Below are 60948 nucleotides of genomic sequence, written 5' to 3' on the forward strand. Positions count from 1 at the left end.
CCGCGGGTGTCTCGGCCAGGCCGAGACACCTACGGGTGTCTTGGTTTGGCTTGGGGCTTAGTTTGTTGCAGACCCCCGCGGGTGTCTCGGCCAGGCCGAGACACCTACGGGTGTCTTGGTTTGGCTTGGGGCTTAGTTTCGTGTATTCTGTCTGTTTTCGCTGTATTTTCATCATCCAAACTCGGAATTACACGATTCAATATGCGTTGGAAAGCCGATGAGGAGATCTACGAGCTTCCATTATTTAATCACATGTGAAGTAAATGGGACACGAGGGGTGTTTCGTGTTTCGTAAGTGATGTGAAGCTCCCGATCAGTTCATGTTTCCGTTATTCCGAAGTTTCATTGTTTCGCGTGGTCTGTCGGCTCACTTCATGCATTTGTCATCATTAAATGAGTTTCTGTGACTCGAATATCGACGTTCATCATCTTCTCTCTGTCTCGAGCCGCGTGTGGGGACCTATAGGTAATTTTTGATGCCTACAAGGCTAAATATAAAAAACCTTATGATTACTAGATAACCTCCCATAACTTTTAGAATATCATAAAACATGTTGGCGCCTGTAAGTAAATCTGGAATAAAATAGTTATAAATCAGATAACTGAAAGAAGAAATGCAATCTTTTAAAACTTTTTCAAGTTAGTTGTTGTGCATTTGTGAAATAATGTGCTTAAAACAATATTTGGCTCACTTCGATGCAAGGATCTTAAGGCCAAACTGCTTCCAGTAATAGCAGTACAGTACAAAAGTGTGCACCAACTAAGTACTATCAAGATCTTCTCAATCTATAAGACCTTTCGGTCAAGGCAACGATCTTCTCGATCTGTTAAAACCTTTCAGTTCAGACAAAGATCTTTTAATCTGTAATAACCTTTCGGTTCAGGTCTATGTTCATTCGGGTACAGACTAAAGTTTGCATGATTTTAAACTCTACAACAGCAGCACAATAGCTTAACAGATTCAATCTGTTCAAGTTTTACAATACTTCAGTGTGTTTTTCTTTTCTTCCAAGAGCTACCCCAAAGGGCACAATTTACAGACCTCTAATGCCAGCGCAAGGGTCACCTACAATCAATTTGACTGTTACAAATTATAATAACAATTATGATTGTAACAGCAAATGACTTAATTACTGTAACTAATGTATGCAGTAACGCCTGAATGCGAGGGTCGCGATTCTATGCAACGCAAGGGTCGCATCGCGCCTCGCAAACATGAGGCTTGCACCCTCGCGCAAACATGAGGGTTGCATCGCGCCTTGCAAGGGTCGCACCCTCACGTGAACACGAGGGTCGCACCCTCGCACGAACGCGAGGCTCGTGTTCCCTCTAGTGAACGTGAGGGTCGCACCCTTGCACGAACGTGAGGGTCACCTGCGAACACGAAGCTCGCTCGCATGCTGCGAAACAGCCTACGAGGCAGCCTACGTCGATGCATCTGTACGAAGTACAAAGTGCACCTTACAAAGCGCCACTTAACACCTCAGCCCGATTAGCCCCGATCCCCGGCCCATTGGCCCATGGCGCACGAGCGCACGAGCCCACGACCCATGACCCACTAGTACTTATGAGGGATTAATTGATTTATTTAAGATAAAACAATTCTCAGCTTGCCTACGGCAAGCCCACGACCCACTAGTACTTTTACTTTCGACTACGCTACTAAGAATTTATGAAAAATACCAGTAGTAAGTAAATATATAATTTGAAAACTTATTTTTGGAAAGCAATTTTGACCAAAAAATCAAACAATCACCCACAAGTTTTTAAACTAGTATCATGTAAGGGTGTCGTTGTTTCAATCGTTGTGCATAAAGTAGATGTCACTAGGACTTGAATCCCCTTAGACCAACTGAATAAAAGATAGATGCATTGTGTCGTAAAGACTTGAACCAGCACATGTCTAAAAATCCAGCGATCACACAAGATAAAACTCATTTGTGATAGTTTTCACTTTTAACCGCACTTGCCTTTGCCTTTGCCTTTGCCTTGCACATTTATAGCCCTGTGCATATCCTGGTTTCTGCTAGAGCTCTAGGCATCTTTCCACAAGACACCATAGGAGACGACCAAATCTCCACCCAGGCATAAGTAAATTCTTTAGGCATGTTTCCTATCAATCATTCCGCATCCGAGATGCTTTGAACTCATTAAGGCTTAAAAGTCATTCTCTCTCATGATAGGATTTTAGGTGAGTCCTTTAGACGTATTTCCAATCTAACACCCTGCATCCGAAATGTTTTGGACTCATTAAGGCTTAACAGTCATCCCCTTTACATGATAGGATCATCGGCGAGTCCTTTAGGCATGTTACCTATCCAACAGCCCGCATCCGAAATACTTTGGACTCATTAAGGCTTAACAGTCATCCTCTTTATCATGATAAGATTTTACTTACAAATCTTACTTGACTTTTGAACCAATCATCTTATCATTAGTAGTGTAAGCTTTAAACTAACAATTTAATGTAAATGGTAAGTATTTTGTAAGACTTACCAAACTTTGAGACCCATGGATTTCACTTACAAATCTTACTTGACTTTTGAACCAATCATCTTATCATTAGCAGTGTAAGCTTTAAGCTAATAACTTGATTTAAATAGTAAGTATTTGTAAGACTCACCAAACTTTGAGACTCATTCCAACATACGTCCTTTCGACTATATCCTTTTTTAGACATTTAGTCAAAGGATTAGCTACATTCTCTGAAGACCGGACGTCAATCACAAAGATGACTCCTTGAAAAACGAGTTCTCTCAAATATCCATGCTTCAGATGAATAGTTCGCTTCTTTCCATTGAACATTGAGTTTGCTGTCACAGCACTCTGCCGCCTGATTATTACAATAGATAGTAATTACACCTTGCAATTCTGCCAATGGAAGGTCTCAGAGAAAACAACTGAGCTACTCAGCTTCATCTCCTGTAGCACAGAGTGTGAAGAACTTAGATTTCATCGATGATTGTGTAATCATAGTCTGCTTCTTAGACTTCCACAAGACGACAGCTCCACCCATGGTGAAGATAAAACCTTCAGTAGATCTACACTCATCTAGTTTTGAGCACCAGCTTGTATTTGAATAGCCTTCGATTACAGCCGACTATCCAGTGTAGAATAGGCCCAGACTGTAGTTCCTTTCAAGTATCTCATCAATCTATGGACAACATCCTAATGAAGCTTTCCAGGATTAATTACTTATAAAACTACTAAGCATTCCTACAACGAATGTTATGTCTGGCCTTGTGCAGCTCATCACGTACATAAGACTCCCAATGATCTTTGAGTACCTTAGCTGCTCTACTGGTCTTACAGTGTTCGGTTGAAACTTCTTATTGTAATTATACGGCACTGACAGTTCTGACATATCATTGTAGCCATAGTTTCTTAGCATGCTCTCGATATAACAAGATTGGGACAATCCAATACCCTCTTCAGAGTATATGATTTTAATTCCAAGAATCACTTTCGAAGTTCCAAGGTCTTTCATGCTGAACTGTGCTGAGAGAAATTTCTTGGTAGATATTACTATCTCCAAATCACTCCTGATGATGAGCATATAATCCACATAGAGGCAGATAACCACCACCTTTTCTTCAGCGACCTTGATGTATAGGCACTTGTCAGATTTACTGACTTGATACCCATTGTTGCGAATAACCCATCAAATTTCTCATGCCAGAGTTTTAGTGCCTGCTTAAGTCCATATAGATACTTAAGTCCATGTAGATCTTTTCTGTGAGATCTTCATTAAGAAAGGCAGTCTTCACGTCCATTTGATGTATAACAAACCTTTTTATGATAAGCACTCTGATGATAGTGATCCTGCAAACTGGTGCATAGATATCAAAAAAATCTATTCCTTCTCTTTAAGAAATTCATTTCGCCACTAGTCTTGCTTTGTACTTCTCAATAGTACCATCAGGATGAAGTTTTTTTTTGAAAATCCACTTGCAACTGATAGCCTTGCACTTTCAGGTACATTCACCAGCTCCCAAGTATGATTTTTGATCAATGAATCCATCTCATCATTTATAGCTTCTTTCTACATAAGAGCGTCTGTTGACTTTATTACTTCTTAGAAAGTCTATAGATATCCTTCCATATTATAGGTGATGAAGTCATCTCCAAAATCTTTCTATCTCCTGACACGCTTGGAAGGTGGTTCAGTAACTTTATCATTGACACTTTTAGTTTCTCATGAAACTAGCTCCTCTGGTGCATCTAATGTATAAGCATTCTCTGGTATATCTCTGAATAATAAACTTTTATCCTTGATAAACTTATCCTCAAAGAATTCTGCATCCCGAGCTTTAATGACGGAGTCGGTTTCAAGGTCCAGGAACTTGCAAGCATGCTATCTTCAGTAAAGCCAAAAAACACACACATGTTTGTCTTTAGTCCGAGTTTAGGCCTTCTGATATTTAGAACTCGAACATATGCGAGATACCCTCATACTTTGAGACTATCCAAAGAATCTGGATATCCTAACCATAACTGATGAGGAGTATTGTTAGTTTTGAAATAGGTTACTCTGTTCAGAACCTAATTTGCCATCAGCAAAGCCTCTCCCCAATAGCAAGTAGGTAGACCAGATGTAATTAGCATCGAATTCACCATCTCAATCAATGTGTGATTCTTCCTATTTGTAATCCCATTAGATTGCGAAAAATACGGAGTAGTAGTTTCAACAATGATTCTATGCTCCTTGAAATATGCTTCCGACTCCTTAGATCGATATTCTCCTCCTCTGTCACTCCTGAGTCTTTTCACCTGAAGTCCAAACTACTTCTCCACACGAGTCCAAAACTCGACAAACTTGCTGAAAGCTTCATCTTTAGATTTTAGCAGGTAGACATGGTAAAGGAAGAATGGTCATCATTGAAGGTGATGAAGTACTTCATGCTGCCTCGAGTGACGAAGCTCTTAAAGTCACAAGTATCTGAATGAATCAGATCCAATAGGTTGGTGCTCCTTGTGACACTTGGAAAAGAGCTTTCTTGTCAGCTTCGCTTGCGTGCAAACTTCACACTTCTCAGGTTTGTTACTCCTATATTTTGGAAGTAATTCTAACTTCTCCATGCTAAATAGTTTTTTATAATTTACATGTCTCAGCCTATTGTGCCATAATACAGAGGAGTAAGCAGAAGAGGATATTTCATTTATAACTAAGTTAGGTATAATAGTATTGATCTTATACATGCCATTAGTTTGATATGCAATGTCAAAATATATTTTCTTAAAGGATAACACAGGCTTTCCTCCTTGAAAATCCAGCCTCATACCTGCATCACACAACAGGCTTCCAAAGACTAAGTTTTTGGTAATTGAGGGAACATGTTTCACATCTTTCAATGTGAGAGTCTTCCATAAAGAGAGAGTCAGCACCACAGTCCCAGTTCCAAGAACATGAACTACAGAATGATTAGCCATTGATATGTTCTCTTTATTAGCGACATAAGAAGAGAACAGATCTCTGTTAGAGCAGACATGATAGGTAGCACATGTATCTAATCACCAACCAGAGGCATTGATAGGAGTTTTCACCTGACAAAGCATAGCCACACAATTGTCAACTTGATTGACATTTTGTGTTGTTCCCTTCTTTGGTGCTTTGTAGTCCTTGGCAAAATGTCATTGCTTCCCACAGTTGGAGTATTTGCCACTCTTCTTGAATTCTTTCTTCTGAATGTTCAGGTTCTTCGAATTCTGGTCTTCTTTTTGTTAAAAGACTTCTTCTTCTTCTTGGAAGAAGTGTTGGACCCTAGAGGGGGAGTGATCAGGGTCTTAAGGCTATAATTATGTAATAAAAATAAGGCAAGCAATACACCACAATAATGAACAACAAATGTAAAGGAGATAGAGTGAGAAATCGTTATCCAAGTGACACGCGATGTGTTAACGAGGTTCGGCCCGCTGACCTATGTCCCCGCTCCCAACTCTCGAGGAGAATCCACTACACAACCCGATTTGGAAGCCGGAACTTCTTCTACACAACAATCACCACAAGATCTCATAACTACACAGTTGATCACCACAGGATCACACTCCCATACAGTTGATCTTCACAAGATCAAGCTCTTAACAGTAGTAATGGTGTAAAAACTCTCTCTTTACAATGTCCCTATGGCAAGGAGAAAGATTATACTGAAGTTGGGATATGAACACAGGAAAACACAGAAAAACATGTTTGAAATTTTTGGCTCTCAGTAAAAGAAAATCTCTGGTTTTTCAATGGCTTGGGACAACTAAAGAAGAAGGGTATAGGGGGTTTAAATAGGAGAAAACACAGCAGCTTAAACCCATACCCAAATCCCCCAAAACCTGGATAAACGACGCCTAAAATCTGTACCAAAAAGGACCGTTGAGGTGAGCGGCGGTCGACCGTACAATTTTCGCGGTCGACCGCGAGTTACTTTCGAGACTCAGAATTTTCTAGAGAGTTCTGTGGTCGACCGTGATGGTTGACCGTGGAAAAATTTAAGCTGACGGTCGATCATGACGGTCGACCGCGAAAGTTTCTGCTGCCCACTCAGAAAAGAACACAGGCGCGGTCGACCGTGGCGGTCGACCGCAAACTGATACATATGAAAATATTGTTTTTGACTCTCTTAAAAGATCTGTAAAATATTTAATTGACTTCCAAAATTTGTGAAACTTTGTAAAATATTTTTAACACAAAAAACAAATTGTTTGGAAAATGAATTTTGTGAATAAGTCCTCATACTTGTAAAAATTGATATTTTGTGAAAACGCTCAAAACTATAAGTATGAAAACATGTGTGTGATATCCCAATTGCTTCAAATGAAATCTAAACTACTTGCCTACATTCTAGCACTAGAGAGAAAATAAAAACTAGGAAATCTAAACTACTTGCCTACATTCTAGCACTAGAGAGAAAATAAAAACTAGCTAATATCCTCACATAAAATACAATTCTTTGAGTCTTGATATAGCTTGAGTTTGATGAAGCTTCTTATTGCATTTGGTGTTCTTGAATAAACGTTGCTTCATCACTATGCCTCCTCCTCCTTTGGATATCATCGTTGTAGCGCATATTCCATCCAATCCTCCATATATGGTACTAACATGCTTGATATATATATTAACTACATTATCACTCAACAAGTAATTAGTACCGATAATGGTGGTTATAAAACATCATCAAAACAAGAGGGCTAACAATCTTCCCCTTTTTGATGATGACAACCAACCATTATATAGGAGCAAAATAAATATAGCTTATAGATAGAGCTCCCCCTATCTATGAGCTCCCCCTTACAATGTGCACAAATGAGGAGATTTCTCTCCTCCTTTGTCACCATCAAAATGGGGTACAAAAAAATGTAAATAAAAATGCATGTGAAATGCAACTAATCAAGCAAGCAAATAGAACTTTCACATAGTGCATAAGCCCAAACCATTTCTTATACGACAAAAATCATCTTCACCAAGAGGCTTGGTAAAAATATCCGCTAATTGAGATTTTGTGTCAACAAATACAAGGGATATATCTTGTCTCTCTACATGATCGCGTAAGAAATGATGGCGCACATCAATATGCTTGGTTCTAGAATGCAAAACCGAATTTTTTAAAATATTGATAGCACTAGTGTTATAACAAAAGATTTTTATATTTTGAAAATTCAAATCATAGTCAACTAAATTTTGTTTCATCCACAAAACTTGGGCACAACATAAGCCGACGGTAATATATTCCGGTTCCGTAGTGGACAATACAACATAATTTTGTTTCTTGGAAGCCCAAGAAACAAGAGAATTTCCTAAGAATTGGCATGTTCCACTCGTACTCTTGCGATCTACCTTACATCCGGCAAAGTCGGCATCACAAAAACCATATAAATCAAAAGAGGTGCTCTTTGGATAAAACAAACCAAGATCAGTTATTCCATGAACATATTTAATAATTCTCTTAATGGCAATCAAATGAGATGTTTTAGGAGAAGCTTGAAAACGTGCACGTGCACACACACTAAATATGATATCGGGTCTACTAGCGGTGAGATAAAGAAGACTACATATCATACCTCGGTATAATTTTTGGTCCACATTCTCACCACTATCATCCGCATCAAGCTTGACACTTGTACTCATGGGAGTTGGTGCATGCTTAGAGTTCTCCAAATTGAATTTCTTCACCAATTCTTTAGCATACTTGCTTTGAAAAATGAATATCCCATCCTTAGTTTGCTTGACTTGGAGCCCGAGAAAGAATGTGAGCTCTCCCATCATGCTCATCTCAAAATGATCTTGCATAACTTTAGAAAAATCCTTGCATCGAGATTCATTAGTAGCACCGAAAATGATATCATCAACATATATTTGCACTAAAATAAAATCATTTTCCCTTTTTCTCACAAAAAGAGTATTATCAATTTTCCCTTTAGAAAAACCATTTTCAAGAAGAAAACTAGAGAGGCGGGCATACCAAGCTCTAGGAGCTTGTTTCAACCCATATAAAGCTTTTTGAACCCGATAAACATGATTAGGAAAAGCATGATCTATAAAACCGGGGAGTTGCTCAACATATAATTCCTCTTCTATAAAACCATTTAAAAAGGCACTTTTAATATCCATTTGAAACAACTTGAAATCTTTAAAGCTAGCAAAAGCCAAAAACATCCTAATAGATTCTAACCTTGCAACCGGTGTAAAGGTTTCATCATAGTCTATGCCCTCCTCTTGATTGTATCCTTGGACAACCAAACGAGCTTTATTTCTAGTAACAATGCCATGTTCATCAAGTTTGTTTCTAAAAACCCATTTTGTTCCAATTACACTAGCATTGTTAGGTCTAGGAACTAGTTTCCAAACATAATTTCTTCAAAAATTGTTTAGTTCATCATGCATAGCTAAAACCCAAAATTCATTATTTAAAGCATCATTAATCTTCTTCATAGCTAAAACCCAAAATTCATTATTTAAAGCATCATTAATCTTCTTAGGTTCTAATTGAGATAGAAAAGCAACATTACCACACTCACTCAAAGCCTTTGAGCGAGTAACAACCCCTTGTGAAGGACTCCTAATAATTTGCTCCTTTGGATGATTTGATGTGAATTTTCATGCTTTGGGGAGTTCTTCTTGTACATGAGTGTTGGTGCTTTCCACATATTTTTGTGCTTCTATTGATGGTGAATTATTAAGTTGCAAAAGTTCCAATCCTCCCTCAACATCATCATCATCTTTCCTTAGCAAAATAACTTGTGAACCAATATTAGTCTCATCAAAAGTAACGTTTATAGATTCTTCAACAACAAGAGTTTGTTTGTTGAAGACTCTATAAGCCTTACTTCGAGGTGCATATCCTAGGAAAATGCCAACATCAATTTTAAAATCAAATTTATCATGGTGATCTTTTGTATTTAAAATAAAACATTGCCTGTCATATGATGTGAGCAACCACTATCAAGGTACCACATCTCTCTACGTCATTGCCGTGATGTTCCCTACAAGAGATGAATGTGTAGTAACTTTAGGTACCCAAATCTTGGGTCCTTGGTGGTTAGTAAGCTTGGTACCTTTGGGTACCCATGTCATGCCATAAAAATCATGATTATCTTTGATCCTACAATGAGTAGAAATAGGACCACGTTTCATGCAATATATGGCACAAATTTTCTCTTGTGTGTAGGAGCATAAGATCTATGAGATCTATTTCTACCATGGTGATGATGATTAGCATAAGCATGAGTGGGTCTAATCCTACCACTCTTAATTTCTAGTCTTTCAATCTTAGATCTTAATTGTTTGTTTTCAAAATCAAGATCCCCTAGCAATTCATCTTTTAATGCAAGAGAGGTTTGTAGTTGTTCCAGTTTGGCATCACAAGAAGCATGCAACTTTTTAAAGGAAGAAAATTCTTTTGACATCCTTCTAAACTCAATGTTCAATTCTTCTAAAGCCGTAACTAGATCGCATTGCATATAAAAGGATTCACTTTCGGTGTCGGAAACTACCTCCTTTTCATCGGCCATGAAGCAAATGTTGGGATCATGAAGAGCAAGTTTAGCTCCTTCTTCATTGCTATCTGAATCACTTGGTTCGGATTCTTCCCATCCGACATACATGGCTTTCTTCTTCTTGTACTTCATGTATTTCTCCTTGAGCTTGGGGCAATCTTTGGCGATATGACCCGATCTATTACATTTAAAATATTTTCCTACACGTGAAGAAAATTTGTTGTTAGATCGGGGATTAAACTTCTTGTTCATTTTAATGAGTCTAAAAATTCTTCTAGAGAGGTGAGCCACTTCTCTAGAAAAATCAACTTCACTCTCCGACGATGATGATGAGGAGTTGTCACTAGCTTCTTTGAGAGCTATGGTCTTCATCTTTGGTGATGGCTCCTCAACTTCCCATGAGGGCACTGCCTCCTTCTCCTTTCCCTTGAGCTTTTTCTCATGAACCTTAAGCTTGCCGATGAGGCCATCGAGAGCTAGAGTGGTGAGATCATGTGCTTCATCTATGGTCGTAGCTTTGGGTTCCCATATTGGAGTTAATGAACGAAGGATCTTGTAGTTCATTTAATTTCTTATCAAGACCATACAATTCATTGATTATGTTAGTGAAGCGAGAAAACATAGCATCAATGGATTCATTGGGAAGCATCTTAAATAACTCATATTCATGCATAAGCCCACTAATCTTGGATTCCTTAACTTAGGGGGTTCCTTCATGTGTAATACATAATTTTACTCATATTTCGTATGCGGTTGCACACGTAGAAATCCTATTATACTCATTGGGGGAAAGACCGTAAATTAAGGTGTTCATGGCCTTTGCATTGAGATTGGCTTGGTGCCTTTCTCCATCGGTCATGTTCCCGACTTTGGGCTTTTCTACATATTTTTTCTCTATGAGTTCTAGAATGTCAAGATCAATGCAACGAAGGTAAATCCTCATCCTAGCCTTCCAATAAGACTACCGGTGAAAAGTGATGGTCTAGTGGTGGATTGTCCCTCTAACATATGTATATTCATTGAAGCCTCCATAAGATCTTTTCTCTAAGGTGGTTAGACCAAAAACTAATATAGAGACCAAGCTCTGATACCAATTGTTAGACCCTAGAGGGGGGTGATTAGGGTCTTAAGGCTATAATTGTGTAATAAAAATAAGGCAAGCAATACACTAGGGTCTTAAGGCTATAATTGTGTAATAAAAATAAGGCAAGCAATACACCACAATAATGAACAACAAATATAAAAGAGATAGAGTGAGAAATCGTTATCCAAGTGACGTGTGATATGTTAACAAGGTTCGGCCCGCTGACCTACGTCCCCGCTCCCCACTCTCGAGGAGAATCCACTATACAACCCGGTTTGAAAGCCGAAACTTCTTCTACACAACAATCTCCACAATATCTCACAACTATACAGTTGATCACCACAGGATCACACTCCCACACAGTTGATCTTCACAAGATCAAGCTCTCAACAGTAGTAATCGTGTAAAAACTCTCTCTTTACAATGTCCCTATGGTAAGAAGAAAGATTACACTGAAGCTGGGATGTGAACACAGGAAAACACAGAAAAACAGGTTTGAAATTTTTGGCTGATGTGAACACAGGAAAACACAGAAAAACAGGTTTGAAATTTTTGGCTCTCAGTAAAAGAAAATCTCTGGTTTTTCAATGGCTTCACAGAAAAACAGGTTTGAAATTTTTGGCTCTCAGTAAAAGAAAATCTCTGGTTTTTCAATGGCTTGGGGCAACTGAAGAAGAAGGGGTATAGGGGGTTTAAATAGGATAAAATACAGTAGCTTAAACCCATACCTAAATCCCCCAAAACCTGGATAAACGGCGCCTGAAATCTGTACCAAAAAGAACCGTTGAGGTGAGCGGCGGTCGACCGTACAATTTTCGCGGTCGACCGCGAGGCCTAAAATCTGTACCAAAAAGGACCGTTGAGGTGAGCGGCGGTCGACCGTACAATTTTCGCGGTCGACCGCGAGTTACTTTCGAGACTCAGAATTTTCCAAAGAGTTCTGCGGTCGATCGTGACGGTCGACTGTGGAAAAATTTGAGCTGACGGTCGACCGTGATGGTCGACCGCAAAAGTCTCTACTGCCTACTCAGAAAAGAACACAGGCGCGGTCGACCGTGGCGGTCGACCGCAAACTGATACATATGAAAATATTGTTTTTGACTCTCTTAAAAGATCTGTAAAATATTTAATTGACTTCCAAAAATTATGAAACTTTGTAAAATATTTTTAACACAAAAAACAAATTGTTTGGAAAATGAATTTTGCGAATAAGTCCTCATACTTGTGAAAATTGATATTTTGTGAAAACGCTCAAAACTATAAGTATGAAAACGTGTGTGTGATATCTCAATAGCTTCAAATGAAAACTAAACTACTTGCCTACATTCTAGCACTAGAGAGAAAATAAAAACTAGCTAATATCCTCACATAGAATACAATTCTTTGAGTCTTGATATAGCTTGAGTTTGATGAAGCTTCTTATTGCATTTGGTGTTCTTGAATAAACGTTGCTTCATCACTATGCCTCCTCCTCTTTTGGATATCATCGTTGTAGCGCATATTCTATCTAATCCTCCATATATGGCACTAACATGCTTGATATATATATTAACTACATTATCATTCAATAAGCAATTAGTACCGATAATGGTGGTTGTAAAACATCATCAAAACAAGAGGGCTAACAAGAAGAACTACTACCCTTCTCAAAGTTAGCAGGCATCATGTTAGCAGACGCCTTCTGCTTAGCAAGGAGCTCAGTCTTCGTGCAAGTCTGAATCTCGTCCTCAATCCAAATGAACCTCTTCAAATCAGACAGGGTCACCTGTCTTTTCCTTCTCCAAATGTCAGTGGAGAATGACATCCAAGATGGAGGAAGCTTGTTAACAATTACACCATAAACAAAGGTTTGACAAAGACTGGTCTTTTCATCCTTCAATTTCATAACAAGCTTTTCAAGCTCTTTGACTTGAGGCAAAACCTTAGTATTATCTTCGAAACTTGAAGTCTAGAAACTTGTCAATGAGGTGAGACTTGGACAGCTTCTCCTCATCTTTGTATTGGTCCTCCAGAGCATTCCAAGTTTTCTTTACAGATGACTTGTTAGTGTAAGCATCTACTAGATGATCGGCCAGTCAGTTAAGGAGATAACTCCTGCAGAAATGATCATCTCTAGCCCAAGAGGCTTCAGACTTAGAATCTTCTTCAGAGTTAGGTTTCTCTTCAGAAACTACATAGTAGACTTTCAGAAGTTGCATCCTGAAGATCAATTTCTGACGCCATGCATTGAAGTTGGATCCATCAAAGTTCTCTAACTTAAGATAATCCACTCCAAGAGTCCTTGTAGGATCCATGGTAAATCAGAATATTGCTTTAAGGTTGTTGGCTCTTGTGAGTAAATCTGGAATAAAATAGATATAAATTAGAGAACTAAAAGAAAGCTGAAGTGCTATATTTTAAAACTTTTTTAAGTTAGTTGTGTGCGTTTGTGAAATTCTGTACTTAAAGCAATATTTGGCCTAGTCCGGTGCAAGGATCTCAAGATCAAACTGCTTCTAGGAACAGCAGTATATTATAATAGTGTGTACTAACTAAGTATTGTCAAGATCTCCTTAATCTATAAGACCTTTCGGTCAAGGCAATGATCTCCTCAATCTGTTAAAACCTTTCGGTTTAAAACCTTTTGGTTCAGGCAAAGATCTTTCGATCTGTAATAACCTTTTAGTTCAGGCAAAGATATTTCAATCTGTAATAACCCTTCGGTTCAGGGCTATGTTCCTTCGAGCACAGACTAAAGCTTACACGCTTTTAAACTCTGCAGCAGTAGCACAACAGCTTAACAAATTCAATATGTTCAAGTTTTACAACACTTTAGTGTTTTTTTTCTTCTCCCGAGAGCTACCCCAATGGGCACTATTTATAGGACTCTAAGGCCAACTCAAGAGTCAACTACAGTCAATTTGACTGTTACAAATAATAATAATAATTATGATTGTAACAACAAATGATTTAAGTGTTGTAACTACTGCATGTAGTAATGCCTGAATGCGAGGGTATCGCGCCTCACAAACACGAGGCTCGCACCCTCGCGCGAACGTGAGGGTCGCATCGCGCCTCGTGAGGGTCGTACCCTCGCTCGAATGTGAGGCTCGCATTCCCTCTAGTGAACGCGAGGGTCGCACCCTCGAACGAACACGAGGGTCACCTGCGAACGCAAAGCTCGCCCACATGCTGCGAAGCAACCTGCGAGGCAGCCTGTGTCGATACATATGTGCAAAGTACAAAGTGCACCTTACAAAGTGTCACTTGGCACCTCAGCCCGATTAGCCCCAATCCCCGGCCCATTGGCCCATGGTCCACGGCCCACAAGCGCATGAGGCCACGACCCACGACCTACTAGTACTTATGAGGGATTAATTGATTTATTTAAGACAAAACAATTCTCGGCTTGCCTACGGCAAGCCTCGAACTGAGGACCTTTTAAACATCAAAACTTTTACTTTCCACTACACTACTAAGGATTTCTGAATAATACCAGTAGTTAGTAAATATATAGTTTGAAAACTTATTTTTGGAAAGCGGGTTTAACCAAAAAATCCAACAAAACCCTACCTCAAATTTAAAGGTTATGCTTTAAGATTTTATCAAGAAACTTCCTTAACATTATTAATCACAAATTTTTTCTTGGGTGGTAAAATCACACAAGGGAATGTTTTTTTAGGGCATTTTTAGTTCACATGGGAAATCAAGAAAAATGGTTTCCATGTTGTATTGTATCGACAATGGGAATTAAAGGGGATAAAAGCTTTTCTTTTTCTGTTATTTGTTTCCCAACCCCATTTCTTGGAAAAGTCCCCTAAAAACTCCAAGGCACGTCAGAAAACAAATAAATGTCAATTTCGAGTTTATGACTCGGAAATGGGCTAAAAAAAAGAATGAACATCATTAAAAAATGACGCATTCAAGTTTGGGGTATTCTAGGGGGAGAAAAGAGAGATAGGGTCTTGGTCACCGCTTTTTTGCCTTCCCTCTCGCACATTATTTCTCTCCTCAGTGAATCCCTACCCTTCTTTTTTAAGAAATTGTTGGGGCTTTCATGAAATTTCTAAAGTTTGCTCAATCTTCCAAAACTGAAGTTTGCCTTTTTGGGGTTTCTTTTTTCATGCTTTTGATGGCCATTTGGCTTTCTTCTCTTGATAAAACTAATATTGAGGTTGGTCTATGTCACATTTACCACTGTCTTGCTCAATCACAATTTTGGACTTGATCTAAGGTAATATCTTTGGCATGCTCAATCACAGTTTTAGACTTGTTACCAAAATTTATTTGTCTTATATGGAGATAATATCACATGATGACCACAATCGATATTTTAATGATGTTTGCATCACAAACAACAAAAAAATGGATGAATTATGATTCTAGGAAAAGTGGATTTCTCCTTTTGCTTTTTTTAACCAAATAAGAGGATTTGATGAAAAGCATTTTCAACACATGTTTTCATCACGAAATAAATAGTAAAAATACTTTTCCAATAAAAATAAAATGCTTGGAAATGGGTATTTTAATGCATGTTACATTTCCTGCTTTTCTAGGAAATTAACTAGATGGGCCCTAGTAAAAATTATGGCTCACACTTTCAGGGAGGTTTTCTGATAAAACCTTAAAGTTAAGGAGTTTTGTGACAATCCCTCAACTTTATGGGCCTTTTTAATGATTATTTAAACGTTATAGCAGGTTATCTGATAATTAGGCTGAGCATAGTTCACCTTAGACTGATGTAGATAAAAATATGCTAAAGTTGTAAGTGCACAATAATCAAATTATAGTATTTATAAATAGCAATCCACGAGGAAGGAGAGTATTAGAAAGACAATCCCATTTGGCTTCTTAGATTGTCTAGGAAACTAATGAGAATATAAATGAAAGTGGTGTGTATTAAAACAATAGAGAAGAATGAGAGAATGAGAAAAAAATAAAGGCAAATAAAAAAACAAAATCAAATCAAAATAAGAAGTGAATGAAAAGACGGAGGAAATCAACAAAGGAGAATAAGAATATAGGATTGAATCTACTAGTTAATTTTAAATTTTATTTAAGAATTACTCTCTTTTTATTCACATATTTCTTAGATTTTCAAAGCATAGACTATCAAGTTACTTAACACAAGCGTAACCTATCAAAATTAAAAATCTAAGCAATATTATCACTCATAAGAAAAAACCACCTACAAAGTAACCCTAGAAGTAAATAAGTATAACTTATCAAATCACTTAAGGCAAACATAGACTATCAAACTCTTTTTCTACCAATTACTTTTATTATTAATTATCCTAACGTGATCATTTTAAGCACAAAGAGAACAATTCAAAAATACAAAAGAAAATTAAATTAGTTTCATCTAATCCTAGATTTCCTATAAGAAGTAGCAACTCATATCACAAAATAAAAATAAAGAAAGAAAATCTATATTAGAAAGTATTAAAGAACAAGAAACTAAATCTCAATTATAAAGCAATAAAGAAAATCTATACTATAAAGCGTAAAACAAAAGAAAAAGAAAATGTACGTTACAAAGTAATAAAAGCGTAAAAAAATAAATCTATACTACAAAGCATGAAATAATTTTATACTAGAAAGTAATAAATCTAATCTACCAAATATAAAAATTAAAAACTAAAATTAAAAACCTAAAACATGCAAAAACTAACCAAGAAAATGAAAAGCAAAAATGAAGACTTACATTGTGAGGGTTGGCCCCTTGAGAAGTAAATCTTCATCTAAAGGAGAAGAAGAAAAAAATGGAAAAAGAGAGATTCTTTTTATTTATTACAAGTAAAAAGTTTACAATTTAGAAAGTCTTCTCAATTAAGAGTAATCCACCTCTCCAAAATAAAGTTTATAAAATTTTACATCTCTAAGCCCCCTCACCCTCCACCCTATTTATAGCGTATAGTAATGAACAACATCCCTTGGATTGAACTTGGGCTTTAAAAAATTTAAAATTAGCTATTGATGAGAATCTATTACAAACTAATCAATTAGGTTGTAACAGAATTTATTTTCTTTTGTTGGTTTATTGGTCGATGTTTCTTAGATTTTTAGGCTTTTGGGCTTCTTCTATGCTTCAATATGGGCTGAAAAAATGAGCAAAACTAGTTATTTTGAGCTCGTATTCGGTAATTCTTCATTACCTGCAAACTAAGATAAAAATATTATTGATAAATATATTTATTCAAATAAAATAAATAATGATGGTATAAAAGCATAATAAAATATGATAATTAGAGCTAGCACTGTTCAGCTTAGACGAAACTAACAAACTGGACCCATTGAGCATCGACAGTTTAGTTTGGCACTAAAAACAATTTTGTTTGGTATTATAATGTTCTTCCCAAGACAAAGTTTCCTGGTTCACATTCGATTTTAGTAAGCACTCAACTTCCTTTCAAAATAAACTTGCTTTCCAAAACATGCTAGTCTTTCAAGACAAGATTTCTTTTAAACCAATTTCTTTTATGACATGATTTTTTTTTTCAAATCCTAAATTGATTTTCGATCCTAAATTCCTTTCGATTCTAGTTGATGAATTTTTAATGTGTTTGCTAATCAAAAGTTTAAAGAAGATCAAAAATTTCAAGTTGAGCTAGTGACCTAACTTGGTCTAATCTAACAATGCCAATCTAATCTAGATAGCTCAAGCGAACTGAACTGATTAGGTTTGGTCCCAAGCTAAAAGCTTTCAGTTTGGTTTCTTTAAATTTTGTAATTTTAGATCTGAGATGGAAGCCTAGAGGAGGGGGGAGTGAATATGGTTGCTACCATTTTTTGCTAAAAATACAAAATAGCAATGGAATAGATAAAATAAAAGCAAAATACAACCAACTAAGGACACATAACATCTTATAATGGTTCATATAGCAATCTTATGTCTACTCTTTCTTCTCATGAAGAGGTTTCCTCATTATGCCAAGTTTTTTTTAAATTACAATCTAATTCAGTACGCTTATAAAGATTACATCCTGAAATTTACCTAAAACCAGTCATCTAATCTAACTTTCCACTATGAGTAACAACTAGCCCTAGCTAGTACCAACCCTCAATTAACACTGGGTTGAGTATGTCATAAAATAAGTTTGAAACAAACCAACAAATACAGTTTAAGCATAGAAAAATATGAAAGATCTTACAGGCCTTTTCAATTAACAAATCATCCTTCAATGAATCAAAGTGAAGCTTGATGAAGAACGATGTTGGGCAAATCTCCTTGCTGAGATGATCCAAAGATGATGAGCACGACGAGAAAGAGTTTGTTGAAGCCACTGGGGTTCAAAACTCCAATTCAATCTTCTTCAAACAAAACCCTAGAATTTTATTTCTCTTCAAGGTTTCCCCTTTAATCTATCTCTTTCAATCTTATATAGTTTCTAATTAATTAGAAAAGAGATACCCTAATTATAGTGGAAGTTAGAGATGAAAGGAATCAATGAACGACTATAATTAAATCATTAATTTCGTAATTTGCCATCGTGATCATTGATAGTTACTCACAACCATCGATGGGTCCCTAAGCACCATTGATGGGTGTCTTTAAACCATAAATGAGTTGAAATACTATTTTTAGAAATCTACAATTGGTTCACTATAAACCATTGAGAACTCTTAACTATCGATAGGTCTTATTGACCATCGATGAGTCAAAGGCTAAAATCAACTTTTGTGTTGATTTTCGCATCTGTTGGCCTCACACACTTCATGTACTTGTTTTCACTTATACTATATCATCTCAAATAATAGTACGAAATGAGAGTTTTTTTTTATCAAATAAATGTTATTATATGGACTATGTCCTAACAATCTCTCTCTTTTAATAATAACAAACTTAAAATTTATGGTTTTTTACGCAAAACCACCACAAAATATAGTGGCTTTTCGAAAAACCACCATAAATTTCTTTATTTTCATAGAACCACCATGAAAATATGCATCCATAACAAAGTGCCACCAAATTATAATTTTGCATCTATATCATGTTAAACTAAATGATATGTTAAATCCGTAAAATACCCTCATAGTAGGAGCCTGAAACTAACAAATACCTTAGCACCATTGATGATCTTGATGGTTGTGAGGTTGCAATATGGCTTCCACTATCTTAGGTTTGATACCTTGTTGCCTCATTATCAAACACACACAAAAAAACAAAACAAAAACAAAATACATTATTTCCCTCTAAAACTTTCTTAACTCCCTCAAAAGGGTTTTAACTCCCTCCAAATACCCCACTCATTCTCTCTAATTTTTTTAATAATGGGTATTTATGTCATTTTATAGTATTATTTAACAAAATGCTAATGTTAATTATGATTGGTGGGACTTTGTAAAAGATTCATATTTTCATGGTGGTTCTATAAAAATAAAAAAGGTTATGGTTATTTTCTGAAAAACCACTATATTTTGTGGTATTTTTGTATTAAAAAACCCTAAAATTTAATACCTAAACATTGCATATTTGAGATATATATATATATAGTATTTTTAACAATATATACACTTTCTTGCAAAGATAAATGATATGCAAAGCTCCCCCTTACATTCATGAAAAGTGTAAACATGTACAAGTATTATGAAAACTCCCCCTAAAATAATGCATCAAGTATCTAAAAAAATTCAAAGCAAAATAAAAACATGAAACCACTTGAAAAACACTTTGATGAGAAACTCCACTCATCCAAAGATCATCAATTTTTCAAATTTCACGCCAAATCTTCTCCTCCTTTTGTTAAAAATATGAAAAGCACACTAATGGTTCTACTTTATACTCGAGAAATTAAAACAAAAATTATCCAAAAGTATAAGAAAGAGAAATACACACCAGTTCACACAAAAATGTATAGAAAAATAGCACAATGAATTAAAATCTAATCACAAAAAACTTGAATATGAGAGAAATCACATTAAAAATCACACACAAAATGATTAAACATCATTGTAAAGTATATGAAATATATAATAAAAAGAATTATACAAGTTCATTGGACAAATTTAGATATATCAAAGAGAATATTAAGCAATAATAAGACCTGAACTATCTCAATTTTAGAAACTAAGAACAAAATATCGGCCTATCACATCAACCGTATAGGATTTAGGAGGAAGAACAATAATGTTTGGCAGGCAATTCTCACCATCTCTAAATATAAAAATATTCAGCACAAGATGACTACACTTTGAGATATGCAAAAATATAATCCATGAGTGTGACTCTTTGATCATCTTTTAAAAAATATACTCAATTTTTCATAGATTTCATAAGAGTGTAGATATTTAATTATTTTTTAACGAATACACTCTTTTGTTTGATATATTTTTAGCATTGTACATATAAAGAATAAACGTGTGTATTATTCAAGCAAAAAATAAGTTAAAAAGCTCTTGATATATTCCAAAAATATCTTATAAATAAAATATAAGAACTTTGTACCATTATTTCACATTGAGAAAATAGGATAAGTATAAACCTAGGTGTGTGAGAATGTAACATGAAATATCTCATAAAACAATGTGTTAAGTAATCATAATCTTTATCATTGTGTGCAAAAATACATATATATATAGATTTGAAAACCATATGTGAACATGTATGATATAATCAAGCCTATTAATAGTGCAACTGTAATATGTAATCATCATAATAAGTCTATATGTAAAAACATGTATCATATTTTGTTATATATACAGATATCAGCTTGGAACCCGTAGCAATCTTTCTCTTTCTTTCTTATGAATCATGGCTTCAAGTTCCTCTTCGAGTGCGGCAATCTCCACATTTGACAGTTCCTATGAATTCAAGTTCAACCATCTCCACCATGCCACTTTCTTTGACCTCGACAACACACCCTTTATTCTCTTTGATTTCAATAGAAAATCCCTTGTTCTCTTCAAGTTTGACAGCTTGTGTGAAATTAGTCGGTTCAGAGGCAATAAGTGTGGTATTGAGGGACAAGATATGACGCGGTTTCACTATCCCTGACTTAGATCTAGCCTCCATAGGATGGGAATTAGAAGAGTGAGGTGGTGCTACAACAGAGAGCTCGTGTGTGTGAGGAGTCGCTGCTGTAGCAACTACAGCTGACGCACTAGGCGCAGCTATAGGTGAACTGGGCGCGGCCTGTGTGGACAGCGGCTAAATAGTCGGCTAACATAGACTCATGAAATTGAACATACCAGCTAACATAGACATGACCTATAACAGGATCAAAGCAACAATAACCTTTATAATGAGGAGCATATCCTAAAAAGATATAACATTTTTATCGAGGTTGAAATTTATTGGACACATGAGCTGAAAGATTTGGAAAATATTCACAACCAAAAACACGAAGAAAATCATATTCATGTTTCTTTTTAAAAAGTTATTGATATGGAAAGATAGACTTATGAAATTGAACATGACGGCTAACATATACACAACCAATAATAGGATCAAAGCAATGATAAACTTTATAATGAGGAGCATATCCTAAATAGATACAACATTGTGATCGAGGTTGAAATTTGTTGGAAACCTGAGCGAAAGATTTAGAAAACATTCACAACCAAAAACACAAATAAAATCATATTCTGGTTTCTTTTTAAAAAGTTGTTGATATAGAAATATGTCGTCTAAAAAGTGGAGTAAGTAATCTATTTATCACAAAAATAGTCATACATACGGCATCAACCCAAAATTGAGACGACATCTTAGCATCAATCAAAAAATACATGTCATTTCAATAATGTGTCTATGTTTGTGCTCGGCCACACCATTTTGTTGTGGTGTGTCAGGGCATGATTTGCGAAAATAAATTTTATAATCCAGAGAATATTGTTTGAAAGCATTGTTAACAAATTCTTTACCACCATCACTCTGAAACGTCCTAATTTCGTAAGAAAACATGTTCTCAACCAATTTTTGAAAGCTACAAAAATAAGTAAAAACTTTAGATTTGTTTTTCTTATGATATATCCAAGTAAAACGAGTGCAATCATCAATAAAGCAAATATAATATTGAAAACCCAAAATAGATGGAACAAGTGATTGCAAAATATCTAAATGAATCAAATATAAAGGAGTATCATAGGAGTGATCAACATTACAAAAAGGTAATCGATGCTATTTTCTAAGTTTATATGAAACACACATATTCTCAAAGTTTGTTGCCATCACTGTTTGGATCAAAAGTTGCCTTTTTCATTGTCATTGAACATGTTACAATTGTTTATCGATTACAAATTCAAATAATAGAAAAGTTGATCTTTTTATAAGATCTTCTTACACAATGAAAAATAAAAGATTATAACTTTATCAAACAACACACAGAAACTATTTATTATTCTCTGTTTGTGTGGGATCTTCGCTTGTGCTGGGGACGTCAATATCCATGAACCGTCGCGGATCAGATCCGGTTGATAGATTGATTATCAGAGCTTTCACTTCACAAAGGAAGTAATCACTAAAGTAAATGATCTCGACCAAGTGAGATTACTACTCTTCTCGAGATTAAGGCCAAGCCTGATCTCAAGGAATGGGGGAATAGGGGCCTCAGATCTCTCGAAATCCGCTCTTTATGCACAGGATATCGCCAAGATCTAGCTAGCCACTTCTGAAATTCATGGGGGTTGACTCACAAAACCAGCAACACCTCACCCTCTTGATTAAAATTCGTGCCCTTGTGAATGAAGGCCTTAGGCTCGTGTTTATAGGGCTTCGGATGCAGGGTATTTGGATAAGAACCAGCGATTCGACCTTATCTTCAGTTAACAATGGCCTAACCATACTTGGATATGATATCAAGTCAGTTGGGACGCTCTGGAATGAACAAATCCCGAAAATATCAACAAACCTGTCAAAAATACGTTTTGGGAACTAACTATGCGTGGCAGACCCTGGTGACCCGCGTAGAGCGCGGGTCACCTCTTGGTGACCCGCGCGCCACGCGGGTTCCGAGTCTTTTTGGAGATCTTCTTCGCCGTTTTGCATATTTTAACGTTTAGTTGACTTGTTCGCTTCACTGACTTACTTTGTACGCTCATTAGCTTCTTTATGGCCTTGGATGATCCCATTTGGACTTAGATAATAACGTTCATCATCTTCTCTTCGTCTCGAGCTGTATTCGAACACCTATATGTATTTTTAGACGTCTACAGTCACAATGGTATTATTTGACCTAAGCTGATTAAGGACTCAACTACCATAATGACCTAAGTGACAACGCCACATATTTGCTTTATCAGTCAAAGAAGCAAGAGTTGTGGCAGAATCAGACTCGATGGAAGAGTAAAGAGGGTAGACATCGTTTCTACTATAACCCTGAAGAAGAACCTTCCTCGTGGTTTTGTCTTTAACATGCACAGAAGAGGAGTCAGATTTAACCACACAATTATTATTATCATATAATCGTTTGAGGATATTAAAATCGTGTTTTAAATTAGGAACATGAAACACAGATTTAAGGCGAATTGATTTGGCAGAAGAATTTAATCGAACATCAATAATAACACATGGCAATTGGTTCCGTTTGATGAACAAAAAAATTTGGTTGGTTGTAAGTGGGTTTATAAGATTAAATATAATTCAGATGGTTCTATGGAGCGGCACAAAGCTCGTTTGGTTGCTCAAAGTTTTCATTAGCAAGCCAATATTGATTTTCATGAAACTTTTATCCCTATTGTTAAACCTACCATTATTCCTCTTGTGCTCTCTTTGGCTATTTAATTTGTTTGAGTTATCCGTCAACTCGATGTTAAAAATACTTTTATGCATGGCTTTCTTATTAAGGAGGCGTACATGAAACAACCTCCTAGCTTTGCTCATCCATATTTTTCACATCATGTTTGCAAACTTAATAAGGCTATTTATAGCCTCAAACAAGCTCCTCATACTTTGTTTCATCGCTTTAGCAATTTTCTTCTCTCCCTTGGTTCCTACTACAGCAAAACTAATTCTTCCATGTATGTTGATTGTCAGGATTCTGATATTATTGTTCTTCTTCTATATGTTGATGACATTGTTCTTACATGCAACTCCTCTACTCTCATTCATCACTTTATTCACTTATTATCTAATCAATTTTCTATGATGGATCTTGGTGATATTCACTATTTTTTGGGTATTCACGTCACACGTCACCCTGATATTCTATTTTTATCCAATCATAAATATATTCAGGACCTCTTACGTAAATTTCATCTTCATACTCTTACTCCCTTGTGTACGCCGATTGTCGCTAAATCTAATTTGTCCCTTACTTATGGTGAGTTATTAGCATATCCCACTATATATAGGAGCATGGTTGGTGCTTTTCAATATCTTACAATTACAAGGCTTGATATTGCCTTTGTTGTTCATGTTGTTTCTAAGTTTATGCATGCTTCTCGTGCTACTCATCTACTCACTGTCAAAAGAATCGATAGGTACTTGCAGGACACATCTAATCACAGTCTTACCCTTCACAAGGCCATCAGATTGACCCTTGTGATTACCTATTCTAATGCTGATTGGGCTGGTTGTCCTGATAGCTCACGTTCCACTTCCGGTTATGCGATCTTTTTGGTCCTAATCTCATTTCTTGGCACTCTAAGAGGCAGCCTACTGTGTTGAAATCCTCGACGGGGACTGAATATCGCGTCCTTGCATACACGGTGGCTAAGACACTATGGATCTGACACCTCTTAGTCGAGCTTGGGATTGTTCTTCACCATCTCATGACTCTCTTCTGTGATAGTATTAGTGCTACCTATATCACGGTGAATCTTGTTCTACATGATTGTAGCAAATATATCAAGGTTGACTACCACTTTGTTCGAGAGAGAGATGCTCATGGTGATTTAGTTGTTCAATATGTTCCTACATAGCTTCAGGTTGCGGATATTTTTACCAAAGGGTTATCTGCGCAACACTTTCTTTTTTGAAGACTAATCTATCCGTGTGTATTCCACCTCGTCTAGATTGGTGGGCGGGGGTAATAGTGCAACTGTAATATGTAATTTTCATAGAGAGTCTATATATAAAAACCTATATCATATCTTCTTATATATACAAATATCGACTTGGGTGCTAGGGTAAGCTGGCCCTAATCAGCCGTCTCTCTCTCTCTCTCTCTCTCTCTCTCTCTCTCTCTTTCTCTCTCATACTCTCTCACCTATATATCATAAGATAATATCATTTGAATTAATCTTATAAATAAGCATGTCCAAAGTTTTTTTTAGAGAAAGAAAAAGAAAGGGAAATTTTTGTTTTGTTTTTAATAAAAAATGGAAAAGAAAGAAAAATCAAGAAAAGTAAAAAAAGCAAGAAAATTAAATTATGTACATATAGTAGGAAGGGTTATACAATATACCTTTACTTACCTTTTTGAGAAAATTTGCTAAAAACAATCATTTATACAAGTTGTGCCTTTACAATCAGTCCTTGCTTGCATATTGAGTCATTCGCTTGTACTAGCTACTTCTCATCTTATTCTTCTTCTTGGTTAGGCTAAGGAATAAATCCTTGTCTTCTGAATATGCCTAGAGCAATCAAAAACTGGTGTTGTCTTGCTCCGTAGCCTTCCTATACACCTACAAAAAAGCAGAAAGGTGTGATCTAAGTATCTATATGGGTCTACTTTGATTAGTAAATGTGCCTTTAGATACCTAAATCTGCTTGGTTGTTTTAGCTCTATATTGCATTCAATAAGTTATTGAAACATGACTCATTCTACCCAATAAAGTAAAAATATTAGAATATGCATTTGAGATTGGTGCAAGAAGAGTTAAATTATTGTCTCTTACAAAAGAAGGTTGAAACTTTTTATGTTTTTTCTGAACATGAATAACCAAGTCAAATTTTTTACTTTTACAAATCATTAATTGCAAAGGACTATATTTAAATCTTTAGAACCTAAAGAAAATCTTTTCATGGCCTTTTTCAAATCAATATTTTTGGATTTTAATTGTTCATTTTTAGAAACTATGGTAAAGTATCGAGTTTCAAACTTTATTTGTTTAGAAGATAACTCAAATGAAAGCTCATTTATTTATCCTTGCAACTAATTTTTATTTTCGTAAATTTTATCAATTAATTGCTTGGATAAGTTACAATTCATGTCTCTATACATGGAACACTGTATGCATTCAAAAGAGGTATTTTCACTTGCATTGTTAGATATATACAATTATAAAGAAAGATTTTCAATTTTATCATTCAACAATTTCTTATCCTTCATTAAATTTGAATTATCTATTTAACAACTTTATATTTTTAGCAAGTTTTTCAAATTGACCCAGCATTTTATTATATTTAGAATATAAATGAGAATATGTAGGGTATATCTCACCATTGGAGCTCTTATTTTCAGATTCATCTGAATTACTAGACAATAGTGTGCTCTTTTATCATCATTGCTCGAACTACTCTCTGACTCGTTTCATTAGCCACCTTGAAACTTTTTCCCTTTCCTTTATAATCATTTTTATTCAGTGGGGCAATGCTATCTTATGTGACCATGTTTCCTGCACCGAAAGTAAATTGGTTTGGTGTTAATATCACTAGAATTATATTTATTTACCTTACTTGTATTGCGATCCCATTTGTCTCGTAGGAATTTTTAACCATCCTTTGATTTGAGGAAGAATTCATAGTCTTTAACATTTTAATCAACATGACTATTTTCATCCTGATAACTTGAGCTTAACTCGTTCTTCTTGTTGGATCGGGATTTCTCCTTTTTAGCTTTCAAGGCTCTTTTTGGTGTTATCTTCTGAATCATATTCTCTCTCTTTTAATCGTACTTCTTAGTTGAGAAAATTCCCTATAAGAATCTCAAGAGTTATTTCAGAAAAATTTTATAATTTTTCGATAGCTGTTACCTTCAATTCCCAATCTCTAGAAAGAGAAAAGAAGAATTTTCTCACAAGCTCCTTGTTATCATGGTCCTTCTCTTTTGATTTTGTTCACTATGTCATTCATCTTAAAATTCTCATACTTACTCATAAACATTGTAAGTTTTGACTCTTTCACTTATGAAGTTTCCTCTTTTACTTATGAAGTTTCCTCATGTGTAACTTTTAAAGCTTTTCAAATTTTATGCACAGTAGAATAATTTGATACATTGTTAAATTCAACAACAAAAGAACAATGAATAGAATTCATTACTTTTACATTTGAAGAGTAAGTCTCTTTATCCTGAGTAGCCCACTTATCTTTAGGAGTAATTAAGGTAGTATCTCCTGCAATGGTAGTTTGTTCACTATAGTCGTTCTCAACACTACTCTATGTTAGACCCTAATGCCACTAGGAAAGAACCCTAGAGGGTGGTGAATAGGATTTATACTAATCTAATCCGATTTAAATACCAATTAAAACTTATTAACAAATTATCCTAGTAAGTATGATATACAACAAGATATATGTAAGGATAAGTGATATGAACAAAGAGATATATATCCTAGCAAAGAGGTATATGGTGAAATATATGCAAGGATATATAAACTAACACAAGGGTGAAATAATCATAAATAAGATAAATAAGATAGTGGGCAATATAAACAATGAGCAATTGACAAAGGCGATATAATGATAAACATAAAAAATAAGTACGCCAATGCAATCACAACAAACGATATGTTCACGAGGTTCGGTGCCCACGATCTACGTCCCCACTCCTCACCTCGAGGAGATCCCCACTATCACAACCAGGTTTTTTACACTCACCCGAATAACGTTTACACTTCACACTCGGTTTTCTAGTTCACCGAAAACTTTACAATCAACACTCTTGCAATCACACTTTACACCCCCTCAAGTGTTGGTCTCTAGCCCGTGTCTCCCTCAAGTGTTAGAAATTACAATCTACCTCTAGGCATTACCACCTACCCCACTCCTCTTGGTATGACACCGTCTCTCACCACACACTCCTCTCGGTGTACAAGTATATTACAAAATGTATCTCACAATTAGGCTCAACAATAAAATTTGTTCTCTACAATAGATGAGAACTCTATGTAAGCTCATTCTCAAAGAATACAATCTCATAACCCTAAATATACTATGTATGAAAATACTTAGGCTCAAGTGGGTGTGTAATCAATGAGAGATAACAACAACTAAACTTAAATCAATCTAGCACAAATATGTATGAATCAAAATATAAATAAGCTAGAAGATAATTTTAGAAAAGTCTCTAAGAATCAAGAGCGAGAGAGAATGAGATTGAAGCCCAAACACCAAACAAATGATCTCCTCCTCTTGTAAACCTCTTTTTGCATAAACTAAAACAATCTTCAAAACTTGAAACAAACTCTCACAAACTTGTAAAACTTGTTTTAAAACTCTCTTAATCATCCATAAGAAACAATAAAAGTTGAGGGCTTTTTATAGCCTTTTAAACCAGTCACAAACCCTCAAAAACCGAAAATATCAAAAACTAGCCGTTATAGGCTGAAAAGACCAAAATACCCCAAAATCCAGTATTCTAAAAATTTACGTATCTGACTTTGTAAAATTAATTAAAAATAGTAAATCAACTCTAAAAATCATGAAATTTTGTGGAATATTTCTATACATGTATATAAACATTATAAAGAAATAATTTCTGAAATATAGCATCCTATTTGTGAGAAATAAATGTTTTAAAACAGATATTCTAGATTCTAAAAATTGTTAAAATACTTGATTTTGTAAAACCAATTCAGTATAGTAAATCAACTCCAAAAATGATAAAATTTTGAGGAAAGGTTCTAGACATGTAGATAAACATGTTAGAGAAATAATTTCTGAAATATCATTTCTCAGTTGAGAGAAATAACTGTTTGAACACAGATATACATTTTCTGAAAAAACTGCTGAAAACTTGGTTTTGTAAATTCAAATAATCATAACAAACTAATTCCAAAATTGATAAAACTTTGGGAAACATTTATAAACATAAAATTGAACATGTTAGAAAAAAATTTCTCAAATTTAATTTTCCATTTGTGAAAACTCATGTATTTTGCAAGTGTGACCAAAACATGAAAATGTGACATACATGAAATTTGATGTTTTGACATAAACAATAGTTTGAAACCCTATGAAATAATTTTATAGACTTAATGAAATATATATACAATGATTGTTAAGTCCATAAACTAAACCTTGTGTATATATATAACTACATATATAAAAACTAAATATGTGTGTATATATTTGATTGAGCTTAAAGTACTAACACACATAATAGAAAACCTAAACTAAATATACCCAAGCTTGATAGATCTTCGATGAGCTTGACTTGGTACACTTTGCGGATGAAGCTTGAACTTAAATTTTTAACTTGAATTGCATAGGCTTCACTCCACAATTCCGTTAACCTCCATTGGATATGATCGTGAATGTGTAATTCCATCCATCCTCCAACCTGTTATTTGTCTACAATAAATAGATAAACACAAATACTAGACAAACAACATTAGTTATAAATTATTTGTTAAACATTATCAAAACAAGAAGGCCAACAATCTCCCCCTTTTTTATGACAAACAATTTACACAAAGAGATATATATGCATGAAAAGAAATGAATATATAAATTATAATTATCATGCATAAAAATAAGAATGGCTTTACTCATAATATTTCTCCCCCTTTGACAACATCAAAAAGAGAAAAACACCAAGAATGAAGAGAGCGAAAGCTCCCCCTACATATGAGCTTGTGTGAGTATAAAACAAGTATAGGGATTGCTCCCCCTATCGAAATGCCTTAATGGATTTATAAAATGAATGCTAAGGCAAAAACATGTGAGTAAACATAAATGAAAGATATGCTAAACATAACTCACATACAAACAAAACAATGAGAACACATATTGATATGTCATTATGAAATAATGTCTCATTACTCAAACATAAAAACCATGTATGAATAAATTTATGAAAACAAAGGAATGAGGAAAACATGAGAACCATGAAAAAAAGTTTTCAAATGAAAACAAATCACTCAAATGAAATCATAAATCAAGATTTGAGTCCAAAAACAATGTTTGATCAAAAAAAAATTCTTTGTATAACTTGATCAAACCACTCATAGAATATATTATAAGGCACGAATAGATGATCCATGAGTACAAACATATAAATATCATCATATAAGTGAAATATAATGAATTCAAAGCAACAAATCAAAACAAAATCTTTGACAAAAGAATTTCAAGAGAGGCAATAATATATCAAGCTCTTAAGCTTATTCTAACCCATATAATCATTCTAGCATCCGGTAAACATGATTTGGGAATAAACACCCAATAAACCCGGGGGGTTACATAAATACAAACTTCTTATGAAAATTAAAACTCATAGTCATGAAAACAAAAGATTTTGATCAAAGAAAAATTGTTTTCATATTTAAATTTTTCAAAGCATATTTTAAAAAACCAAGAAAAAGAAAAATAAAAACTAAGTTCTTGGTTAAAAAATTATTTTGGCACCCAAGCATTCTTAGTGTCGGATTGTTTAGGGACATGATCCTTATTAATAAAGCTCAAAGCCCTGGGGTTATGAACCTTCTTAGGCACATGTGGTGCACTAACACGGTCATAACAATATTCGCTCAAATGACCCTTCCGATTGCAATTTGTGCAATGAAAGAAAGCCATTTGTTTTTGTGGACCATTAGCTCATGCACGGGAATCATTTGCAAATAAAGATTGTCTTTTAAAATTATTTTGTAAATGAAAAACATCATTAAACAAAGGTCTCTTTGGAACATGTTGCAACTTAGAAGCTTTTTGTATATCATAACAAAATTTTACAAAATATCCAAACCTACCACAAACATCATATTTAAAAACATGTGGTCTATTAGAAATATTTGGCAAATAAGATTTTCTTTTTAAATCAAAACAATATTTGGCCAAATGACCAAAACGACCACAACGATCACAATGATACACATTAGCATGCTTATGATGAACTTTATGAGAATGAGCATGTGAATGTGTATGTGTACATGATGATGAAGCTACATGAGATGCACAACGAGCATTAGCATTCTTAGGCTTGTGTGCATCATAGCAAAAATTAGCTAAATGGCCTTTTCGGCCGCAAATAGAACACTTGTGAAGTTTGCTATACATGTGTGCATGATGTGTGATATGTTTAGGTGTAGTAGCATAAGACTTAGCACACATGTTCATAAGCTTATCATGATTTACCATACATGTTTTCAAGGTTGAATCTAAACACGATATGCGATGTTTAACTTGACTCAACTCATCATTTTGCATACATGTATTGGAAATAGAAATAGAGCATGGGTGGTTATTCTTAAAAGAATCAAATTTATTTCTAATGCATTCTACTTCTAACATGGCACTATCTTTAGCATGAGATAAGCTAGACATGGATAAGTTTAATTTTTCATTTTTCAAATTTAACACGTCATTGTTTTCTTTAAGCATAGTATTTTCTTTTGCAATGACATCAAATTTGGACACTAGTATCTCATGATCGGATTTTAAATCTACATGCTTGCTTTTTAGATCTATAAAATTATTTTGCAACTTGGTGTAGGCATGCATTAATCTTTCATATGCACAAACGAGTTCATCAATAGATAAATTATTATCAGAATCGGAATCGCTTACTACACAAGAGTTATCCTCTTGTGGCTGTGTGCATGATGCTCCACATGAACTTGAAGAAGAATCCTCCAAAGCTTGTCGGATTGCCTCCAAGTCCCCTTGATGTGCTTTAATAAATTTTTAAAGTTTATAAGCACTATCAAAATGAACAAATTTGTTAGAAAAGGATGAGTCAAAAACATTCAGCAAAAATTCTAACAAAAACTTGTTCATTGTAAACATTTTATGATCATGTTTGCTCCACTTGGATTTCTCCGAAGTGGGCACAATGTAAGCATCGTCTATAATTTCCCACAAATTAAAATGTCTAGATTGAACAAAAAGTTTGAATCTAACACGCCACTAGGCATAAGGGAAACTATCTAATCTAGGAGCAATATTAATGGCATAGCCTTAGCAAGGTGCACCATGCATATCCATAATATATATATATATATATACAAGATACAAATAAAATCAAAAATTGAATTAGTATAAAAAGATAACTTGGATCTTTAACTCGTGCACCGTGCATATCTATAATGTATATTTGTGCAAGCAAGATACAAATAAAATCAAAAATTGAATTAGTATAAAAAGATAACTTGGATCTTTAACTCAAGGCGATTAGACCTTAAATCAAAGAGCACCAAGCTCTGATACCAATTGTTAGACCCTAATGCCACTAGGAAAGAACCCTAGATGGGTTGGTTAGGGTTTATACTAATCTAATCCGATTTAAATACCAATTAAAACTTATTAACAAATTATCCTAGTAAGTATGATATACAACAAGATATATGCAAGGATAAGTGATATGAACAAAGAGATATATATCCTAGCAAAGAGGTATATGGTGAAATATATGCAAGGATATATAAACTAACACAAAGGGTAAAATAATCATAAACAAGATAAATAAGATAGTGGGCAATATAAACAATGAAAATTGATAAATGTGATATAATAATAAACACAAAAAAATAAGTGCGCCAATGCAATCACAAACAAACGATATGTTCACGAGGTTCGGTCCCCACGACCTACGTCCCCGCTCCTCACCTCGAGGAGATCCCTACTATCACAACCAGGTTTTCTATGCTCACCTGAATAACGTTTACACCTCAAACTCGGTTTTCTAGTTCACCGAAAACTTTACAATCAACACTCTTGCAATCACACTTTACACCCCCTCAAGTATTGGTCTCTAGCCCGTGTCTCCCTCAAATGTTAGGAATTACAACCTACCTCTAGGCATTATCACCTACCCCACTCCTCTTGGTATGACACCGTCTCTCACCACACACTCCTCTCGGTATACAAGTATATTACAAAATGTATCTCACAATTAGGCTCAATAATAAGATTTGTTCTCTACAATGGATGAGAACTCTATGCAAGCTCACTCTCAAAGAATATAATCTCACAACCCTAAATATACTATGTATGAAAATACTTAGGCTCAAGTGGGTGTGTGTAATCAATGAGAGATAACAACTAAACTTAAATCAATCTAGCACAAATATGTATGAATCAAAATATAAATAAGCTAGAAGATAAGTTTAGAAAAACTTCTCTAAGAATTAAGAGCGAGAGAGAATGAGATTGAAGCCCAAAAACTAAACAAATGATCTCCTCCTCTTGTAAACCTCTTTTTGCATAAACTAAAACAATCTTCAAAACTTGAAACAAACTCTCACAAACTTGTAAAACTTGTTTTAAAACTCTCTTAAACATCCATAAGAAACAATAAAAGTTGAGGGATTTTTATAGCCTCTTAAACCAGCCATAAACCCTCAAAAACCGAGAATATCAAAAACTAGCCATTACTAGCCGTTATAGGCTGAAAAGACCAAAATACCCCAAAATCCAGCATTCTAAAAATTTACGTATCTGACTTTATAAAATCAATTAAAAATAGTAAATCAACTGAAAAAATTATGAAATTTTGTATAATATTTGTAGACATGTATATAAACATGGTAGAGAAATAATTTCTGAAATATAACTTCCCATTTGTGAGAAATAAATATTTTAAAACATATATTCTAGATTCTAAAAACTGCTAAAATACTTGATTTTGTAAAATCAATTCAGTATAGTAAATAAACTCCAAAAATGATAAAATTTTGAGAAAATGTTCTAGACATGTATATAAACATGTTAGAGAAATAATTTCTGAAATATCATTTCCCAGTTGATATAAATAACTATTTTACCACAGATATACAGTTTCTAAAAAAACTGCTGAAAACTTGGTTTTGTAAATTAAAATAATCATAACAAATTAATTCCAAAATTGATAAAAATTTAGGAAACATTTATAAACATGAAATTGAACATGTTAGAAAAAAAATTTTTCAAATTGAATTTCTCATTTGTGAAAACTCATATATTTTGCAAGTGTGTCCAAAACATGGAAATGTGATATACATGAAATTTGATGTTTTGACATAAACAATGTTTTGAAACCCTATGAAATAATTTTATAGACTTAATGAAATATGTATACAATGATTGTTAAGTTCATAAACCAAAACTTGTGTATATATAAGACTTAATGAAATATGTATACAATGATTGTTAAGTTCATAAACCAAAACTTGTGTATATATATAACTACATATATAAAAACCAAATATGTGTGTGTATATTTGATTGAGCTTAAAGTACTAACACACATAATGTAAAACCTAAACTAGATATACCCAAGCTTGATAGGTCTTCGATGAGCTTGACTTGGTACACTTTGCGGATGAAACTTGAACTTGAATCTTTAACTTGAATTGCATAGGCTTCACTCCACAATTCCGCCAACCTCCATTGGATATGATCATGAATGTGCAATTTCATCCATCCACCAACATGTTGTTTGTCTACAATAAATAGATAAACATAAACACTAGACAAACAACATTAGTTATAAATTGTTTGTTAAACATCATCAAAACAAGAAGGCCAACACTCTAAACATCATAACTAGTGGACAATAAAAAGAAACTCTCATACGCACTTTCTAATAGGTGTAGTTGTCTCGTCGACAAGTGATGATTGGTTCACAATGTGTCCCTCAGGAAAGGCTGTTGTGACAGTAAAACTAGACATTTCTACTCTATATTGTGAATCCTAAATATGGGTAATAGGGCTATAATACCACTTTTTAGATCTGAGATGCAAGTCTAGAGGGGGCGAATGGGTTGCTACCGTTTTTCGCTAAAAAACACATAATAAGCAACGTAATAGAAAAACAAAAGCGAAAAACTACCGGTTAAGGACACACAAGATTTAACAATTCTACATCCACTATTCTTTCTCATAAAGAGGCTTCCTCACTATGCTAAGAGTTCTCCTGATTCATAACCCCGATTAAGTACTCTTACAAATATCGCACCCTGAAATCTACCCAAAATCAGTCATCTAACCTTACTCTCTACAATGAGTAACACCTAGCCCTATCTAGTACCAACCCTTAATTAATACCGGCTTGAGTACACCATAAAATAAGTTTGAAACAAACCGACAAACACAGTTTAACCATAGAAAATAAGAAAGATCTTACAGCCTTTTTCGATTAACAATCCATCTTTCAATGAATCGAAGTGAAGCTTGACGAAGAAAGATCTAGATGATAAAATTAAGGGCAACTCTCCTTGTTGAGATGATTCGAAGGTGATGAGCGTGACGAGAAAGAGTTTATTTAGGCTCCGAGGGTTCAAAACTCTAATTCAATCTTCTTCAAACAAACCGTAGAATTTTCTCTCTTCAAGCTCTCTCCTTTAATCTGTCTCTTTCAATCTTATATAGCCTCTAATTAATCAGGAAAGAGATATCATCTATATAGCCTCTTTCAAAACCGCCGCCACCATCGATGGTTGCTTACGACCATTGATGGGTCCCTAAGCACCATCTATGGGTGCCAGTAAACCATTGATGAGTTGAAATCTTGTTTATGGAAACCTGCAATTGGTTCACGGTAAACCATCGACGGGTCAAAGATTGAAAAAAGCTTTCGTGCTGATTTTCACGTCATTTCGCCTCGTACACTTTGTATACTTGTTTTCACCTATGTCATATCATTTTAAACAATTATCAGTAGCAAATAAAAGTTTGTTATCACTCAAATAAGAGCTATTTTACATACCACATCGTAACAGTCAAAAATCAAACCGAACTGACGGATGCTCACCCTAATAGTCCTCCAAAGTTGAGGGTTTTTCTAATATTAAGTCTTAGTTGTATAAGGAATCGAACATTTAGTTCTAACTCCATTAAATTAATTAATTAATTAAAACCCAGGAAACTGTATAAATAAAAATAATAACAATCAGACCTTCACCATTCCTCCGGTCTTTTCTTTTGCCAGCTCTTCGTCCTCTTCGTCCTCATCCTTCCTCTCTTTTCGATTTCGTGCTTGCTTCAGTAGCATCCTCGGAAACGTATTAATAAACAATGGGGTCCCAGTCTCTCCTCGGCGATTTGCCATCTTTCGATCCGCACAATTTCAGCCAGCTTCGGCCCTCCGATCCTACTGCTCAGCCTTTGGTAATCCTCTCTCCCTCGCTAATTTTGTAATTTCTTTTCTTTTTGACAGCTCTGATTTCCCCCTAATTTAGTTTTATTTTCTCTTTAGATAATGTGTTTTTAGCTGGGGGTTTTGATCACGTGTCGTAGTTCCTTGCAGTACCTTCGATCGAGTGGAAAAGAAATTTGTTGCGAAGAAACTGACGTATACGCAAATCCTAACCTTCCCTTTTCCTCTAAGAAGCTTACGTACTTGGGTCTGTCTTGAATTTTAATGATTTCGAAATGAGTAAAAAGAGTTTGCGAAACAAAGATTTTACGTTTATCTCTTCAGCTGTTAAAAAAAATGGTCTGCTATTTCACCTTGAATCGGTACCAATTTGTTTTGTGTTGTTTGATTGTGAATGTCTTGTGCTTATCAATCGTGGCCCTTTTGATAGAGAGACTTAGGGTACCTTTTAATTTCGCTTGTTCATTGTCCGTGAGAAGTCGGCAGTTGTTAATTTTGCTCTCTTTTTAACTATAGCGTTCATGTGTCAACCCTTTATCGGGTTATCTACTATACTTTAAGCATTTTGCTCTCTTTTTAACTATAGCGTTCATGTGTCAACCCTTTATCGGGTTATCTACTATACTTTAAGCTGAAATATTTTGGTAAATGCGACTCGTTCATGTGTCAACCCTTTATCGGGTTATCTACTATACTTTAAGCTGAAATATTTTGGTAAATGCGACATTATGTAGTTACGTGTTCTTTACTTATATTCACAGGGTACTTGGTTTGGGACAGTATTACTCCTAGAAACTGTTATAGGAGGCATAGAGGATCATAAATCATTTTAGCAATGCCAAGAGCAAAAAAGTAAATTGCCAATATCTTCTTGTCTCATTGTTATTGTCGTTAACTTTTGAATCAACATTGTTAATATTTTCAGCATTATCAATAGCTAAATGTTATTGATCAAATGTATATGTCTGCAATGACCAAATAGTCAAATATTGCATGGTGTAATTTTCAGCACAATAATAGTCTAACACTATTTAATCATTTATTTGCTGTTTTGTAGTTTAGGAACACTATTAGCTTATTTATTTTGTAGATATTTGGTTCAAAGTCATAACTGGTCAGAGAAATGCTCTTGGTTCCCTTTCTTTTTCCCATGCTAGTATGCTATTTAAAAATACTAGCTCACAAAGGTTATCATTTTCTACGGTCAAATCATTTTGATTGGATTGGATTGTTTCTACCAATCGTTAGTTAGCTTTGGTGGAAATGTTGGTAAAAGAGAGAACAATGAGTTGATGATATAATCAATGTAGGTTTACTTGTTGCAACAGAAAGTGTAGTATCAAGCTCACTTGCTAAATCATAAAGTTTATGAATCACTCAAGGTGTGTTTTTCTAAGTTCGGCAAGGTTTTATGAATTGATAATAGTATTAAGTGAAAAACACAAATATATATATATATATACACACACACACACACACACACACACACACACACACACACACACACACACGAGAAAATAATATTTATTTAAAAGGTTGTTGGTGCAGTAAATGGGTTGCACTTGTATATTTATTGTAAAGATTTATAGTTATATCAGAACAGTGCAAATGTTTCATTGTTGTTCATCATGAGCACCTGACTTGCCCAATCAACTCTGTACAAAGTACATAGCATAGATTGGCATGCACTTTCCTGTGATGAAATTATTTCCTTGATGATTGGATGTTGTGCATTTGAAAGGTAAGTGTTTTTTTAATTAATTCCTTGTTTGCAGATGTTGAAGTTGTGTTTTATTTTTGTAGCAGAAGCCCTGTCTGCTAGAATTATGAAGAATGTCTTAGATGTCACATTTGATAGGGAAGGTCGAAGATTTTTTTTATTGTGAAGGACCAAATTGGATATAAGCAACTTTGGTTAGCTAGACATATGTAAAATCTCAAATTTCAGTTTGTTATTGGACTTATAACGGTGAGGGTGAGGTGAGGATATCAAGTGTTCCTTTATGCATACTTCAGGTTTATCCAGTGCCATTATCGTTTAGGGATTCACTTGAAACATATTGGATTTATATGCCAATTTATATTGGAGTCATATCAGGATTTTTTTTATTAGGTTAGACGAAATTGCAACAACTAACCAAAAGATTGAGATTTTTTGTTTCTTTATACATCCAGTACTGTTCTCTTCGCTTAAAATAACCAATCGGTCATGTTACTTGTCAGTGTTGTTTTGCTCAGTTAATTCTCCTAACTGGTAGTTACAATTTGGTCACTAAAAAGTCTAAACCATTGTGTAATGCGTATACAGTATAAACTGAGTTGATGCTAGGTAGTGCATTGTCGTCTAATTAATGTGCCATAAGTTCTCTTTTATCATACCTTATGATGTTTATTCATATTATAATCATATTTTGATAACCTGTTCATCGTACAGAATTCACTTGTATGGTTTCTGAAACACAACTTTTACTTCTTATGCATATGAGATTATGTGGAAACTATTTAAAGTTGCATTACTTCTGAGACTGTCTTTTGTTTTTTCAGAAACTCACACCAGCCACTTATCATCCTACCCATAGTAGGACCCTTCCTCCGCCTAATCAAGGTACTTTTATGAAAGAATTATTGAAGATCTTTGCAAATTCATAACATGTGGTTATATATGTATCTTGTTTACCTCTAATTAGTTTTCTGAAAGAAGGTAGCCTACATTGGGTAGAATGTTAACCACAGTCCCTGCTTAACTTGGTTGTTCATCATTTGAAAAACTAGTAACCTGAGGCTAATGAACTTTGAGCTCTAGCAGTGCACTCAAAGTTCCAGCAGCTATAAGCAATTAGTGCTTATGTATTTAGGTATTGTAACTACTAAAGTCCATGAACAGGATGGGAGAAAACACTGTCCATCTAGCCATCATGTTCCTCTATGGCATTGTATTCTTCTGTGATATCATATGCCTATTGGTTTAAGTCCTTACTTCAACCTACAGATTGGTGGCCTTAAATAACTACGTATTTATGTGTTTCTTCTTGTTTTATTTATTAATTCCTATTGATATGCTGTTTAGAATTTCAAATCTTCTCATCTTGTGTTCAACCTTTATCCAGTTAAATTAATGGTTTCAGCAACTTCCAGTCCTTGTTAGCATATGCAATTTATTTTCTTTAGGGTAAATTTACTAAATGCCTAATAAGTTTGGGCCTTCTGTACTTAAACCCCACAAAGTTTGAAACTCTCATTACACCCCTAATAAGCTTGGGAATTTCAGATAAACCCCCAAAATGTTTTGACGTTTTGCACTTAACCCGCATAATGATGTAAGCACATATTTGAGTTCCCAAACGAAGAGTAGTGCATAAACATGGTAATGTAGGCATTGGAGTTGAAGTGAAAAAATGGAAATGTTTTGGGAGTTTTCTGAAATTCTCGAACTTATTGGGGGTTTTAGTGAGGATCTCAAACCTTTGGGGGTTAAGTGCCAGTGGCCCAAACTTATTGGGGGTTTAATGAAGTTTGCCCGTTTCTTTACTTTTTCTTCACAACTCTTTAATATCAAAGTCAGGACAATTTAACAGGGGGTGGTGAACTGCTTGTTGAATGCGAAGGATACCTTATGTGTTGATACACAAACAGACTGACTGAAACATGCACGCACATTTTAGCTGGAAACTATTGGACAACAGCTGGGGCTTGGTAGCTAGAAACTATATTTAATTTGGGCATATGGACTTGACTATGGCACAGTGACTCAATGGTATACTGCATAAAGCATTGGATCCAAAGTAAGCACAACCGGAAGAAAGTACATAAACCTAATCTCACTATTTCCAGACAAATCATCTTCTTCAGGTCAATTGCCATAACTTCACCAGCATCACTACGTTAGGCTTTGAACTTTTGTTCTGCTTCAGACTCAGAAATTCTAGAATTCCTCTTTGACGTTTCGAACTCTTATTTCTGCACCATTCTCGGTTATTTCATATGTTAAGTTCATAGGTTAACAGGAATTTAATATCTGACTTTTCTTTTGCTGCTTCGTAGTAATATCAACTGAAGCCCGGAACATTCTTGTGAGACAAATCTACAGCAAATCTGAAGATAAGGTGAAAACTTGATATGTTTATCATTTTATTGAAGTGCAACTTCCATGTTTATCATCTAACTGCTCACATACTGATCCATGCAGTTGAGACCAAAGAGACCTGCGTCAGACCATCTGACCCCTGATCATGGATGCAAACAGCTGAGAGGTGCCGTCGAGGGCCCTTTCTAATATTCTTCTGTCTATGTATCGATCAAAGTGATTGGAGTATTCTTGTTGTTTATGTGCACTTACCAAGTTGTCCATGTTCTTATGTAGTGAAAAACCTCCCGTTAAAGATACGTGTAAGCGTTTAATTTCCTTTGTAGATGACTGACTGATTACAAGTAGTGCTTATAAATAGTACATGTATTGTGGGTTATAAGAATGTAAAGGTGCAAATTTATATATATGGCGGATTTAGGGAGGATTTTATAACCTCCCTAAATCTGAAATTTTTATAACCTACCAAGATCTGAAATTTTTCTACTTCGGTTTGGGTGGGATTGCGGTCAACCGGTCCAATTGACACCCACAATAATAATGTGAGCGTGAGAACCACTCATATGCGAGAGATTTTTTTTTGAGTGGTATGAGGAGATAGTTTGCGTTGGAGTTTCATGCTATGATACTCCGATATAATATCTATTTGATTTTACTACGGGTGTCGGCTCCTCTTCGTTCGTGAAGTGCAAAATGCACTTGATTGTTGAAGTATAATCTAATGCTAAAATGTGACCCGTCGGAATTGAGCGGATATCGTAGAACTTTCGCGATACACATCGTTACCCTTGATCGTTTTAAATATTACGTTTTAATCCTAAACTGATTAGTATGTGCATCATCAAGCTAAACTATGCATAATTAGAAAATTCCAACAATCAAATATTTGGTAATTCTAATCAAATCATGACTATCCATAAGTCAAAAAAATAAAAAACTTTATGATTTATCCATTGATAAGACCTAAGATATTTTGAAAAACGTATTAGGGTTTGCTTCAACTAATCAATGAGGATATAAGAGATTAAAATTTACTCATTAAAAGCTAATTTTCAAAAAAAACAACTTTTAACTTTGGACGATTATCCGATAGCCCCCCATAACTTGCAAAATATCTTAGGACTCCCCTTCAATTTAGGGTTAACAATTTTAACTTTAAAGTTTTTTTTTCGGGGGGGAAAATACTCAAAACCCTTCTATATTTAGCTTGGCTTTAGCCCTTAAATTGTGCATATTTTCAAAAAAATACCCCTCAAATCTCACTATTTATAAAAGGCTAAATTTAAAAAATGCCTCTTAACATTGGGCGGTTATCAGATGACTCCCAACAACTTTCAAAATATAAGAAACCACCTTAAGAGTAGGGACTTAAGGGATTATAAAAAAAAACCATTTAATTTTAAGATTTTTCAAAAAAAAAAAAACTACTCAAAAGGGCTTATTAGCTAAAACCCCTGCAAGTTTAAGATTTTTCAAGAACAAACCACTCGAAAGGGCTACGTTGTAATGTTTTCTTTCTGTATTTAATTTTTATTATTTTATTTTTATACCCCTTGAATCAGGTATCATATTTACTCCCTTTAAAAGCATGAGTTAGAAAAAATCTTTTTTAGACAAATATACCCCTATAAAGTTTGAACTACCCTATCTATAATCAAATTCTAATTTTTAAATTTAATTTAATGATGAGAAATGATGATGTTATAATACTTGTAATTATAACATAGTATAAATCCCCGATTGAACTTACAATTTATTACACCCACGTGATTAAACTTATAATTCCCGATTGAACTTTTGATTAGGAAATAATATTCTTATCTGTAGACTTATTGATGACATAGTATAAAGCCCCGATTGAACTTTTGATTAGGAAATCCCAATTAAACTTTTGATATCCTAATAACACCCAAGATTAGAAGAAGCAGGTTTCTAGATGCTCTTATCTGTAGAATCCTATCTTAAAAAGTTCTGCTTAACCACGAGCCTTGACATTCTTGCTATTTAAAATCCAATGGTTAGTAGATGACCATGTAATTAATGAGTTCCAACTAAACTTGATCTTATCCACGTCCTAATACATCAAAGTCAAGCCAATAACTTGCTTTAGATGTTGACTGGACATTTCTTATACCCGTAACACAATTTTTTTCGAAAGAAATAAATTCATAACACAAATTCAACCCACCTATACCCGTAACACAATTCAAATCCTAATAAAACTCTAATTATGAATATTATTCTATCACATGCAATACCTCATGCCTATATATAAACCTAGAAATTACACAATTTTTATAGTAACTTCATCTTCTTCAACATGTATGTTCCTTTTTTTTCATGATGATGATGATGATTATTATTCTTTAGAAATATTATGTATTTGATTTAATGGCACACTGCAATTACTTTTTATGGCAATTGATATTTTTTAAAAATTTCTTCAATTTTCATGCAGAATTTTGAGGATTAAGGATTTGATTGTTGCAGGTTCTCTCATCTATTAAGGTAAATCTTCATGTTTGATATTATTTTAATTTGGATTTATTTGAGTTTATATGTTTTCTTTCAAAAGAAAATTTCATCAAAACGAATGTTGACTAGAATATCCATCAAGTTTTTCAGAACTTCCCCTTTTTCTTTTTGTTGCTGAAATCCATCAATTTCCATTCTACAATGTTGACTAGAATTTTGAATGCAAAACATACCATAATACTTTGCACATATAAGAAATAGATAGAACTGCTCTCTTCTAGGACCAATGATTTTATAAAAAGTATTTTTCTGGAAATTTCTACCTTTTCTCCTAATAACACCCGTAACACAAAGTGCAGTTCATTGTCTACCTGTAATGAGTATGAATGAAAATTTTCAATAGGATTTCAATGGATCAACAATTCAGGCCAACAAAAGATCCAAATAGAACAAAAGTTAAGAAGTTACTTCTTCTGCCCCTCGCTATATCAATTAAAAGAAGTAATATATATCAATTAAATTATGCCGCCTATAATTCCATAAAAAAATAAAAGGTAACTTGCTTCTGACTGCAATCAAATGAATACTACAAGTGGTGCATAACCAAGCATATAAGAGGTTAAATCCAAACGCAATGTTCTTTAAATTCCATAACCAGAAACTATCATGAAAACGGTCTTGTGAGCAGACAAGCTGAACTGTAATGTGCGTTAGCTGACGAAAGTTGTCATGGGCTGTAGGAATTCTTATGGGAATATAAGCTTAACATCCTTAATTTCCTCTAGAAATGAAAATGTCTCAAAGGATAATTACAGTTCAATGGATCATAAGCTCAAAACCCATGTTAGCCTTAAAATATCCAAATAGAATGAAAGTTGAGAAGTTACTCAAGCGGATTTAATCCATGTTAGCCTTAAAAGGCAGCTGAAAGAAACAATGATGTTTGGCAGCTAATTTTGTTATTATTTCATCTATAGTTGGACCATAAGCTCAAAACCCATGTGATCAAGAATAAATAGTCAAAAATAACAAATATGAACGCACGAAGGTACATGTATAAAAAAGAATGCAGGCTTTCACATGTATATTTGAGTGCATGATATCTGAAAATAAGGACAAATTTTCAAAACCAACCTTTTTCGGTTTTTATTTGAAAAAACCGACCGCTTTTGAAAATATTTACAAAAACCGACCTGTTTTCAGCCCAACGCTGAAAACAGGTCGGTTTTTGTAAAAAGTTTTCCGAAACATCACGGGAGTTCAACTCCCGTGAAGTTTATCGACAAATTAAACTTCACGGGAGTTCAACTCCCGTGAAGTTTAATTCCTTCATAAAACTCCACGGGAGTTCAACTCCCGTGGAGTTATAGTCGCCATACTGGCAGAAGAATTTAACGACAGTGCGATAGCTTCTGTTCAACTCGTCAAAATCTGGGGGATAATGGAAGTAGTCATCAGAGTCGAGGCTGGAAGCTTTGCCGAAGCCGGCGTGCACTGTGGGATCGAACTCGGAGACAGGGACGAGACCTCTCTGATGAAGTTAGCATACTCCATGGGAGTTTTTCTTTTGGCCAACGAAATTGAAGACCTTGAGGATGGGGGGGATGATGTTCAATAGTGTCGTCGAGGCCCTTGAGCTCATGTGTAAGGAAGGATTTCTAAGATCAGTGCCTTCGAGGCGCTCGAGTTCATCAAAGGAGAGATTGTGGTCGGTCGCCGAGGAAATACAGGTTGAGGCGATCGTCCATGCCCGGTGGTCCACTGGGTTCGGTGGGAAACGTGACGGCAAGTTTGAAGAGATGGGAGCCAGGGAAAACGATGGATAAATCGCCGTCGGGGGAACTTAATTTGATCGTCGTCAAGGTGACCTTGACTGGCGAGATCAGCGTCAATGGGGCCTCTTCTGGATAAATCGGCGTCGGTGGGTGGGGGGATATTTGACTGTAACTCCACGGGAGTTGAACTCCCGTGAAGTTTTATGAAGGAATTAAACTTCACGGGAGTTGAACTCCCGTGAAGTTTAATTTGTCGATAAACTTCACGGGAGTTGAACTCCCGTGATGTTTCGGAAAACTTTTTACAAAAACCGACCTGTTTTCAGCGCTGGGCTGAAAACAGGTCGGTTTTTGTAAATATTTTCAAAAGCGGTCAGTTTTTGCAAATAAAAACCGAAAAAGGTTGGTTTTGAAAATTTGTCCCTGAAAATAAAGGTTAAACATGCCCGCCATTGACCTAACTATATTCAGAAATCCAAATATCCAAACTAAAGTATGGCATGTATACCCCCATTCAAGGGTAGAATTAGAGCGGTTAAGCTGTAGTACCTTTGACAGACATATTGTATGTCGTCAGCACTCAACTCTATCAATACACATTTGAAAAAACCCCTATACGCTTCATACAGCTTGATCTCAAAATTTCTTTTTTGAGGAATCATTACCCTTTAAACTATTAGATATCTGTCAAAAAATAATATCATACTTCATACTCCATTTAAAAACACGAGTTTGAGAAAAGCTTTTCATAGTCAAAATTACCATGTACTAATCATACTTATATCCTATCCTAACACCCCACGAACTATCTATAGCTCAACAATTTAAATAAGATATTTTTTTACCTACAAGATAATACCATCTCAATTCCAATTTCATATTCAAGATTTATTCCATAATTACGAGTATCATGTTAGTAAAGAATATCAATAATTTTTATGCAAAATATTAAAATTGAGATATTGAAATAGATAACTAACTAGGCTCTTCAGTTAATAAATTGTTTTATTTTACCTTGCTAATTTATGTCTTCTACAAGTATAATGGACATATCTATGCTCGTAGATTATTGTTTTGCTTGTAATAAGATATGAGTGCTTGCTGCCTAACAGCCTGTATTTAACAGCCCGTATTTAACATCAATAAGATATGAAATTAGTGATAACTTTACATCAATAGCAGGACGTATTTAACAGGTATACACTACACCGAAATAGATATGAAATTCGGCCATAGTGATAACTTCTAAGAGACTTTATCCCCCATTGATATTTTGAAGCACCAATAACCAAATTCAAATCCTAATAAAACTCTAATTATGACTATTATCCTATCACATGCAATACCTCATGCCTATATATAAACCAAAAAATTACATAATTTTCATAATAACTTTATCTCCTTCAACATGTATGTTTATTTTTTATTTTCATGATTTCATGATTATTCTTTACAAATATTGTGTATTTGATTTAATGGTGAAATTTCTTCAATTTTCATGCAGAACTTAGAGGATTCGAGATTTGATTGTTGTATGTTCTCCCATCTATCGAGGTAATAGAAAACAAATACATTTTCTCTGTTTCTTTTTTTTTTGCTTTGCATGCTTTTAATTAATTTCTGTTTTTGTGTAGATTACAATATATTCATACTCATGATTATTTTTGAAATTCAATCATGTGGTTACATATCATTATTTAATTAATTATTTTATTAGTAAACTTTAATATAAGCTCTTCTTAATTTTATTTACTCTTTATCCTTGGATATAATCTAATTTATTACGATTGTTAAAAAAATGCATGTTGTTTGATTACTTACTAAGTACCATCAAAATTATTGTTTAGAAAGAATAGTTGACTAATTTATTCTAAACTCCCTTGATTAAGGTGAATTATAATTTTTAAGTATATTTTTGTCCCCTATTGTTGTTGACATAATTTTCATATGGTTTTTCATTTTCTGACACATATTTTTTTACCTATAGGATAATATCATCTCAATTCTAATTTTGTACTCAAGATTTATTCCATAATTACGAGTATCAGGTTAGTGTAGAATATCAATATTTTTTTATTGTGATAATGATTATAGTTGATTGTTTACTTTTGAATTTTTATGAAAATTTTCACTAATTTGTCCAACTATCTGCATTGCTCATATATATTCATAAATTAATAGTAATATGACATATGATTTTCCTTTGTAGAAATTTATTCTCTGGTTTTTGGATATCATAACTACTATACAACACTTTCTCGCCTAAAATGGCTTCAAGCCAAGGTTTGCATTAAACTCAATAATGAATTATTCATATATTATTATATTAGTATATGTATATGAATTTATAATACTACATGAACATTTTTTTAAACAGAAGAGAACACTCCAATACCCAGAATTAAAAAGACTAAATATTCTCGGTTGAGTGATAAGCAAAAGAAATCTTACATTCAGTGAATTACGGATAATAAGAGAAAGCGACACAGTAATGACTCTTCTGGTAATACTATTGATGGCAAATGACAACATAAAGTTAACCTATTTTGTGGAGCCCTTCTACTAAACTATGAGCATGAAGGTTAGTGTACATATACTTTATAGTTTATTGAAAGAGCCATATAACATTATATATTACTATGAGCATGAAGGTTAGTGTACATATACTTTATAGTTTATTGAAAGAGCCATATAACATTATATATTAGTTTATTAAATATTTATATTATAGTTTATTGAAAGAGCCATATAACATTATATATTAGTTTATTAAATATTTATATTTGTTCTAGGGAAAATTCTTCATGAACCGGTATGTTCTTTACTATATAAGCTACGCACTCTAAAGTCTTGTGCATATTGCGGATCCAAAAAGTTTGAACATGAGCCTCTAACATTTTGTTGTCACAACGGTGAAATCCACCTAGCAGATGTGAATATTCCAAATGAATTATTTGCCCTTTATACAATGCAAACACCAGAGGCAATTGAGTTCCGAAGCCAAACCAGAATGTACAAAGTATTTTCTCATTCACATCGTTTGGGACAAGATTTGATAAAGAGCTCGCATCAAAAAGAAAAGGAGTTTTCACATTTAGAGCACAAGGACAAATATATCATAATCTCCCAGCTCTAATTCCAAAAGAAAATAAGCCTTCATACTTTCAGCTTTACTTCTATGATACAGATAATGAGTTACAAAATCGATTGGGAATTCTACACAATGCAAATATGAGTGAAATCACAACTAAGAGCTTGATGGATATATTACTGTTAGGTCTCATGTTATGAGCCTACATTTTCTAATCTTGTTTTGATGATTACAAACAATTCCTAATATTGTTTGTCTAGTGTTTATGTTTCTTATTAAGTATTCTAGACAAACAATGTGTTGGAGGATGGATGGAATTGCGCATTCACGATCATATCCAATGGAGGTTGGCGGAGTAGTGGTTGAAGCCTTGCAATTCATGTTAAAGATCCAAGTCTAGCTTCATCCGCAAGTGTACCAAGATAGAGCTTCGTTGAAGATCATCAAGCTTGAGTAATTTAGTTTAGGTTTTATATTATGTGTGTTAGTACTTTAAGCTCAATTATATACACACATACACGTTTTGTTTTTTTGTATATATATAGTTATATATATACATATATGTTTTGGTTTGATTTTTTAGATATGAAACAAATATATATTCATATATATGTTCATATGTTTCATATTCTATCATATTTGAAAATATATTGTGTTCTTGGTTTATGGACTTGATAATATGTTTTTATATCTTTTCCTAAGTCTATAAAGCCATACAAAAGTTTCCAAAAGTTTGTTTATGTCAAATGTCAAAAACATGTATGTTTACTTTTCATGTTTTGGACTAATTTTATAAAATTATGAGTTTTCACTATTGGGGAATGTAATTCTAAAAATTCTTTTTATAACATGTTTATTATCATGTTTATAAACATTTTCCAAAGTTTCATAATTTTTAGAATTTATTTGTTATTTTTAAAGGCACTTTAAAAATTAATTTTCCAGCATGAACAGTGCCTGTGCACGTTTATAAGTCGACTTATAAACCCTAACAAGTTGACTTATGAACTCCTCTGGAAAGTGTATTTTTTCTCTGCTGAGTCGACTTATTCATGAACACAAGTCGACTTATGATAAGTCGAATGCATGTCGACTTATAGGCAGAATTTTGTGTGTTATTTTTATCTGGAAAGTCGACTCGTGTGAATTTTCAAGTCGACTTATACTAAGTCGAATGCAAGTCGACTTATACTAAGTCGAATGCAAGTCGACTTATAAATATGACCGTTGAACAGTAACGGTTATTTTCCAGATCTGTTTTTGTGTGGGTTTTTGGTCATTTCCTTGGGGTTTTGGCTGATGTCTTAGGTTGTTATAAATACCCCATTGCATTTACCTCTCCCACCTAACAAGAGAAAAGTTTTTAAGAGGTTTACAAGTTTTGTTTAAGGGTTTAGTGCTTGTTTAAAAAGATTTTAAGCATTTACAAGAGTTTGGTTTGTGGAGCAAATTTCACAAGGGCAAGTGGAGATCATCCTTGGTGTTTGAGCATTCATTCTTCTCCCTATCTCTTGTCATCTATAGAGAAGTTTTCTTAAACTCAATTCTAGCTATTTATTGTTTTGTTTCTAATTTCCATAAGCTAGATTTCAATATTGAGTTTAATTGTTTTATTGATATCTCTTTGTTCACACACAACCTATTGAGCTTATTGTATTTACATTCATAGTATAATTTGAGGTTGTGGGTTTGTGACATTAAGAGTGAGCTTATATTGTGTTCTCACCTTGTTTAGAGAACAAATCATTTGTTGTATTGAGCGTTAATTGTAAGGTCACAGTGTATAGAGACGGGGTTGTCCCAAGAGGAGTGGGGTAGGTGATAATGCCTAGAGAGAGGTTATAATTCCTAACATTTGAGGGAGACACGGGCTAGAGACCAACACTTGAGGTGGTAGTTAGTGTAGTTATATTGTGTGGATTGTAAAGTTTTCGGTTAGCTAGAAAACCGTATTGTGAAGTGTAAACGTTTTTCGGGTAAGCGTAGAAAACCCGGTGTGATAGTGGAGATCTCCTCGAGGTGAGGAGCGGGGACGTAGGTCAGGCGGACCGAACCTCGTAAACATATCGTTTTGTTTGTGTTTACATTGGCGCACTTATTCTTGTTTTCATATCTTATATCGCCTTTGTGTATTGCTCATCATATTGCCCTATCACTTGTGTAGATTGTTTATTTTACTTGCTAGGATATTTGTTAATAAGTTTTAAATTGGCATAAATCGGATTAGATTAGCATAAACCCTATTCACCCCCCTCTAGGGTTCCTTCCTAGCGGTATTAGGGTACTTTCAATTGGTATCAGAGATTGGTGCTCTTTGATTTAAGGTCTAACCACCTTGAGTTAAAGATCCAAGTTATCTTTTTGTGCTAATCTAGTTTTGCAATTTATTGATTACATTGCTTGCATATTTATATTATTATGGCTATGAATGATGCATCTTGTTTAGGCTATGATCCTAGTGTTGCTCCCAAATTCAATGCTTTCTCTTATGCTCAATGGTGTTTTAGATTCAAAATATTTGTTCAATCTAAAAATATCGATTTATGGGAAGTTATTGATTGTGCTTATGTTGTGCCCACTTTGGCGAAATCCAAGTGGAGCAAACATGATAAAAAGATGTTTACTATGAACAAGCTTGTGTTAGAATTTCTATTAAATGCATTTGATTCATCAATATCTAACAAGCTTGATTCTTTTGATAGTGCTTACAAATTGTGGAAATTCATAGAAGCACATCAAGGGAACTTGGAGGCTATCCGACAAGCTTTGACGGGTTCCTCTTCAAGTTCTATTGGAGCATCACCATCATGCACACGGCCACTAGGCGATAGGCCTAGTGTGGTAAGCGATTCGGAATCCGATGATGATCTATCTATTAATGAACTCACTTGTGCATATGATAGATTAGCGCATGCCTACAAGAAATTGCAAAATGATTTTATTGACTTAAAAAGCAAGCATGTTAATTTGAAATCCGGTCATGAGTTGCTAGGTTCCAAATTTGATGTCATATCAAAAGAAAATACTATACTTAAAGAAAATAATGACTTATTAAATTTGGAAAATGAAAAATTGACATCATCCATTTCTAGCTTATCTCATGCTAAGAACAATGCCATATTAGAAGTAGAGAACATACAAAATGATACTGCCTCCTTTATAAATGACTATTTATGTTCTACTTCTAAAAGTGCATATGTGCCTAAAAATGAAGACTTGAATCTTATGAAAAAATGCATTTCATCTTTAGATTCAACCTTGAAAATATGCTTTGATAATCATAAGAAACTTATGGATATGTGTGCCAAGTCTAAGTCAAAATCATCCACTCATTATGCACACATATATAGCAAAGTTTACAAATGCTCTATTTGTGGCCGAAGAGGTCATTTATCTAAATTTTTCTATGATGCACACAAGAATAAAATTGCTAATGCTCATTGTGCATCTCATCAAGTCTCTTCATCACATATACACACACATGCACATAAAGTACATCATAAGCATGCTCATGTGTATCAATGTGATCTTTGTGGTCGTTTTGGTCATTTGGCCAAGTATTGTTTTGATTTAAAAAGAAAATCTAGTTTGCCGAATGTTTCTAGTAGACCACAAGTGTTTAAATGTAATGTTTGTGGTAGGTTTGGACATCTTGCAAAATTTTGTTATGATATACAAAAATCTTCTAAGTTGCAATATGTTCCAAATAGACCATTGTTTAAGAATATTTCTCATTTACAAAATAATCTTAAAAGAAAATTTTTATTTGCAAATGATTCACGTGCACGAGCTAATGGTCCACAAAAATAAATGGATCTCTTTCATTGCACAAATTACAATCGGAAGGGTCATTTGAGCGATTATTGCTTTGACCGTGTTAGTGCACCACATGTGCCCAAGAGGGCTCATAACCCTAGGGCTTTGAGCTTTATTGATAGGGGTCATGTCCCTAAACAATCCGGCACCAAGAATTCTTGGGTGCCAAAATGATTTTTTTTACCAAGAACTTTAGTGCTTTTAGTTTTCTTTTTCTTGATTTTGTGAAATGTATTTTAAATCTTTTATGAAAACAAATCTTTTTATTGGTTAAATTATTTTGTTTTCATAATTATTAGTTTTGTTTTGATGAGAGGTTTGTGTTTATATAACCCCCCGGGTTTATTGGGTGTTTATTCCCAAATTATGTTTACCGGGTGCAAAAATGTTTATATGGGTTAATACTAGCTCAAGAGCTAGATATAGTTGCATCTCTTGATTTTTGAAAATCAAAGATGATTTTTAGTTTTTTCTCTTGATTTTTGAAAATCAAAGATGATTTTTAGTTTTCAAATCCATAGTTCATAATTCTTGTGTGTTTTGTAATCCATTTTTGAACTATGAAAATTTTGTTTTTGATTTGTTCTTTTGGATTCATTATAAATCACTTCTATGATGATATTAATATGTTTGTGCTTATGGATCATCTACTTGTGTTTTATAATGTATTCTATATGTGGTTTGATCAAGTTCTATAAAGAAAACTTCCTTTATTGATCAAACATCATTTTTGGTTTAAATGGTTGATTTATGATTTCATTTGGTTGATTTGTTTTCATTTGAAAACTCTTTTTGCATGATTCTCATGTTTTCTCTCTTTTGATTCCATAAATCTATTTTTTATACATGGTTTTTAGGCTTGTATTTTGAGACACCTATTTATCGTGACATGTCATTATGTGTTCTCATTATCTTGTTTGTATGTGAGTGATATCTAGCATATCTTTCATTTATGCTTGCTCACATTTGTTTGCCGTGTTCATAATTGCATATATTCTATATGGCAATTTGATAGGGGGAGCAATCCCTATACTATATGTTTATACTCACCTATGCTTCATGATAGGGGGAGCTTTCGCTCTCTTACTATTTTGTTTCCCCATTTTTGATGTTGCCAAAGGGGGAGAAACAAGTGGATTGTGAGATTGTGAGTATATTTTAAGAGTATTATGTTTTATAGTTCGTTGCTAAGGCTATGTATTTTTATTACTACTGTTAGGTCTCATGTTATGAGCCTATATCTTCTAATCTTGTTTTGATGATTACAAACAATTCCTAATATTGTTTGTCTAGTGTTTATGTTTCTTATTAGGTATTCTAGACAAACAATGTGTTAAAGGATGGATGGAATTGCGCATTCACGATCATATCCAATGAAGGTTGGCGGAGTAGTGGTTGAAGCCTTGCAATTCATGTTAAAGATCCAAGTCTAGCTTCATCCGCAAGTGTACCAAGATAGAGCTTCGTTGAAGATCATCAAGGTTGGGTAATTTAGTTTAGGTTTTATATTATGTGTGTTAGTACTTTAAGCTCAATTATATACACACATACACGTTTTGTTTTTTTGTATATATATAGTTATATATATACATATATGTTTTGGTTTGATTTTTTAGATATGAAACAAAGAAACAATTGAATATAATTAGAAAACATATTTTTGATATTGTGTTCTTGGTTTATGGACTTGATAATATGTTTTTATATCTTTTCCTAAGTCTATAAAGCCATACAAAAGTTTCCAAAAGTTTGTTTATGTCAAATGTCAAAAACATGTATGTTTACTTTTCATGTTTTGGACTAATTTTTATAAAATTATGAGTTTTCACTATTGGGGAATGTAATTCCAAAAATTCTTTTTATAACATGTTTATTATCATGTTTATAAACATTTCCCAAAGTTTCATAATTTTTAGAATTTATTTGTTATTTTTAAAGGCACTTTAAAAATCAATTTTCCAGCATGAATAGTGCCTGTGCACGTTTATAAGTCGACTTATAAACCCTGACAAGTCGACTTATGAACTCCTTCTGAAAGTGCATTTTTTCTCTGCTGAGTCGACTTATTCATGAACACAAGTCGACTTATGATAAGTCGAATGCAAGTCGACTTATAGGCAGAATTTTGTGTGTTATTTTTATCTGGAAAGTCGACTCGTGTGAATTTTCAAGTCGACTTATACTAAGTCGAATGCAAGTCGACTTATAAATATGACCGTTGAACAGTAACGGCTATTTTCCAGATCTGTTTTTGTGTGGGTTTTTGGTCATTTCCTTGGGGTTTTGGCTGATGTCTTGGGTTGTTATAAATACCCCATTGCATTTACCTCTCCCAAAAACTAAGAGAATTGTTTAAACAAGTTTAAGGGTGTTTTGTGTTTGTTTAAAAGAGTGTTTAAGAGTTTTGTTTGTGAAGCAAATTTCACAAGAGCAAGTGGAGATCATCCTTGGTGTTTGAGCATTCATTCTTCTCCCTCTCTCTTGTCATCTATAGAGAAGTTTCCTTAAACTCAATTCTAGCTATTTATTGTTTTGTTTCTAATTTCCATAAGCTAGATTTCAATATTGAGTTTAATTGTTTTATTGATATCTCTTTGTTCACACACAACCTATTGAGCTCATTGTATTTATATTCATAGTATAATTTTGGGTTGTGGGGTTTGTGACTTAGAGTTGTGCTTAATTGAGTTCTCACCTTGTATTAGAGAACAAATCTTGTGTTGTGAGCTTTAATTGTGAGGATCACCTTGTATTACACTAGTACACCAAGAGGAGTGTGTGGTGAGAGACGGGGTTGTCCCAAGAGGAGTGGGGTAGGTGATAATGCCTAGAGAGAGGTTATAATTCCTAACACTTGAGGGAGACACGGGCTAGAGACCAACACTTGAGGTGGTAGTTAGTGTAGTTACATTGTGAGTGATTGTAAAGTTTTCGGTTAGCTAGAAAACCGTATTGTGAGGTGTAAACGTTTTTCGGGTAAGCGTAGAAAACCCGGTGTGATAGTGGAGATCTCCTCGAGGTGAGGAGTGGGGACGTAGGTCAGGTATCGTTTTGTTTGTGTTTGCATTGGCGCACTTATTTTCATATTTATATTGCCTTTGTCAATTGCACATTGTTTATATTCCCACTATCTTATTTTGTTTGTTTCACCCTTGTATTAGTTGTATATCCTTGCATATATATCTTGTCATATATCATACTTGCTAGGATATTTGTTAATAAGTTTTAAATTGGCATAAATCGGATTGATTAGCATAAATCCTATTCACCCCCCTCTAGGGTTCCTTCCTAGCGGTATTAGGGTACTTTCAATTACAAGGAAACCCATATGCAAAGTTCCTTCACAAATTGAATGATTATCAATCTTTTGAAGAATTAAAGATACTAATAAATAGTGACGTTGCACTAGATCAACGTGTTTACAACTCACCAACAGCAAATCAGGTGGCTACAATCTGGGTTGAAGGAAATAATGACAATGCACCATTTGAGAGAGAGATTATTTGTCCATGCACACTCAGGAGGAAGACATCAAGTAAAACACTATTTTGACTGTTATGATCCACTGTAGTATCCCTTACTCTTTCCAAATGGAGAGGTTGGATGGCATCAAAATATTAAAAGAAGGGATAAATGCGATATTAGAACTTACAATCAACAAAGAACTATAACACCAACTTCAATATCTCCACCTATCTTCACATCTGCAGAAGATATATTTAACCGAGAAAGTGAAGATAAAATTTAATTCACATTTCTAAGTAAAATGAATATAGATTAACGCCTAATTTACAGGCGTCAAGGCACCAAAACCCGGAAAAGTTTCATGCCGAGATTATTATTATCATAAGCTCCAGATAAGAGACACTCGACAATCTTTTATACTTACATCAGCAGGTCGTTTATTACATCAATATGTTGTTGATATGTACATAAAGCTTGAAACAACAAGGCTTGATTACTTTAGAAATAAACAATCAGAAATCAGAGCAGGGTTATTCCAAGACATTGTCGACAGTGTAGCTGCCGGCGAAGCAAATGCAAGCCAAGTGGGCAAAAGAATTGTTCTTCCATCATCATTCATAGGTGGTCCTAGAGACATGTATCGCAGATACCTTGATGCAATGTCATTAGTACAACGATTTGGAAAGCCAGATCTTTTTATAACAATGACATGTAATCCAGAATGGGAAGAGATCATTGAGAAACTACATCTAGACCAAAGCCATAATGACAGGCCAGACCTAACCTCAAGGATATTTCGAGCAAAGCTCCAAGACTTGAAAGATCAACTATTTAAGAAGGAGATCTTTAGGAAAGTTGTCGCACATGTTCATGTGATTGAGTTTCAAAAAAGAGGGCTACCACATGCACATATATTAATAATTCTTATTGGAGATCACAAGATCACATCATCAGATCAGTATGATAAATATGTATCTACAGAAATTCCAGACCAATCCAATTGGTAAAAAACATATGATGCACGGACCTTGTGGAGAGTTGAACATGAAGAACAGTTGCATGCAAAATGGAGAATGCAAATATCACTATCCTCGTGATTTTAGCTCACAATCAATTCAAGCAAAAGATGCTTACCCAATTTATAAGAGAAGGAATGATAACAAAACAATGTTGGTCCGCAATAAAATCCTTAATAATCAGTGAGTTGTACCTTACAATCCATATTTGCTGACACGTTATAATTATCACATTAATGTTGAAATATGCTCAGGCATTAAAGCAGTGAAGTATCTTTACAAATACATATATAAGGGTCATAATAAAGTGGCAGTAAACATTGAATATAATGAAGGAGGAAGACTTGTGAATGAAATCAAAAATTTTCAAGATGCAAGATGGGTATCAGCTCAAGAAGCTTTGTGGAGAATATAAGAATTCTATCTTAATGAGATCTACCCAGTTGTCATTAACTTACAACTACACTTGCCAAATCAACAGTTTGTTTCATATTGGAAAAATCAAGACCTATCGAAGCTCATCCGCTGGGACCATGTCCACAAGACGATGCTTACAGAATTTTTTACACTATGTTCAAAAATTAAAGAAGCCAACAAATCAAAACCAAAAAAGGATCAAGAAAAGGAGTTATTATATTGTGAACTTCCCGAATATTATGTTTGCGATTCGACAACAAAATGTTGGAGTCCAAGAAAACAAAGACATGTTATAGGCCGTATAAATGGTGTTAATCCAATTGAAGGGGAAAGATATTACTTACGCCTTTTACTTACTCACATCAGATGCCCCCACCTCATTTGAGAATCTATTGACCGTGGATGGAATTCAATGCACATCATTCAAATATTCAGCTCAAAAATTAGGTTTATTGGAATCAGATAATAGCATCAGAGAATGCTTAGATGAAGTCGTCATCTTTCAAATGCCAGCAACCCTTCGTCGCCTGTTTGCAACCATACTGGTTCACTGTGAGCCCGCAGATGTTAATAAATTATGGGATCAATACCTTGACTCATTATCTGAAGACTTCTCAAGGAAACCTGGTGCTACGAAAGTTTCAATTATAAACGACACCCTTTGCAACATTAAATTCTTCTTAGAGAGCATGGAAAATGATATCAAGAAATTTTATTTACCGCCTATTCAAACTAACCCTCATTAAAAAGGAAGTTCATACTCAAGAGAAATTCAAGATGAACTCAATGTACAAATTCCAGATGAAGACCTCAATGCTGAATCATCACTCAATTTAGAACAATATAATGCATACACTTCCGTACTATCACGAATTCAAGGAAATAAAAACGGGATTTTCTTTATTGATGGGCCAGGAGGAACTGGAAAGACATTCTTATACCGTGCTTTGCTAGCCAAAGTAAGATCAGAAGGGATGATAGCTCTTGTTACAGCGACATCAGGCGTGGCAGCAGTAATAATGCTGGGAGGCCGAACAGCACATTTTAGATTTAAGATAAAAATCCTAACAACAGAATCATCTATGTGTAGCATATCCAAGCAGATGGAACCTCAAAGCTGATAAAGATAGCTAAATTAATAATTTGGGATGAAGCTCCGATGGCTAAACGTGTTGCAATTGAAACATTAGATAGCACATTAAGGGATATAATTGATCAAGATGAACCATTTGGTGGTAAAGTAATAGTATTTGGTGGGGATTTCAGACAAGTTTTACCAGTAGTACCCCGCACAACAAGATCACAAACTGTTAGAGAAAGTTTAGTAAGCTCATATTTGTGGAGCAAAATGGAAAAGTTGAAGCTATCGAAGAATATGAGAGCAAGAACAGATTCAACATTTAGCAAATTCCTTTTAAGAGTTGGAAATGGCGATGAACCGACAGTGGCTGATGACCTAATAGCATTGCCCACTTCTATTTTGATAAAGAATCAAAGTGATGATTTACCAGAAGATTGTCTAATAAATGCAATTTTCCCATCTTTAGATGAGAACTTCAAATCCATTGACTATATGAAAGATCGGCTATCCTGGCAACAAAAAATGAATATGTCGACATGCTAAATGATAGAATCATAAAACAATTTTCAGGTGAAGAAAAAGAATTCTACAGCTTTGATGAAGAAGTTGATGACACTAATCATCACTACCAGCCAGAATTCCTAAACACGTTGCTAACAAATGGACTACCACCCCACAAGCTGGTATTAAAGAAACATTGTCCTATTATTTTATTAAGGAACCTGGATCCGACTAATGGGCTATGCAACAGAACAAGAATGGTATGTCAAGATTTTAATTGTAATATAATCCATGCTAAGATCACAATAGGCCAAAATACAGGGAAAGAAGTTTTTCTTGCCAATAATACCATTATCTCCAGCAGAAGATGAAGGGTTCCCATTCAAGTTCAAACAAAAGCAATTTCCAATATAGCTATGTTTTGCAATGACAATCAATAACTCACAAGGACAAACAATTCCTCATGTAGGCATCTATCTACCTCAACACGTTTTCTCTCATAGACAGATGTATGTTGCTTTATTATGAGGGACTTCAATGACAACAACCAAAGTCTTAATAATATCATACGGACAATTTAAAGAGTATGAAAGATACACAAAAAAAATATAGTATACAAGGAAGTCCTCCAGCCAACAAACATGAAATGAACTTCAAAGTCACAATAGCTATTCTAAAGGTAATTATTTTATAAGAATAATTGTGTATGTTCATTCATGTTCATTCCTATAATTTATAATTTTTAATATTGTATAACTTTTTCCCTTTAGCATTCACTTTTAAACCCCACTCAAACTATATTATCAGTTAAAAATATTCAAAACCTTATGAGGAACAAGAATTAATAAATTCATTTTCTAAGATATGGTATATTCTATAATATTGTTCAAAACTAACATGTATATTTTAATCTATTTAACAGAAAATATGATTACCGGTATTAAAGCACAAACTCAGCACATCCAAATAAGCCAGCTCAAGAAGTTTCAGAAAGAATGGACCATTCATGTTATCATACTTCGAAGTGCAGAGGTAACTTATAAAAATACAAAAGGATCAGGGAAAATACTAAAGCTAATTCTTGCTGACGCAAAGGTAAAATAAAATTATTTTTAATATTATATTGTTTGTCCAACGTTACATCTGATCATATGAATATTGCTAAATCTCATTTTCTAATTGGTAAATTACATTAAAACACCGATAACTATCAGAATGGCTTTTTATGATGTTTCCCTATTTACATATAATATATAGATTAATATTAATTAATTATATTTTTCATAAATTGATCTATGGTGTTAATAATATTTGCAAGGTAACAAAATACAAGCAGTAATGTACGGAGAGACTATCAAAAAGTTTATAGATATGCTTCAAAAAAATCAAATTATTTTTATTTCAAATGGAGAAGTGAAAGGAATAAACCCAGCTTTTCCAAGTATCCACAAGTCACTTGAATTAGTACTAACAAAAGACGTATCGATCAAAGAAGCACCAACAGGATTCCACTTGGAGAACATATTTAACAACTTTGTTTAATTTGAAGAAGCATTTTCCATGAAAGATGCAACAAAAATTAGTAAGTACTTACAAACTTCTTACTTAAATCTTCAATACAAAATGAGACATTAATCTACAAAATCATAATCTTTTTATCAAATCACTTGCAGATATTCTTGTAATAACAACTAATGTTAAGCCAGCAATCAACTATATTACAAGACACAACAAACCAGACACTAGGAGAGAAATCACGCTTATGGATATAAGGTATATTCATGTTACTTATTTCTAATATCATAAGAGAAAAAACGATTAACGTTCTTTCTTTTTCATATGCAGTGGAATACCAATGCGTGCAACTTTATTTGGAGATTTGGCTACAAATGAAGGATCAATTCTTAAAGCAGAAATCAAATATAAGCCTGTAATAGCATTATCAGATTTTAAAATCTCTATATATCAAGGTACATAAATTATTGCTAAAATTCTTATTAAAGATAACTACACATAAAATTACTCCTATAATTTTCTCATTTTTGCAGGAGATACAAGCATATCGTCGTAAATTATTTTAACATTATGTATCAACCCAAAAATAGAACTAGCTAGCGAATTAAAGGAATGGTAAGCAGAACAAGCATACTTTCATATAATCCAATAATGAAATATTATTATATTTTAATCTAATATGCAGGTTTCAATTAGAAGAATCTGCAAAAGCAAAAGGATCTCCATCAACGGTTTTTAAAAATTCCAAGGAAATTCATATTAGTGATATTATGCATAAGTCACAGAATTCGATACAGGTACAATATTATATACATATTCTTATCTACAAATTTAAATCTAACTAAACTTTGTTAATATACATGCACGGTATTGCACATTTAAGGCAAAGATAACTATTAGGCTCGAGCCATGGTTCTATGATTGCAAAGGCTGTGACAAGAAGGTTGATAAAGATGTTAGTAAAGAGTGTCTGAATGACAAATACCGCAGAATCATTGATGACCCAGTACCAAGGTTAAGTAATATATCTTTTTTAATGCCATGAACATATTAAAATACAATACTAATTGTCTTTAGAAATTAACAATGAAAAATATAGGTACTTAGTTAAGATTCTCGTGGAAAATGACACGGATAATACAAGAGTAACACTCTTTGACGCAGCAGAAACTCTTATTGGATGCAAAGCAAAAACATTCATTACAGAAAAGAAAGAGGTAATTCCTATCTCTATTCAAGTAATAAATTAGAAAATAAACAAATTCATAAGTATTAATATAACATTTGTTCTCATTGCAACAGAAAAATAATCAAAGTCCATATTTCCAAAATTTTGTTTTGAACATCGGAAAAACATTCAAATTCCTGGTGAAGTTAGATAAAAAGACAAAAGATGAACGAGGCGAAGGAAATATAATAGTACAAGAAATTCAACTCCAGCCTGATATTACAATCGACGTAGATGATAAAGATACTACTCTAGAGTTGCCCAGAAAAAGATAAAGGTGGAGAAAGATTGATCTTGGTTCAATTAGAAATTTTCAAGAACAATATTT

At 34.1% G+C, this 60948-nt stretch overlaps 1 protein-coding gene and 1 long non-coding RNA gene across 2 annotated transcripts; both read left to right on the forward strand.

Annotated features, from left to right (window-relative positions):
- Positions 35973-40565, forward strand: LOC109837843. Its single transcript, XM_020406209.1, has 4 exons — positions 35973-36167; positions 38701-38761; positions 40198-40259; positions 40343-40565. The coding sequence occupies exons 1-4, from the start codon at positions 36075-36077 to the stop codon at positions 40427-40429; spliced, it is 303 nt and encodes a 100-aa protein (XP_020261798.1). The 5' UTR covers positions 35973-36074; the 3' UTR covers positions 40430-40565.
- On the forward strand, positions 42705-46564 carry LOC109836051. Its single transcript, XR_002245803.1, has 3 exons — positions 42705-42748; positions 45995-46044; positions 46478-46564. It is a non-coding gene; the product is annotated as an uncharacterized LOC109836051 (long non-coding RNA).

The sequence above is a fragment of the Asparagus officinalis genome, chromosome 4, assembly GCF_001876935.1.
Source record: "Asparagus officinalis chromosome 4, Aspof.V1, whole genome shotgun sequence".
Taxonomy (NCBI): domain Eukaryota; kingdom Viridiplantae; phylum Streptophyta; class Magnoliopsida; order Asparagales; family Asparagaceae; genus Asparagus; species Asparagus officinalis.

Coding starts and splice junctions, on each gene's coding strand:
- LOC109837843 (XM_020406209.1), top strand. CDS start 36,075: ATGGGGTCCCAGTCTCTCCTCGGCGATTTGCCATCTTTCGATCCGCAC. Junction 36,168..38,700: donor ATCCTACTGCTCAGCCTTTG/GTAATCCTCTCT, acceptor TTGTTTTTTCAG/AAACTCACACCAGCCACTTA. Junction 40,260..40,342: donor ACAGCAAATCTGAAGATAAG/GTGAAAACTTGA, acceptor TGATCCATGCAG/TTGAGACCAAAGAGACCTGC.